Source organism: Durio zibethinus, chromosome 7, assembly GCF_047325235.1.
Source record: "Durio zibethinus cultivar Kanyao isolate XHJ-2024 chromosome 7, ASM4732523v1, whole genome shotgun sequence".
NCBI classification, from domain to species: domain Eukaryota; kingdom Viridiplantae; phylum Streptophyta; class Magnoliopsida; order Malvales; family Malvaceae; genus Durio; species Durio zibethinus.
This window is the reverse complement of record NC_143168.1, coordinates 20,934,749-21,006,837: the sequence shown is the minus strand read 5'-3', so window position 1 is coordinate 21,006,837 and position 72,089 is coordinate 20,934,749. Positions and strand designations below refer to the sequence as shown.

The 72,089-nt window shown below is 30.2% G+C and overlaps 3 protein-coding genes and 3 pseudogenes across 5 annotated transcripts; 3 read left to right on the top strand and 3 right to left on the bottom strand.

The window, feature by feature from the left end:
• Positions 1-13,356: 13,356 nt before the first annotated feature.
• Positions 13,357-16,541, bottom strand: LOC149518118 (xylulose 5-phosphate/phosphate translocator, chloroplastic pseudogene; annotated as a pseudogene). Its single transcript, XR_016343599.1, has 2 exons — positions 14,909-16,541; positions 13,357-14,324 (listed from the first exon to the last, which is right to left on the bottom strand). The product of XR_016343599.1 is annotated as a xylulose 5-phosphate/phosphate translocator, chloroplastic pseudogene (transcript).
• A 16-nt stretch (positions 16,542-16,557) lies between these two features.
• Positions 16,558-21,616, top strand: LOC111277770 (AUGMIN subunit 7-like; annotated as a pseudogene). Its single transcript, XR_016343600.1, has 8 exons — positions 16,558-16,877; positions 16,988-17,073; positions 17,184-17,245; positions 18,107-18,198; positions 18,368-18,495; positions 19,358-19,448; positions 20,077-20,264; positions 21,160-21,616. The product of XR_016343600.1 is annotated as an AUGMIN subunit 7-like (transcript).
• Positions 21,617-29,373: 7,757 nt separating this feature from the next.
• LOC149518117 (protein NUCLEAR FUSION DEFECTIVE 4 pseudogene) lies at positions 29,374-31,449 on the top strand (annotated as a pseudogene).
• Positions 31,450-32,506: 1,057 nt separating this feature from the next.
• On the bottom strand, positions 32,507-33,434 carry LOC149518116 (putative UPF0481 protein At3g02645). Its single transcript, XM_089763424.1, has one exon. It carries the CDS (start codon positions 33,432-33,434, stop codon positions 32,592-32,594), a length of 843 nt encoding a protein of 280 aa, XP_089619550.1. The 3' UTR covers positions 32,507-32,591.
• A 10,188-nt stretch (positions 33,435-43,622) lies between these two features.
• On the top strand, positions 43,623-60,729 carry LOC149518115 (UPF0481 protein At3g47200-like). The gene is made up of 3 exons (XM_089763423.1): positions 43,623-43,632; positions 43,722-43,831; positions 59,374-60,729. The coding sequence occupies exons 1-3, from the start codon at positions 43,623-43,625 to the stop codon at positions 60,727-60,729; spliced, it is 1,476 nt and encodes a 491-aa protein (XP_089619549.1).
• Positions 60,730-65,164: 4,435 nt separating this feature from the next.
• On the bottom strand, positions 65,165-70,004 carry LOC149518114 (UPF0481 protein At3g47200-like). Its single transcript, XM_089763422.1, has 3 exons — positions 69,885-70,004; positions 66,432-66,750; positions 65,165-66,216 (listed from the first exon to the last, which is right to left on the bottom strand). The coding sequence occupies exons 2-3, from the start codon at positions 66,736-66,738 to the stop codon at positions 65,165-65,167; spliced, it is 1,359 nt and encodes a 452-aa protein (XP_089619548.1). The 5' UTR covers positions 66,739-66,750; positions 69,885-70,004.
• Between the last annotated feature and the right edge of the window lie 2,085 nt (positions 70,005-72,089).

The window sequence follows — 72,089 nt, the reverse complement described above, 5'->3', positions numbered from 1 at the left end:
AAAGTCGACTTTTTTGGACTATTAATTTAAAAAATTTTTGTTGACTAAATTTTATAAATTAGGGCATTCAAATTTGACTTAATTTGATACAACCGAATCCACGAATACCTCTGGTCTTGCGCATTGGAGGCCCCGTTACTCCAAAAAAAATTGGGGTGCTCGGTTAAATAACAATTAACCTAACCAGGCATGTCATGACTCATTTGTTACTCGCTCACAAAGGAGAAGTGTTGGGGAGATAAATTATATTTGGAGTTTACAGGAACACATCAAAAAATTCTTACATACATGTTAGATATTATTTGAGTCCAAAAATTTATGCTTTTAGATTCTTAGGTCCTTCATACATATATAAGATATTTTATTCAGATTTTTTAATGATATGAGATTTTTTACTCACATGTGAACCTTATCCCAATAATATTTCTCGTTTACTTGTAAGTTCTGCTCAAGAACCACCTCGACTCCCCTGTACGAGTTAATCTTATCAACACCTCCTTTAGGTCAGGTAACCTCATATCCTTACTGCTCTTTTTGGGTCAAGGCATAGCACTCAACCTGGCTGCCTAGGTTGTCTCAATGTTCCCTCATGTTTACACTCTAGGTTGACTCAACACATCGCCTACTTGATTGTTTCACTTTTGCATATTATCATAAACTCGCTGTATCTAAGTCAAATCTTTTTAATACCGATGTTTGAGCACATGGAGTTGATAGATGCGGCTAACCTCCGATTTACCAACAATCTCTCCCTAGCAACACCACCGAGGCTTGAACCTGCTATAACATTGGCTTTAATACCACTTGTTGAGCTTGAAACAATAAACACAACAACGTAGAAGCAATATATTACAATAAACCCATAGTAATAAACAATCAACAATTAACAACATAGAAAAAATAAATGACATCAAGATTTACATGAAAACACTCTAGTGTAGAGGGAAAAATCACGGACCACCAAAAAATTTTCATTATCAAATAATAGATATACAAAGTTATTCTCTAGCGAAAACTAGAACTATTCAACAACTAGGCAGAAATAATTAGAGAAATCTTACCAAATAGATGACTCAACAAATACACTATGAATTTATTTCTAGAGAGCTTCAAACTCGATTTTCACTGTTTAGAATGTAGAATTCTGAATCATAAATTTGCTAACAAAATTTCAGCTCAACGGAACATAGATCAACTTTTGTTCAATTAACTCTCCATTCTCTTTTTTCTCTTTATTTTCTTAGCTTTTCTTCTTTTCCTTTCTTTTCTTGATTTTCGGCATTACCTTAAAATAGTCCCACCTTTTTTTATTAAGTAACTAGGACTCTGTGTAAAAAAAAAAAAGACTAAGACCCATAGCTTTTGATTAATTTAAAAGCAATTAAGTGAGGTTGGACCCCATTTTTCTAACAATAAGCTCCTGAGGCTTGTTCTTATTTGTGTGCGTGTGTCTAAAATAGTTTTTTTAATCAATTTACGTGATTAGCTTGATGTTTTCAGTTTAATGCACAACAAAAAATGGAAGCTTTTTCTCACTTGGTTTTTACATATTTTGGTAGTGTATAATATCATTTTTGAAATTACTTTAGTGATTTAATGATTAGATATTATAATGATTCATTAATGTAATCTTATTATTAATAATCTTAAATTATTACATTTAGTGTAATAATAAAAATCATCAACTATGTTAAGTCACTATCTTTTGTATTACATAAAAAATGTTTGAGTATAAAATACTTAAAAATAACTTTAGAAAAAAGCAACCAATCATTTTTAATTTATAAATAGCAATTGATCATTCTATAGCTAATTAATATTGATGAATATAATTACCTAAAAACATTTATTCAAAGACATAAAAGTGTATTGTAAAATCAAAATCACTTAGGTTGACATGAAATTGAACTAGTTACGTAAGCTCTTTGCCTATTTTATAGCCAATAATTTGGAAGTCCACTTATAAAAGACAAAATTTGAAAGAAAGTAGGTGTTCATTCTTGCTATTATCACTGCAAATCAATTATAAAAAATTGAAGATTGCTATTGCAAATCAATATTCATTCTCAATAGCTCAAATAGTCAACAATATGAAAAAAAAAAAAATTAAACTACTGCGAAGCGCAATATTACTATGTGCTAATGATGCTTAAAACTAAAAGTATCATGTTTATTGTACCGTTCATAAATTTTAACATGTACGAGAGATAATGAGGTTCCAAACAAAATGTGTTTCATTAATTAAATAAAAAATATTTCTTTCATAGCATGTGCGCTTACAATGCAAATTTATTGTAATTATTTAAAGGATAATATTATTTTGCACACTCCACATGTACATCTTATGCTTATTTTAGGCATGGTAAAAAGTCGGTTACAGTGGGCATAAAATGTGTCAAATGTGCAAATAATATTTTATTATTTAAATTTATTAGCAAATTTATCTCACGTACCTTTGAACACAGGAGATTTCAAGTGAATTAGGTAATATTAATCATAAACCCCAAACGAAAAGTTTAGAGGTGGATCTCCGTCAACATTTTGAGCCGTCCTTCGACGCAAATTGCTGGAGTATTTACAAAGTGCCTCATCGACTACGTTAAGTAAATGAAAAAGCCTATGAACCCAATGTGATTTCAATCGGTCCCTATCACCATGGTAAGGAACACTTGAAGGCAACGGAAGTTATCAAAAAGAGTTTGTTCAGTAGGATGATTAAGGATGGCAAGGTTGAGCCCAAAAATTTTGTAGAGCCCATGAAATTAATAGAAAAGCAAGTTCGTGAATGCTATGAAGAACCTTTAGATTACATTGATTCTGAGACATTTGTGAAAATGATGATCCTTGATGGATGCTTTATTGTTCAGCTATTTGACTTTCAAGATAATGGTAATTATCCAAGTGAGTATCCTTTCAACCTGAACGGGTTTCTAACTGAGGTATATTATGATTTGTTGCTACTCGAAATTCAGCTTCCTTTCTTTGTGCTTTCCGAGTTGTATGGCATGATCAACAAGTCAAATGTTGAAAGAGATAAGTTTACTGAATTGGCTCTTTCTTGCCTTTCAAAAGTGATACCAGGACCAAAGATATGTCCTGATAAAAAGTGTCCCATTTCTGCGAAAGATACCAAGCATCTACTGAGCTTAGTACATGATAGTTGGCTTCCTTCATCTCAAGGAATAAAGCAACACAAGCATTTTAAAGCAAAAGCAGACCGATGCTTTTGGAAATTCATATGCTGCGCAAGCAAGCAGGAAGAAAAAGACCGACGTTTAAGGAAGAACATGTGTTGTGCAACGGAGCTGAAAGCGGCTGGAATCAGTTTCTCGGAAAATAATGAAAAAAATCTGCATAGCTTGTTCGAGATAAAATTTAAAAATGAGAAACTGAAGATTCCAAAGTTAAGGTAATTTCATTGCCTTCGAACAATTCATCCCAAGTTCTGAATCAACTTACGTTTGTGATTATGTGGTGTTCATGCATAACCTCATCAACTCAGGCAAGGATGTGAAGTTACTCCGTCACGAAGGAATTATTGATAATTGCTTAGGCGATGATGAAGCAGTTGCCAAAATGTTTAACAAACTTGGTGATTGTACTTACTCATCCAAAGATTTCTACTATGCTGAGATATTTTATAAGGTGGAGAAGCGTTACCGGAGACCATGTATCACTATGTCATTAATAATAAATTTGGTTGTACTGGTAAGTTGGTTTCTTTGATATAAATGGTTTTAGATTCAAATCTTTTAACTAGTGGCCTCTTGTTGGTTTTAATGCCGAATGTACCACTCCTATGAAGTACGATTATCATAACGTGTAAGTTTGAGATTTGTCGGTTATACATAAAAAAGTTTTCACTAATATATTTTTATTAAATGTAATCGGTTATTTAATTGAATATATATTTTTAAATTATCCCTCAAAATTAAGTTTAAAAGTACGGTTAAATATCGAAAATATATTAGTATCTTCATAATGCATGTCCAAGAATGGTATCAGTTAATAATTTATGTTATTATTCATTGCCTTAATTAAAAATTAAAAATGATTCTTTACTTAATTAATTCTTTTATAATCTTATTTTTTAAAAAATATCTAAAATTTTCTAGAGTTATTTATTTGTTTATTAGGTTTTTTTTCAATTCAATGGGCTATAATTAAAATGGTTAAAATTCAAAGGTAAAATGAAAAAAAATATACATTGTCGAAATTTAAAGGTAAAAAACCTATATAAAACTCGAAAAAAAAGTCAAAAAGGATAAAAAAAAAAGACTTTAAACAAGTAATTTTCTTGAACACAAACTAATACTGTAAGCACTAACAAAAATTTATTGTGTGAAAATTAGAATACCATACATTAATAAAAGAGATCAAGAATATCTATTTGGTTAATCATCATGAATTCACAGAAGCAAAATAATTTTTGAGGTGACTATGGTTTTTCTTTTCGTTCGTCTCTCGTTAACGGCTTTTCAATAGGTAGTTATTGTATATGATAAGTGAAGAGGAGACTTTAACCTTATTAATTAAATAACCTTAATAATCTTCCTATTAAAAGTTTACCGAGTTAAATGCCTACACAATCACTATATGATACCTACCTAGTATGATGTGCAAAACTCATACTTAGATGATCATATTAAATTAATTGAACTCTCATGCTTATCTCATATTAGGATTAAATCTATCAACTAATTTTATTAAATTAAAATCACTAACTAATAGTAGTCTATTTACAAGAAAATTCTAACAAATACTACATGTATGGTATTAATTTTCAAAAGGCATGAGGCCATTGCCTTTTTTAACCCACTGGCTCTAACCCTAGTGAGGCTTGGATATCACAGTACAAAGAAAACAAATCTATCATAGAGGTATGGGCGAGCAAGAGCAATGCTTGGTCTAATACTATCTAATTTAGAGATAAAACTAAATTAAACTCTTAAATGTCAATACAAAATTTGCATATAAACTATTTTACATACTAATTTTGAATGTAATTAGTATTCAAATGAACCAAAGCCCAATTTCCATCTCATTCCCATTGAATCTGAAGCAATGGTCAAGTTAAAAGATGGTGAATAAAATGAGAACGTGTGCAAAAAAGTCTATCTAACACATGTAGAAAAAACCCAATAAAAACCAAACAAGAATCTAAGAGGTATGAATTGAATAATTTCATTCAAACACTACAAGAAAATGAAAAATTAGTGATAGATTTTTAGTAGCATTTCACTTAAAAACAACGCTAGCTTCTATATTTTTATAAAACTTGCGGCGTTTTTTATCAAAATGCTACTAAATATTCAAATAGCAGCATTTATACTTATAAACATCACTAAAGATAGAAATTAACGGTGTTTATCTACTACAACGCCTTAAATAATCCACTTATAAAAATTTAAAGAGATTATTAAAGGCGTTTTTAGCCTAAAATACCTTAAATAACCCCTTATAAAAAATGATAGGGATTATTGAATGTGTTTTTAGCAAACAAAATATATTGAATAATCCCCTCATAAAAAATGAAAGGGATTATTAAAGGCATTTTTTATAGAAAATATTTTCAATAATTCCCTATAAAAAAAATTGAAAAGGATTATTGAAGACATTTTTGGCCAAAAACGCCTTCAATAACCTCATTCAATTTTTTGTAAGGGATTATTTAAGGTATTTTTTGGGCTAAAAAGCCTTGAATAATCACCTCATTAAAAATGAAAGAGATTATTAAAGGTGTTTTTTGCAGAAAACATATTCAATAATTCTCTCTAAAAATTAAAAAGAATTATTGAAGGCGTTTTTGATTAAAAATACCTTCAATAACCTTTTTATCAAAATTTAAGAGGGTTATTAAAGGTGTTTTTTATCTGAAACACCTTTAATAATCCTTTCATAAAAAATGAATGGAATTATTGAAGGCGTTTTTGGCCAAAAACGCCTTCAATAATCTCCTAATCAAAAATTTAAGAAAATTATTGAAAGCATTTTTGACTTAAAATACCTTCAATAATCTCTTATAAAAATTTGAAAGAGATTGTTCAATGCATTTTTTCCTAAAAACGCCTTTAATAATCCCATTCAACTTTTTTTAAGGGATTATTCAAAGTATTTTATAGGTTAAAACGCCTTAAATAATCCCTTCATTAAAAATCAAAGAGATAATTAGAGGTATTTTTAGCAAAAAATGCATTCAATAATCTTTTCAAAAAAATTGAAGAGGATTATTGAATGTGTTTTTGACCAAAAATATCTTTAATAATCTCCTTATCAAATTTTAAAAGGATTATTAAAAACGTTTTTGGCTTGAAACACTTTTAATAATTCCTTATAAAAAAATATTGAGGATTATTGAAGGTGTTTTTGGCATAAAATACCTTCAATAATCCCCTTTAAAAAATTGAAAGGGATTATTGAAAGCATTTTTGTCCAAGAAGGCATTCAATAATCTCTTTATCAACATTTAAGGGGATTATTCAAGAAAGAAATTAGTGGCAACTTTTAAGAAAATGTCATTAATTTTCCCATAAAATTTGAACTCGTGCCCAATTTCCTTTCCTTTCCTAAGCTTTTTTTCTTCTTTACATACTCAGGCATTTCCTTTTTCAATTTGTCATTCATCTACTACTATTCATCTGCAGCCGTTCTCAAGTTGAGGCACCTGTAAACCTAAAAGCCAATCGCGAGAAAATGACCAAAATCATGTTTGAGACCTTCAATGCTCCTGCCATGTTGCTATCCAAGTTGTTTTCTCCCTCTATGCCATGTTGTTAAAAGCTCAAATACTTTAAAAAAATTGAATCTTTCATTTATTTTTGGGTTTTAAAACTCGAGCCGGTGTTTGTCTTCATAATTTAAGGCCCTTCATTAATAAACAAAAAATGGCTTCTAGGTATTTCAAATTTGATTGCTGATTATGGAAGTATCACTACATTACAACTTTCCAATTTAGAGTAAAAAAATAATTTTTTTTCTTTTTGAAAACTTTGGTTTGTTGTTTATTCTTAAAATCATTATCCAGGTTGGAGTTAAGAATGAGAAAGAAAAGAGAAGTTTGAGGAATAAGCTATAGTGGGATGCTTGTTAGAGAAAAAAAGACAAGTTTTAGAGTACCTAAGTCTTAAAGGTTAGTCCAATGTTCCTTGAAGTTGTTTTAGGTTGCTTTCTTTAATCCCTACTCTAATAAAAGATAAAAAAAAGTGGTTTTTATTTTTGTTTTTTTTTTCTTTTTTTGCTAATGCAATTTTTCATCTTTGGCTGTCATACCTTAGAAATTGATCGTTTTGATTGGGCTTGAATGTTTTCTTATTGTTCTTTTCTTATGCTTTTAGCCTTACACAAAACAATAGTGGGGACTACTTGGTAGCTGTTAATGGTAGAGTGCTATGAATTTTAAAGAAAGTCAAAGCATTTAGAGGTATTGTTTTTTTAGAATTTATTGCTTTATATTTTCTTAAAAATATGTTATTAGTAGGGTTGCTCCACCTTGGAGAATTTAAATAAACTCGACATACACAGCTTTGGATAAGGACTCTTATGACCTATCTTCTCTTCAAAGGGAAGTTTCTTCCATGACTCATAAGTTATACCATTACTAGCTAACTTTATTTACAAGTTAATAGAGCCATCCTTTCTTTTCCAAATATGCTTTTTATAAGGAGCAATTGTAGGCTGTGTCAAAGACATTGAATGAGGTAGTTGAACGGGCAGACTTATGTCTAAAGAAAAAGTATTAGGGGAAGCTTAAGATGCAGAGCAATCTTGATTCATTATCAAGGACATTGGATTTGAATTTATGGGATTGTGGACTTCTAATAAAAAACGATGTACTTAGTGAAGCTACTTTGCCTTTATCTAAACAATCATCAATTTCATATATTTAAATTTCTGGTTAATGTATTAAACAATTTAAATGTTATTGTATTAAACATTGTATTACATGTATTTAAAACAAATTATGTATTTAAATGTTTAAATATTTATAATATTCAGTTTATGAATCTAAATTCATTTTTATTTCTTTTTAATATCTTTTATTTAATTTTAATAATAAATATTTAAAAAATAAAAAGCAAATTTCTTAATTTAACGGCATTTGTTATGAAAAACGACGCAAAATTACAGAAATTAGTGGCATTTATATCCAAAAATACCATTAAATTTAACTGCGTTTTTGTGGATAAACATCGCTAAATTACAGAAAAATAGTGACATTTATGTCCAAAAACATCGTTAAATTTAGTGGCTTTTTTATGGACAAATGCCACTAAGCTAATGACGTTTTTTTCTAAAACGTCGCTATCTTCTCCGACACAAGTATAGCTGGTGCTCTTAGCAGTATTTTTTGCAAATGCCTCGAATCACTTAGTAGCTTTTATAAACGCCGCTAAATGTAATAAAGAAAAAAGCCATTAAAAATCTATTCTCCTGCAGTGAAAAATATTACCTCACAAAGACAAATACAACAAATTTTCATTTGAGCAAATTAACAAAAATAAAAACACAAAGGCATGTTAATTTGACTAGTTGTGAAATACATATTTTTTTTTATTTTTGAGATTATTAGAATTAAATTTTGATTGTTAAAATTAAAAATCCAATACTATACTAACATATCACACAACTTTTGGCATTGTGAAATATATATCTACCTTCACAAATATGAGCAAATCAAATAAAATAAGAGTGAGTTATTATGAATAAATTCTAAGTTTCACGGTAATTTTTTGAATAATTGGGACTAACCCATTAGGGATTCAATTCTCACTCTTACGTACATGTGATAATTTTTGAAATCCTATAGTTAGGGTTTTATCTATTTCTTGGCAATGAAGTTTCTTTAAATAATTTAAGGGTTAAATAATAAACTACTATAAATAAACAGTGGAGGCAAGCAAAGGAGCTACTGGTTGCAGCTTGATCGATCGTCCCTAATTTGGAGAAATCTTGAGTTTAATTTCGTCTTTCAATTTGAAGGTAATTTCTTCTAGAGTTAAAATTTCTCTTTTGCCAGAACTTGTTTCTAGTTGATTATACTAGCTATAATTGCCCTTAACTTACCCTTGAGATAAATAAATTGATTGTTTCTGATAACAGCTATATGTTTAAAATATATATAGATAGTGTACTCTTAGCAAAGAAAAAAAAATAAAATTATAGGGTTGAGACTTGGGAGATCGAGTTTTGAGGTTTAATTAAGTTGATTTTTATCCATTTACATTCATGTACTTCTTCAGAATAGAAAATTAAAGTTTGAATATGATCAGAAAAAAAAAATTATGATTGATCACTAATAATGGAGCAGAATTTTTTTCATTAATTATATGGAGATGCATATGTGATATGCGCATGCAATCTCTTTTACTAGACAAAAAATTTTCCCTAAACATGCATAGAATTTAATAAAAAAAAGTCAATAAATACACCTGATCCAGGCTTTTTATTTGAAAATATTTTCCAACTTAGTCTTCCACATTCTTTCACTTTCAATTGTAGAGTACCCGGCAGATAGAGCTAATGAATCAAACAATGATATTGATGATTGTGTTGGCAGCTATTGGGATCGTGTGTTTGATAAGCGTCGCCCAGTCATTGGTTCGTAGCTATAAACTAAGAAAGCAAGTGTCAGCAGCTCGACCGTCATCCGCCTAATCCTATGTTGTTGTTTGCTACCTTTTTTTCTTTAGGGAGGAAAGACTTGATTCAATGTGTTCGTTTGGAGACGACATGGTGATGATGTTCCTAACTTCATGATACATTAGAAAGTTTGTTTTTTCTTTTTTCTAGTGCAAATTAGTACCATGAAAAAAGAATAAAGGGATTTAATTTTAAGTCATTCAAAAAATTTTATTAGCATCTGGTTTAATTGATTGGCGTTGTAAATTTGTTTGACTTTACAGTTTTGCACTGTAAAGGGGAAAAAGCAGATCATTTTTCATCATCTCCACTCGTATCTCCATAAGCATTGTTTTTACTCAGCCAATTCCATTTTATTAATAAACCAAATAAAAAACACAAGGCTAGCAATAACAAAGAACTGCAACACGATTCGATTACAAGAACGCAAGATAATCTCAGACCTTAAAGACCAGACATATCATGAGGACAGATCAAATAATCTTAAACACCACAACAAATCGGTAAATTCGTCCTAGCCTTTTTTTTTTTTTTTTTGCAATGTGCTACTATATTTCCTTGTATAAATAATCATAAACGGAACAAAGATAAATATATTTATTATGTTAATCATATTTTCATTTTTGAAGGAATATTATGTTAATTATCTTAAGAATAATAATTATCTCAAGAAAGCTCTTATTTCTATTTTCCTTTTAAGAATTAGGTCTAATTATGTGCAATTTATTTATAGAAATAATTAATAGTGAATTTTCGTCATGTATCTAATTTCCTTAAGAAATTGGGTCAAATTCTAAAGATATGCCCTGATTTTTCTATCTTTTGACCATCAACACTCTTTTCAAATAAGGTTCCGTAAACTACTATAAATACAGGATTGAAAGCAGCCACTACCAACAGCTTGGACATTCCTTTGGAGAATAATTCTCAAGCTTGGCTTTGGATTTGGAGTTTATTCTTTCTAGCTAGCTAGCATGGGTATCTAACAGTCTCTCTTTTAGCATCGATTATCTTCAAGATTTTTATGTATATATTATGATAATTTATAGTTGATTAAATTCTTGATTGGCATGGCATTGTCGATTGTAGCTTTAGCTGGCAGCATCCATGCGTGAAAATTTGTTGTTTTCATGAAAATATACGTACTATAATTTAGATTATGATTGGCGTGGCATTGTCGATTAGTATAGGCTTTTCTTTCTTCCTTCCTTTTGTTTTTTTCTATAATTTCTTCTCATATATACGCTCATTCTCAATTTTTTGAAAACAGAGAGATTGACAGTGGTGTTGACGGCTTTCACATTGGTGGTTCTGCCTCTTCTTATATTAGTTCTGTGTATGTCATGGCGCGAAGAAGACCAAAAAAGGGGGAAAACCACAAGCACCCAAACAAACACATAAGGAGCAAAATCAGCTGTTGAACCATAGGATTTGGACGAAACAGACCAAGAATATTCTAGTTTTATGACAGACACAATCCTTTATTTGATTAGAAAGCAATAGCTAAATCTGCTGCATACATTGGTCTGCAATGCTATGCACTGCAATTTTTTCCTTGTTTATGTAATACCCCTCCCAAAATTTTATTATCTTATTTAATTATATTACAAAGTATTATTTAAGAGTGTTTTATTTTGGTTTATTATTTGATAACTTTACAAGAGGGATTAAATTGAACGAGTTTATTTATTTGATAATATTTCAAGAGCGATTTCATTGCAATTTTAAAGGGGTCAAGGTGCAATTACCCAAAATTACTCTAATATATATATATATATATATATATATATATATATATCTTATTCTCTAACCCTAAATAAAAAAGGGAACCACAGCCAAGAGGGGCTCTGAAATTTTGGGATTTTTATTTTGATATTTGCACTTTAGGGGTTAGTCATTTGTATACATCTTAGTTGGATTTGATTATTTGAATTTTGGAGAATTGTCGTTTTGTAAAGTGTTAATTTGAAGAAATAAGGTTTTAATTTTCACAAATTGTAATTTTGAGGACTTTTTTGAGAATTTGATTTTTGGTTTAATGAGATATTTATAATTTTACAAAATTATGAGATTCATCTCATGAGTTCATAATTTTGTTATATCCCAAATTTTTGGATTTAAAGTATTATAATATAAAAATCATAAATTAAAAGATACATAATAAAATCGTGATTATTATTATGATCATGACTTGAAATATTGAATTAGATCACCTAGTTATTTATGGGGAAAAGGGATATATATTTATGGTCTTCCTTATATCATGAATCTTCTCAAAACCAAGCTCCTATCTCTATTTAGTAATGATACAAACATAAAATTATTATTATTATTATTATTATTATTATTATTACCAATATGTTTTTAGAGGCTCTCACTATTTTCCTTTCTAAAATTTGGTCTAATAATTATTTATATATCTTAAAAAAGGAATTGGCCAAATCTATACAATAAATATCTAATTGTCTACTTCTCAAGAATGATAATATTATGTAATATTAATATAACTATATAGTCAAACATAATATTAGAAATTATGATATTGTAATTAAAATAATATCTAAAAATATAATATAACTACAATATCTTATCAACATATTGTAATCTTAGATATTGTTTTAATTACAATATCATAATCATTTATTTATGTTTGACTACATAATAAAATTAGCATTACAACATTATGTTAGCAACCCTAATGTATGTACTTTTTTTTTTTTGGTTTAAGCCCTAGCTGGGTAGATTCCATATGCTACTATAAATAGAGGGTTAGACGTATGCCCTTTGAAGAATTCTCAAAGTTTGGAATAGTTAAGGGTATATTTTATTTGTACCTTAACTTGTTCTGTCACGCTTTGATCTTCAATTGTGAACACAGGCATCATGGAGTATTCATGGATAATCCTGGGACTTGTCGGCGTGGTAACCTTGTGCATTATTGTATTGTGTGTCGAGTGCTCGGCGAAAGCACAAAAAGAACAAGATGCGAAAGAACAAGAAGAGCAAGGTGCTGAATCATAGGATTTGGATGAATTAATAGACCTTCAAGGAAGCAAAGAGGTTAAAGTGGCAGTATTTACGCATGAATTCGTTATAGTGCCATTTGTTTACGTTTTTATCCCATTTTAATCAAATAAAAGGAGTGATTAATATCCAAGTTTAGTTTTATTTTCAAGTTCGTTTCTTTTTTTTATTTTTTTCTGAAAAGAAATTTTTTTATTGATGGACAAGGATGTACCAAACTAAGGTAAGGATCAGGATTTATCAGCATAACAATCCTAAAATACCAAAATCTCAATCATATCATTTTCTCCTTTCAACTATTTTTGTTTCCTATCATAAAACCAAGAAATCTTAAGTTTTTTAACTAGAAAATCCAAAATATAATGACCATCGTCCAAGAGATTGTAAGCATGTTCATTTCATGTAGTTGCATGGTCTACTATAGTCTAAAGAAATTGCCAAATTTTCCACAAAACAACCATTTTGCTGAACGTTATCTACCGTCAATCATATAATATGGAGCCAACTTACCGATAAATTTGGACAGTCTACTTGAGTCTAGGATTATTATGCTCTACAAATGACTCACTAACCTTCAATTGCTTACTTGACTTTGGATTGATATTGGGAGCAAGAGCTTCCAAGAACACACTATTCATCAGAACAAAACATTCACTCTCAACTCTCAAGCCATGAGACAAGTATGTGCAAAGGAAAAGCTACATTTTTCATTTTATACCACAGTATGCACAGGAGACCTATCCCGAAACAATAAGCACAAGAAACACCAAATTATTTGCACTCTTCTATTCTATTATTTGTGTGAATTAGAGAATACATATATCAAGTACTTCTTCAGCTATTCAATGGCTAATTGCAACAGCTTCCAACCATCTGCTACTTGGTAGATCTTAACTCACAAAACCTGAGATAAACTATTTATTGTCCACATTTTCACATTCCTGACTGATTTGGTCCAACAACTACATTAGAAATGATGATGACGTTGCTTTTAGGATAAGGGCACTGATTAAACCAAACATCCAAGGTTAGCTTAGTTCCTTCTAAGTTGGGCATTATAATTTAATTACAGGATACAGCTGGCTGGTAAGGATAGTTCATGACAAGCACTATAATAAGGCACCAGTTGGGATTGAGGGAGAAAGTTACCAACAATAGTAGGTTTCTTATCACCACCTTTGGCTAGGAAATCCTCCTTTACTAACAGCAAGTCATGTCCACATCTCGGGTTATTTCCGCACTGAGAAAAGAGAGGACTATACAGAAGTTCTGAATCTTTTACAAGGTTATCTTAACATCTGCTTGATACTGCTTATCCTCTAATACTTCTTTATGCTAAATATCTGGAGTATCAAGCCCCCAAACTACTTTTTTGTAAGGCATTCTCAGAATCAATAGGTGATAAAGGGGGATTGTTATCAACACACAAATGACAAAATGCATAACATTTTACCATGAAAGGTAATTGTTCTCCTATGGTACCTTAAAGGAAGGATGCAAGAGCAAACATATTTCCCTTCATTGTGCTGATCTCTTAGAGTTGTAAGTCAAGTAAGCAGTTTGTACAAACCTCAACACTTCAAACAGTTGGACAGTTCTTTGATAATCCACTCGATATGGGGAGAGTGGTAGACAACTGAACCCTCAAAGTTTATGGTGTCCTTGCAAGTATTTAAACAAACCAAAACAAAGAAGTGAGTGAACCATTACGCTTAGATAGTATCCAGTCAACAATTAAAATAAGAAATGATAATGGTTATTAAACCTAGAAGTTAGAGCTACTTAGTAACAGCAATTATACATGCAGGGCTTCTTGAAAATTAAACCTAGAAACGAGTGTGCACCATGCAAATTTAAATAAAAGCACGCCGTCAGCCCAAGTATGTTATAATCTTAACCTGAAATAAGAACTTCTATCAATTGAATACAGATGTGACAATAACAAAACTATCAAAAAAAAAAAAAGAAAAAAGAAAAAACCTATTTCGGCCAGAGTCTTAGGTGCATAAAAGATTATGTCACTTCAAGACAACTGCAAGAAGCGAAGCAGATTTTTTTTCCAATTTAAACCCAAGCACAGCAAACACAAAGCAAGCATATAACAGTGAAAGAGTGCAGATAAAGGAATAAAAATATAGGTCATTTATTAACACTTATAAAAGTGAGGGAAGAAAAGATAAAAATGCAAATATCATCCGATCATAAGGAAAAACAAAAAGTTAAAACTTTATATAGATCACTAAACCTTTAGCTCTTCTTTTCACCTCCAGTACTCTTCTTCTTAGCTGTTGCTTGTGAATACAAGAAAGTTCCATGCATAGCAATCCCAGATCCAAGTGCATTTAGAGGCCGAACTGGATTCCTAAACACCAAAACAGTTGACACTATAACCCCAACCCTCTTCATTGTATTGCCAACTGAAAATGTCAAAGGAATAATTTCATCAACTGCCTGATAAGATGATTGGTTGTAGAGATGATAAAATATCCCTGAAAGCAAGACCCATGTGTAAAATGTTGATGCTTTGCCAACCGTTTCGATTGCTTTGTGATACCCTTGAACCCATTGGGACCCTTCAACAACAACCGCAACTGGAAGCAGATAAAACAGAGAGATTATACTTATCCAACCATATACATTCAATCAATTCACTTCCTTGAAATTCTGCAAACTTTTCTTGGAATAAATTTTCCTTAACACAAATCCAACATTGCTAATCAAAATTAAAGGAAACCTCAGTTATAGCAGCTAGAGAGCATCCCAAAACAATGGGAACAATGGAAAGCGAGACTTTCAAAGGATAAGTATCACCAAGAAATGAAGAGAAAACAACAGAAAACACAGGCTCTGACGATTTGATAACAAGAGTGAAGGAGACAGCAACCTTAGAAAATGATACACAAGCTGAGATATGGCCTATTGTGTGAAACAATGCTGGTCCCAGAAGTGCAATAATAAAAGGCTTTGTGATTTTGGGACAAGGTTGTAACTTTAAAGACCATAGAACGAACATCCGAATAGAAACAGCAAAAAGTTGAAAAGAAGCAAGAAGCCAAGGGAATGGAAAGACATTCAAAGCTTTTTTGTTGTAAATGTTAAAGACAATGTTTGAAAGTACCAGAAACCGAACACAAGTGCAAGGTGTAAAGTTTTGGCCTTTGACTTTGCCGCTACTTCAGCAGCTTCAGCTTCTCCTTCTGGATTAGATTCAGATGCTGCAGCTGCTTTGGGAAAATGAGATTCTGGTTTCCTAGATGAGTTTTCATGGATATTGCTGAAATGAGTTGTTTTGAAGCTGACAGCTTGGATCTTGCAGAAAGGGTAGCCATGGATTTGGTTAAAGTTGCAAACTTATGGGCTGTGAGGTGTGGATTTGTTGAGAAAAGCAGGAGGGTGAGTAACATTTTTTGGTTTTGGATCCTTTTTTATAGGATCATATAGATGAGTGTATTTGGAGAAAGTGACAGGAAAGGATGGTATGAGATTCAAAGTAAGCATTTGTTATTGCAAGAGATTCTGCAACAAGTAAATAAAACCAAAAAAAAAAAAAAATTGATGGAGGATTGAAGGAAAGAGGGTGAGATATATCACTGCTATTTGGTTTGGACCTCAATCAAAGGTCCTTTATGATACAGTTTTGGGATTACAAATGTTCGAACCGTTTATTGGGTTGTGGTTCATTGAATAAAAAAAAATCTGAAACGATTTACAAGAAAACAGTGCCTTGAAAGTTTATGGATGAGTTATGGATGTATAATCTGGCTTCATGTTGTCTGCCGCTGAAAAGCTTTTGACTTGGATTGGTCCAATTGGAAGTTTAACCGAAGTGATTCGGTTCTACTTTCCCCAACTACAAGTCAAACAAAAGCACATTAAGTAGTACAGTACTTCCAAATTTAGAAAACTAAAACTAGCAAGCAATTGGGCTTTGTTGATTTGAGATTGATCACGACTCGATTTCATTTAGCCAGGTTACCAAACGGACCCCAATTTAAACCTCCCCTTTCAATTTTCAATTTCTTCCAAAGTTTGATGGACGGCCCCGACTGAATTTCTCAGCTTAAGAAACAGAAAAAGAAAATGACAGCGAAACAAATGGAGGAAATTCAAAGAAAATTATCGATGTTGAATTATCCTCGAGCCAATGCTGCAGCTCAGTCTGTTCTCTTCGCCGGCATGGAACGTTACGCTCTTCTTGAATGGCTCTTTTTCCGGTAATTTCATTTTCAACCCTAAAAAAAAAAAACAAATTTTTTAGGGTTTTCTTTAACATTTTATTTTCTTTTTTTCTTTTTTTTGGGGGGGGGGGGGGGGTTAAATTCAGGCTATTAGGGGATAAGTCACCGTTTTGGCAACAAAATTTACGGAGGGATGCTATGGATCGTGATGAAAAAACTTCTAGAATACAATGTAAAGCTCATTATCTCTTGAATTTATCTTACTTTTTCTTCTTTTTTCGGATTTGGGGTTTGTTGACATATTTTTTGTATGGTTTTGGGGAAAACTGTTGAAATTTACAGATTTGGCTGAGATTGCGAAGTTTTTGGAGCTTACTGCTACAATTGATACAGAAGCCATCCAAGTAAGCATACTCAGATTCTAAGTTACTATTTTTACCGGCTCTGCTTGAGCATTACTTTTACTTCTTTGGAGGTTGCTTAAAAAAAAAAAAGAATGCAACACATGTTCAAATATAATGATTTTACATGAAAGTAAAACAAATTATGCGTTTTGTTATTCACAAATAATGAAATTTTAATTTTTGGTTATTAAAAAAGTAATTAATTTTGTATGCGAATGCCTTTTTTTTTCTTTTGTTCTTTGGCTTCTGGAAGAAAAAGTAGCAAAAGTAATAAGGGAATGGAACTTAGATGAAAGTAGTGGCATTTTCTTTTAAAGGTGCTGGATTCAGTCCTCGTTTTAATGGCCATAGTATAATTTGGCATTTTGCGTCTTGTTTGGTGAAGAGAGACAAAGAGAGAGAGAAAAAAAAAGCTTACTAATGACGTTCAAAAGTTATTTTAGGGACATAAATGAAAAGCTATATTTTGGATAGTTGACATTTGAAATCCGTGGCTTTTTCAAAATTTGCATTTTTGTTATAGCATATTATGTCTTAAATTAGGAATGTGAGATTGGTTGGACATGGTTGGTTTGGAGATGAACTAAACCAACAGTATAAACTTGCACCTTTTGCCCCTCTAATTATTAGAAATATATTTCCTAGCTATGATAGGAGGCTTTGACATTTTTGAAAAAGTACTGAGAAGTATAGAGGTTTATTTCGTGAGTTGTTTGTTGAATGTCTCAATGGGGCAATGTTAGGACCTTTGGTTATGACGTTGGTTGGATGAATCCTATGTCAGTTATAGATTATTGTTGTTTGTTTACCACATTTGAACATTTGTATTCCAAGTACAAGCAATAACACAGTGTTTTACAGGGACAAGGAAGCTATGAAGATCGGACTGAAATGCTTCGTCTTATTGTTGATCTGGTGGAGGCAAGCATCTGTGCAGATAATCTGGAATGGAGGTACAGATGTTTGGAGATCATATTTGATTCGGATTACATTAACTTTCAAAGAAGAAATGTTCATTTCCTCGTGTTTATATCTTTTGTTTTGTTTCAATTATTTTTTTTTAATATTTGGTATCATAACATTACTTCTTTTTTCAAAAATTTTCTTTACATTCTTTTGCAGTGTCAATGAGCAGGTAGCAAACGACATACAACTAATAGATGATATTTTGCAGAGAAACAAGCTCTAATATTCTGTGAGGAATGCAAGTTGTTCCCTGCTGAAGTGCAGATTCAATCCATATATCCATTGTAAGCAGCCCCTCTTTTGCCTTATTAGTAACCACATGCCTATCTGATTCTGCTTTTCCTGTTTCTCTTTTTTTTGCAATGCTATTTAAATGTAAGTCAAACTTACATTTTCCTCTTGAGCTTTGATCAACAGAGCCCTTGATTCATCTGAGTTGATAACTGTCCAATAATTGCCAATATGTTGCCCTGTCTGTTGCTGAGGATCAGCTTCAAGACTGCCCTTGCCAGAGAGCCGGTATTTGCCATGATTCAAATACTCAGCTATCATGCCTATGTGACTGAGCCTGAGAGTAGCCATTTTTCCCATTTCCTGATAGGACCATACCATATTTCCATCATAGCAGTCAACATTTCCTGAGACTAGCACTGAATAGTGGCCCTTCTCTTACTGCATGTATCTAGCCATTTAAACCAAAATATGGAACTATCATATGCCATGGACTGTTGGGTTTTAGAATTAATTTCCTGCTAGTCCACTAATGCTACTAGCTTCCGGCCTCCTTTATTGACTTCACTCCTACTTCTATTGCAATTCCACAATTTAAGATGCTTATATAGTGCTTTAGCTAAACTATTTAGCTATGAAGATCATGCTCTGCGACTAGCCTCCTGCCTCCTTTATTAGACCGCACTCCTACTTCTACTGCAATGACACAATTTAAGATGCTTATATAGTACTTTAGTTGAACTGTTTAGCTATGAAGATCATACACCCAGCATAGGTCCCATTTCAATTAAAAACAATCCTATATTGCAATTGATGACAATTTCAGACTTTGAGTTAAATTCCAATGTCATGATGTGTAGTTTGCTACTGGCAGATGTAGTGACATTTTCTTCCTTTAATCAAGTTTGTTTGCAGATCTGATATTTCTGAGCTGGGGTCAAAGCTTTCAGAACAGTCCAAGATACTCTCTAATCTTCACCAAAAAGTTGATGACTTGGCATCAAAGGTTTATCCTAGCTCCTTAGCTCATGGTTCATCATGTTTTTCGAGTTCCATCTTTGTGTCTGTTTAACTTCATGCATCTATTTCCTGAAAGTGCAGTGCTCTTTGATCAATTTGATGTTACATTTTCTTTTAAGGCATATTTTCACTGATGTGGTGTTTTTATTGGGAATAAAGGAGTGCCACCATTCATTTACTCTATAGGCTACATAGGAATTTGTCTTCCCTTGAGATGAGAATAAAGTATTCAGCATTTGTCAATAAGCTTACTGTTTTGGGAATTTCAAAAGTTGAGTTATTGTGCTTCTGATATGTAATTGATCTCCAGTTATATGGAGCATCGAAGATGGTTATTCTGTTACCAGACTTCAACACTTGCTATTGTTTTTTAAAAATTTCTCCCCACGGGGAAGATAGTTTTTGCAATTTTCTGAGTCTACATGGTTTTCTGAATTATTGTGTTTTTCTGGCTGTGAATCGTCCCAAATTTTGATTTCCTGCTGTATGTCTACACAGCGAACTTTTTTTATTTTTATTTTTTGTGTGCATGTGTTTGTGCATGCTCATGTCTCTGTTATTAATTACTTGTGTTTTATTTCTTCTATTTAATTTCAAATTTTCCTCCTTTCTAGCATGCTTACAACCCTGACGAGGACCATACGGAAATAGAGCCCAAAGTACTATGAGGGTTGGGTTTGGTGAGTTGTTAACAGGACTGGGCAACCCAATTCTCTTTTATTCAAGAAGTCCTGATCCTAGTCCAAAAAGTGCTTAAGAGATGCAAAGCCTAATCCTAGTTGAAGATTGAAGGCTGCTAAAGGTTTTTAAGTAATTACAAAGCATTGTTTTCTTTTGAAGAAAGCCCTAGCCAGCATCTACCTATCCTTCTAACTTTAGGATTCTTTGTATTCTTGTTATATAAATAGCTTGGTTAGGCATTAGAAAAAATCATGATTGGGGTGACAGCCCATCTTATAGCTTTAGAGGGGTTTTTAGGTTCTTTATAGTTTAAAGCTTGGGATGACAAACCAACAATTGTTTTTTTAAGCTTTCTTACATTGTTTTCTCAAGTTTTCATTTCAATTAAGTTTCTTTCAAGTTAATTTAAATTCCTACAAGTTTAATTTAAGTTTTTAAGCAATTTAAATTCTATTTTGATTTAATTTAAGTTCAAGCTCTTTTATTTTCTATTCTTATTATTTACTTTAATTTATTGTTTTAATTTAATTTAAGTTCAGTTCATGTAATTCAAATTTAGTTAAGTTCTAGTTTGATTTAAGGTTTCTCAAGGTAAATTTAGTTGCACAAGTTATAATTTCAAATTATTAAATTAGGTTTAATGTTTATGCATGAGTTAAAGTTTAATTTGCTTAAGTTCAGTTTTATTAGTTGCAATTTAAATTTATTTACATTGCTTATGATTCAAGCATTTTAGATTAGATTTAATTTGTGGTTTTTAAGATTTGATGAGTTAAATTAAGTTTGTTAAGTTTGATTTTAGTTTTAGTTAATTCAGTATTTTTGCTTGATAATTTGATTTCTTAAGCTGCTGCATTATATTTGATTAGTTAAGTAGTTTAATTTAGCTTTTACATACTAGCTTCAATGTCTAAATATAATTAGAGTGTTATAATTTTGATACTTAGTATTAATTTTATTTACAATCTTTGTGGGAACGATTTTTCTTACTACTTGTATGATCTATACATTTGCAGATTCTCAATCAGCTGATATGGAGAAAATGTTGTCACTGCATGGGCTTGGTGCATTGGGTGATAATAACGTGAGTTGAAACCTTCAAATTGTTGCCCTTCATAAATTACAATTTGAGCATTTCCATTTTTTTTTTAGTGTATCCCTTTTATTTGCATTAGTTGCATCACCAATTTTAAGCTTACCGTTTTTCATGCATTTTCTATTATTTTCTTAAAAATCACCATGTCACCAAAGTTTTTGGTGGTATTTTTGATCATCCTTTCATAATAAGGAACTTTGAGAATATTGACAAACAAAACTATAGTCTCTTTTTCAGTGAGTGGTAGTTGGACTTGGATAGTAGTATCCTTTTACCTCTGGGCATATTTCTTAAAGATCTTTGTATTAATTTTTCGTGCTTTGTAAAGACAAATGATTTAAAGCCAAATCTATGATATGTTTTTATTGTGTGATGAATGCTTTTGCTAGTTCAATGGATGTGAGTCCTACTTAATTGAACATATCATCGTGTAATAGAAGCAATGAGACTATCTTGAAAAACATGAATAACCAACTTTTCATCATGAGCATGTACAAGCATTTTACGACATTACATGGTGAGATGTGTTATTGCGCATTTAGTTTCATTATACTTTTCAAATTCAAGCACTTTGAGCTTTGGTGGAATTATTACATCAAGAACTAGGTACAGCCCAGTAGCATCTGTCATAACATATCGGTCTAGGAACTCAATCGCTAGATATAAAATTTAGGAGTAGTCATCAATCTTTTTTGTTTTGGTGCGATTAGCCATCAATCCTATCTTTTAGTCTATGAATTTGAGGTTGGTTTCGGAAGTACGATTATGCATGAAAAAAGTTATAGCATCCTCACAACACTCGTTCAAAGACGGTACCAATTAATTTATAAAATTCTAAAATGGTCTTGTTTGAATACTCTTTTACTTAATATTTGATTTTATTTATTATATTTTTATTATTGAAAATTTTCTAAGCTATTCCTGACACTTTCGATATAACGTAATAAATCTCCTCACTTTTAAAAGTATTTAAAAAAATCACTTATTTCTTTTAAGAGGCTCTGTTGTTATATTTGTTTTAATATTTTTAAAGTAAATCATAATTTTCTTATACCAACCCTTCATGGTATGATTTTTAAAAATTGAAAGGAAGTCACCAATTGTGATTTTCTCTTAATTTTATTATCGATGAGAATTTTAATTAGTTTTGAAATGTTTACTTATTGTTTATACTAACATTAAGGTAAGCAAGAATTTTATTGGTCAAATTCTTAAAATATTTTCAACATTTTTGAAATATTTTGAGAAAATTACTTAAAAAATTTTGATAAAATCATTACTCGTGACTTTTATTGTTGTAAAATTTTACTTACCTCAATAATTTAAGTATTTTATATTTTACTATTTTTTATAGAAAAGATTTTCAAAAATCTTACCAACATTTTGGGTAAAATTTTTAAAGATACTTTTTAAAAAATCACCACTAATTTTATTATTATTGTTATGATTCTTTTATTTATGTATTTATTTAATTTTTTTTATTTATTCAAAGTGAATATTATTGTTTCTATTTTTATGTTCGAAAAATTTTTAAAATATTTTCAACATTTTTAGAATATTTTAGAAATTCTTTGGTATGATTATTTTCAATAAAATCACTACTTGTAATTTTATTTTTATTTTGTTATTTATATATTTTGTGCTTGAAAATTTTTAAAATATTTTTAACACTTTTAAAATATTTTAAAAATTTTTTTACATGAATATTTTAAATAAAATCACGTATGACTTTATTGTTATTTATTATTTATTTATTATTATTGTTCTTGTCTTCTTTATATTTTTCTATATTCTTGTTTATTAAAAATTTTAGTTTCATTATTTCATGCTTTTTTTTTTTTTGAAGTATTTAAGAGAAGATTATAATTTCAAATTTTCCTAAGTTTATTATTTTTATTTATTTTTACTAAATTACAACTAAAAGTTATTTTATCTTACCTAAGTCTTTTTTTAACATTTATTTTATTCTTACTCTGAAAATTTATACAAAAATAAAATAAAATATCACAAAAATTAGAAATAAAATAATAAAAATATATAAAAATTGAGAAAAATAAAAAATATATATAAAAAAATAAAAAATGCCTTTGGTCAATTTTAGTCAATAGTTCATAGGTAGTCTGGTCGGTTCAGTGTGTTTCAATTGGTTCAGAGCGATTCAGGTAGTTCAAAACGGTTTGCAAACAAATTGGGCTATCCAATGCAGTTCAAAATAGTTCAGATTGGTTCGAGGTAGATTGGCTCAAAGAAGGGCAGGTTTTCGAGTGGGTTGCGTGGACCTTGATTTTGGGTCAAAACAACGCTGTTTTGCCTAACATACTTCAACTATAAAACCTAAAAAAATTTGATTCTCTCATTTTTATCTATCATTTTCTCTCATTGGTTTTGAGAGCCTATATCTCTAGAAAAAAAAAAAAAAACCATAAAAATCGACAAGTTCTTGTCATTGCTATCGCTATGATGCTACCGGTGCCACCACCAGCCGCTGTCCAAGGTGGTTGGAAAATCTCAAAAAAATTCCTGCTAACTCTTTTCCTTATCTTAAACACGAATTCAGCCTTCGTTTTGCAAAAAACGGGCTCAAACGACGTAGTTCAAGACCTAAATTTTCAACCAAAATTATTTTTTTTTGCTTTTTTGCTTTTATTGTTTTGGTTGAGGCTTGTTTTTGGGGCTGGGTCCTCGTTTCAAGAGGCTGTGGTTTTTTTTATTGTTGTATGTTTGGTTTTGGTTTTCTAGTAAGCTAGGAATTTTTTGGTGGTTTTTCTCGGTTTTGGCCAAGAGGTCTTTTTTATTTATTTTTTGGCAGGCTTCATCCTTTTTTTTTTCTTGGGTGTTTGCTGTGGTTTTTGGATTTGTGAATCTTGGGTGATGATGGCTACGTGAAGGGTAGGTTGTCAATGTTGTTTCGATCTTGGGTTGTTTTTCTTTGTGAATTGTTGTTTGGTTTCAACGGTAGGCTTTTTTTTTTTGATGTATTTATGGGTTGTTGGGTGGAGCTACTGCTGGTGAGCTTTGGGTTGGGTTGGCTATGTAGGAGCTTGGTAGTTTTGGGATTTGTGGTTGAATCTGTGGTGGCTTTATGAGAGGAGAGGTAATTGTGGAGGTATAAGGCAGTGTTGGAGGTTTGCTTAGTGTACGTGGCTTTTGGCGATGGCCAAGGCAGTTTTTGTTTTGGTAGTGCAAAAACCAAGTTTTTTGGCAGGGTTTTTGGTTTCCGTTAGCCTCTGAATTTTTATAAATCCCTCACTTTTTTATTGCTCTCCCCCTCTTGGATTGTAAATTGATTCTGTATTTATAACAAAATTTTTAACCAATCCTAGATTTGAAGGGATTATAGAAGAAAAATATGATGCTGGTTTTGAAATCTCAGCTTGGAGAGTCAGATCATGAAGCTGACAAGCTTCAATCCGGTGCAAAAGATGCACGAAGTCATCTAACAAAATAAAAAATTCAACACTTTAGCAGGCATGCGCAGCTGATTGTGCGCTTTTGTCAATGGAATGAATTTCATTTTCTTTCATGCCCTGTGCAACCAGCTCTTTATGATTTAATAAATTCCCACTTTGACAATGGTCAAAGTAATTTTTTGTGACAAGGTTCGACTATTAAATGAAGCAGAATTGGTTGAAAAGTGAAGCATTTTTATCTTTCATTTGTCAAACCATGACTTTTGGCTATTTTACTTTGAAATTTTGCATGAACTTTTCTAATAGCAGCACATGGTGAATCTTGCTCCTCCATATCGGCTCAAGCATGCAAAAATTTGTTCCCATACTCGATGTATAATTTGCTTCTAATTGTTTCCATTTAAAGCTCTTGCCTGAGACTTTTTATGTATGATAGCTATTTCTCTATATCCTCCATTTCAGAACTCATGAAATTTTCTTGTGATTGCCACCTCATCAAAACATGGAAAATTATTGCCACTTGTCATTTATCACTTTGGATAAAATTAGGTGTCTACAGATTCATTGAACTATAGATATCCATTCGTTCAATGACTCGTGGCCTTTCCTCTATGAGTAACTATTGGCTTAACTTTCTAATGATCCTCTAATAGAGTCATTAAATTGTCATAATATTTAAGTTTGAAAACTTGATCATTGGATATAAAATTTATGGAGTTGTTACAAATCTTTTTATCTAGGTGTTTTTTGATCACTCAAGTGAATCTATTTTTTTTTTTTTAAGGTTATTCCAAGTTTAACTAAAGATCCTAAAAAGAATACGTTTTGATGTATATATTCTCAAAATTAAGTTTAAGAGTCGATTATATGTAAGGAATGTTTTAGCAACCCACAACGTTCAAATTTTGGTATCAAATTAGTTTTACGTAATCTTGTTTAAGCCTTAATTAAAATAATTTTTATTTGTACCAAAAAATAATTTTTATTCTTAATTTTCTTTAATTCCAATAATTAGATATTGGAAAAAAAACTATTTAGGTTTTTATCAAAAAAGAAATTTTTTTCATCTCATAAGTATTTAAGAAATACACATTGTTTACTTAAAAAAGTTTTGTTATCGGATTTGTTAAATATTTTATAAAAGCAATTTATTTACATCTTATTTATTTATTTGCAAACATAATCATACAATAATATTATACACAAAAAATTCACATAAAACTTTTTTTCTTGTTCTTCATTATTATTCAATTAAATCAAAAATTACAAAGAAACAAAATCAAAAAAATAGAAAATTCAAAAATAAAAAAAATCACATAAAAAGAAACAGAAATTTTGGCAATTAGGTTGGGTCAGGAGCTGAGTTAGCATGCAGGTCAAGGAGTAGATCTAAGCCTCCCAAAACGATGTTGCTTTGCTTTTGTATAAAAGCCAAAGTTTTGTTATTTTTTTAATTCTTCTTTCACCTTCATTCCTTTATTTTCTTTTGTCTTTTTTCTAAAAATTCAACCACCCCCAAAATTCAACTAAAAATTCCAAAAATCTGATACCAATAAATTTAATCGATTGTTAAAAAATTCAAACTTTTCAAAAACTACCATGAAATTTAGAATCCGATTGCCTCAAATTCTTCCAACCTTCGTTTACTTGTTGAAAAATTCAAATAAAACCGTCAGGAAACACAAAGCCCAAAAATTCCAAGAAAATTTCTAAAAAAATCCAAACAAATTCCTGAACTCTTCTTTTTACTAAAATCACTAAAAAAAAATTCCTCAAACAAAGACCAAGAACAAATTATTGCTTGTTAATTGCTCTCTAAATTCCTTTTCAATTTTTTCCCTTTGAGCTTGATTCATATTTTTGTATAAAAATTGAAACCTCAAACTTAGTAGAAGAGGTTTAATGAAATCGAGATTTTGACAAATTTGATTCTAATTTAGTCCTAACTTGTTTTCTTCTTCTTTTTTTTTTTTTTGTTTTCTTGTTCCTCAAGGCTTTCCAAAATTTAAAAGTGAGTTGAATTTTCTTTGACCAATTACTTTTGATTCTCAAAAATCATAGTTTCCAAATCTTTTTTTTTTCATTTTTTTTAATTTTTAACTCTTTGACCAATAGAAATAAAACTAAATAAAGAAATAATTAAACAAAAACATGGATAAATTTTAAAAAAAAAATTGACCTTTTGATTTGGGCTCAAATTTTAATTTCATGATCAAAGTCCTATTGATCCAAATAATTTTAAAACTAAATGAAACTTGAGGCCTTTTAATATTGAAAAATTTCTTAAACAATAAAATGTTTACATATCCATTAATCAAATTAATTTAATTTGGATTAATTAATTTGATTTTAATCAAAATATCAACCCTCTAAATTCTTTAACATCATCTTTCCTTAGTTATGCATTTCTTTCATATTTGGGTCAGATATAGATTCGTAATTAAAAAAATTTCATCGACCAATGAATTTAATGGAATTTGTGTGTACAAATAAAAATACTAGTAAGTAGTAACAGACAATTGTTTTGTCTTTTCTCTCAAGATAGCTGTTATATCGTCGTCATTTGTCAACCTTATTACATCTGGTAAATTAGAGCAACGCGGAAATGTGAAGGTGAGGTGTGTAATTATCATAGACGTACAATTATTGAAAATGTGAAGTGACACAGAGAGTTAATATTTGGCTTTAATTCTATAATTATAAAAATAATAGTAAAAAATAAACATGCAAAAAAAAGTAAACATGTAATAATATTAATAAAACAAAAAAGCTTCAACCAAATATTTATTTCTATATGAGACGATTGATCAAAAAAAATTATATGGTGTCATTCATTCATTTTTTTATTCATATCTCATCATACAATTTTGGGTATGGGGTATCCACCCCAGTATTTGCAGGTGATCCGATACATCACTCCTTAACCATTATCAGATTTCACAAGCACAGGCAGGATTCTGCTTTCCGGTTTGGCTGGTAAATCTTAAAGAAATTACTACTCGTTCTTTGCTTAGTAAACAAATAATGTCAATGTGGTATTTTTATTTTTATTTCTCTTCAATTAATTCGTAATAATTTAGTGTATTGTAGAGAGAGAAAATATTGTAGAGTTGTAAGAGTTTACATTTTTTTTTTTTTTTTGAGATAAAGGTTTGCTCACTTGTATGATAATTGATTGGACTTTTGGCATAATAATCGTAGCAAGTTTACATTTAACTTCTATCCATTTTTATCTAACTTTATTTTTAGTAATTTAACTTGAGCTTTTATTTTTAATAATTTTATTAAATATAAATAAATAATAAATAATTATCAAAAAATACTTTAAGTGAACAAATCAATAAATTCATTCAATTGGAACCATATTGATGTATAAACTAAAAAAATAAAACTTAATTTCTAGCTATACAAAACAAATACTTTATATTTTTACAACATATTGAAACATAAAAAATCAAACTAAAATATAATTATTTGCATTTGATTCATATGTATTTATAATATTTAATAGATCTATTAAATTTAAATAACACAAATCATTAAGTACATTTATCCGCAATTAATTAAGTTCGTAGATATTATATATTCATAAATAATTAAATTCATAAATAATTACATTTATGTAGTTTGAATTTGATTTATGGTTTTTTATATTACTCAATGGTTCATATGAATTTAAACTCAAAATATTAAATGTAAATGAGACTAAATACAAAGTACATTCTTCCTCAATTAAATAAGTTCATGCATACCATAAACTTATGAATGCCTAAGTTCATCGGTTGTTAAATTTACAACTAATTAGATTTATGTAATTTATAATAAAATATAAAAATATCAATGGAATAGTATTCAAGAACCCAATTAATTGCAAACCTTACAATCTATGTGTTATAACTCATTCAATTCAATCCAATCAAGTTCTACAATTAAGGAGACGTGTCATCTAATTAAGCATTTGAGGCTAAATGTTATTGTTAATAATTATTTTCCCTTTCCTTTAATTTTTTTTCCTTTTTGGTTAATTTCATTACATTTTGGTTTCTCTTTTTACTTAAAGTGAATTACTCTTCTAAATAATAAAAGAGAGAAATTTTTGGTAAAGGGCAGGGTTAAAAAGTTTGCATTAGATTGATAAAAGGGAAGTTTTCTTTACAAAAAATAAAAGCAGCTTTTTTCTTTTAATGAAAAATTAAAGACAAAAAATTAAGAACTGTTTTTTATCTGATAAAGTTTTCTTTTTTCTCAAGTTTAAAAAAAAAAAATTTGTAATTTTTTTTTTTTTTTGCATTGAGTGGAAACAAATAGAAAGAGGGTGTTGGAGATAAGAAGTCTTAACTAAAAAAAAATTAAAAAAATTGAGAAACCAATTAATGTGCAAAACTTGGCACAAAAATTAAGCGCTTAATGAACGGTCCCAATTTAGGGACTACATTTATTATATTGTATAGATATTTTAAATATGGAAATTTAAGTTGATTCATGCTTTTTATTCTATATTTCTACTAGCTTATTTTTATATAGGAGATGAAAAGATACATCCACTTATTGTTGACCGGGTTATTATTGTTGATGGAATTGTAAATTTCAGCAATGTTTTTGAAACAAAACCCTATGAATAAAATTATATATAATGATAACAAATCCTTCGTTTGCAGCCTACGAATAAATTGCTTCATTTGTTGCATATCATGAAAGACCCTTGAATAGTTGAAGTTGTTGCCATGTCTACATCCTCTTTATTTGCAGACACAGCCAGGAGAGGACCAAAGAGGTCAAATCCACTGTGCAAAATCCCTCATTCATTCCTTAACTAGGGGAAGATACTTACCATTGAGCCAAAACTTACAATTATATACTGTCATTACTGAATGCATTACTTTATTTTTGATAGAAAGAAAATCTATTGAATCCATTGCTTGCAATATGTGGTGTACATTGCTCGATGATTCTGCTCAGTCATGTAGACAAACAAATATTACAAGGAGTTGATGGATAATACCCCGGTGGGGAAAGAGGGAAATAGTCGCTTTAGTAAAAGCCTTTGATTAGTCCTGACAGGCCATTCCAGGGAATACTAATTGTGATTTCATGTGAATCCTGGCAAGTATTTCTTCTGTGTTTGGTTGCTGGTTGTAGCATCTGCCTGTTCAACTCAGTATGCGTTGTTTTATGCATCAGAAATTTCCCAACCAACAGGGTGCTTGCTTTGCCCCTCACCATCAGTTTCAATGGTGTAACCGCTGCACTTTACACTCTAATTGCCAATGCAATAAACCCTGATGATGACAACCTCTATCTCTTCTTAATGCACTTGTGCCTGTTCTTGCATCCATCTTAGCTCTCATCCCAATCCTCCGCCAACCACCTCTGCAACTTCTGTCCACTGATGTTATTAGTCAGGATTCCTTCATTTTCGTCCTCCTCAATGTTTTAGCTGTTATCACTGGCCTATATCTTCTCCTGTTAAATTCACTTTCATCTGAAGCTTTAAGGGCACGCATTCTCCTGGTGGGTGCCTTAATCCTATTGCTCCTACTGTTGTGTTTACCTGCCATTGTCTATGGTAGGAAATGGGCTCGTCGAACTATCCATTGCAGCTTTTGTCTTGATGGCTCGAACTTCAAATTGGTTGACCCTGATGACCTCGAGCTCCATAAGGAATTGATTGGAAATAATCAAAATAATGGCTCGAGTGTCAATCCATTTTATGTGACAAATAAAGAAGGGTTTTTTGGGAAGGTAATGCAGAAAAACAGGTTAACAATGCTTGGTGAGGTGCACTCTGCAAGATTGCTAGTGCGCCAGTGGGATTGCTGGCTATATTATGTGGAGGGATAATAGGGCTGGTTTATAGCAATAATATAGGGCAGATTGCACAATCTCTCGGATACTACTCCCAGATTAGTACAGTGGTGACTCTTTACTCCTCTTTCTCATTCTTTGGTCGGTTGCTTTCAGCTGCCCCAGATTTCCTGCGTGAGTACGTATTTACTGCAAATAGTATATTTATGCTGTTTAAAGACTGCATCAACATCAAATAATAAGCATGGCACCACTTTAGTACCTTTAGAATTCATTTAATAGATGAAAGGCATCTCCAGCAAAGTAGCATCCCTTTGCATGGAAACTGGCCGTACTCTTTTGGCACCATATGGCCATTATTAAGGTTCCGTAGTCATTAAATATACAGTTGTAGAATTCAGAAGCAATTCTGAATTGAATTTGCTTCATAATTGAAGAATGAATTCTAATGTAAATTTTAAATTGACTTACATAGTTCCATGTAGGCTTTTAACTCAGAAAATGACGACTTAAATGCCTTACAAATGCAGCAAGGTGAGGACTGGGTGGTTACCAGTTGCCATGGTGCCAACACCAATAGCCTTTTTTCTGCTTGCTGCATCTGGTTGTGAGGCAGCATTGCGTGCTGGCAGAGCCATGGTTGGATTAAGCTCGGGATTCGTATTTTCAGCGGCGGTGTCCATCACATCAGAGCTATTTGGGCCTAATGGTGCCAGTGTCAACCACAACATCCTCATCACCAACATTCCCATCGGATCACTACTGTATGGTCTCCTTGCAGCTTTATATATGATTCTAATGTGAAAAGTTCTATGCAAGAAAACTCATTGGAGGAAGCAATGGTGTGCATGGGTAGGGACTGCTATCTGCAGACATTCATATGCTGGGGATGCATTTCCATGTTAGGCCTAATCTCAAGTTTTTTGCTCTTCTTAAGGACCAGGCCTGCTTATGACGACTATGAAAGGAATAGAAGTCGAGCACAGTTTTCGTAGAATATAAAGTCCTCTCCCCTCTCTCCCTGTCTCTATTTTCTTTCATTGGATCTCATGTTTGTAATGCACTTGGAAGGGTATAACGATCCCCAAGAAAATTGGGAAAACCAGAAGTGACAATGATTCATTGAATCATATATACAACTAACCATTATCTATCCCTCTTCAGACCAGGCGGGGCAAACGTTTCTAACGTACTATAGAATGGAAAGGGAAAAAAAAACGGTTAGATTATGACTCGTGGAATGCATCATTGTAAATGTGAAAGCAGACTACATTTTAGCTAGTTTTTACCAGTCATGGCTGAAGTATTGGCTATTCTCACAGTTTTCCATTGTTCTGCTGCGCTCAATTGACGCATTTAATCTACAGAAGTTGCTAACAGTGTTAAGTGTCTGATGGAGCTCAGGAAATGACTTGAGGAAAACTTTATATGTTCCCTTTTTCTTTGAGACAAATATCAAACTTGTCACTATATAATTCGATATTAATGAATTTGTTATTATACTTCAATTATGTTAAATTTTGACAATATTTTTATTTTTATTAAATTTTGGATAAAACTTAAGGGAATGCCGCACGTTAAATTGTTTGATTCTTTTCTCAAGTATTTTGATGTTGGTAGCAAAAAAATTGAAAACGAAACAATGTGTATATAGGGTATTAAAGATAGAAAAAATTAGTGATTACTCTTAATTTAATGTTTAGTAGTTGAGTTTTTGAACAATTTGATGATTATATTTCTTACTTTTAATAGAAAGACAAAATGCAAATGAACAAAACTTGCTTTTATATATATATATATATATATATATATATATATATATATATATATATATATATATATGTAAATCGACGCACCGTACTAACATATACTAACAACTTCTTTATTTCAACTTAAAATATTGACATACACTAACAACTTGGCCCTAGCTAAGTAATCCAAGAGCCAAATTAAAAACAAAACATTTACAACTTCGATCTAATTTTACATATACTTGCATACTTATATAATACATGCATACACTTATATACTTTATACATTGAAGACACACCATCACAATACTAAAATCTTATTAAGAGAGGGGGGGTGGGAATATTAAAAATCAATTATTTTGGAGGGTGGTGGGGGGTTGAAGTAATCATTTAAGAAATGCCAACACGGTTTGAATGAGAGTAAGCACAACCACCATAAAAGCAGCGACAGTTCCAGTTCCTCGCCAAAGATTGGTGAAATACACACGCTTCAGAATTGCTAGATTCTCCTTGAAGAATATTGCTATTTCGTGCTTCTGTGCATTTTTGTAATGTTCGTTTAGTCGATTCCCTGTTTTACTGTACAAACCAGGAGGCTCGCCAACTCCCTGCATGAGTTTCTTAATCATACCTGCCATCATTTTGCTGGGATTTATTCTGCTAACGAGAATTCCCTCATTTTTGCCTTCTTTGCTTAAAACCCCCTTGACCATTAACAAATCTACATCTTTGTCGGTTCTAATGAGATAATTCATTAGTTCAATGTAAGCACAAACATAGGTTTCACCTGGATAGTGGCACATCTCCAAGGCCATCACGTTGCGAATGTAAGCTTCAGTGTTGGAGTGCACATTCAATTTGGGGATTTTAAGCTCTTTCCCATCAAATTCTATATCTAGCCAGCTTGCACTTTGATCATCTACAGGTGTAAACTCAACACCGGCTTCATGCAACATTGTCGCACTATACACTTTTTCAGTTTTTCCTTTTTGGGCCGTGGATGGATCTGAATTTGAGACGCAATTTTTGACCAGATGGCATCTTAGCAAATCGATGAAGTGTAGGATTTCCAAATCCTTGAACCTTTTATCCCATGGGACCTCGTAGATAAACCCTTCATCGGACCCGAGCTCCAAGTCATCGTCTTCCAAGTCATCGGTAGCTGGATCTTTCTCTTTCCCAAATGATGGAGCCTTGATAGCGCGTAATGGATCCCACTTCCCTGGCATTTGTTCAATCTCCTTTTCATATAAACAAAAAGACAACACTAACTAGTTAGCAACAGAATCAAATCCTGATTATTCTCATTTTCTCTGCTAGGCCTAGTTGTTCTGATATGAGTTCCTGTTTGTAATATTTGATTCTTGGCCAGCATTTGGACAACCATAAAGTTATGGTATTATTACTTAAAACTTAGAATCTTAAAGGCATCGTAAATTTCGATCAAAAGAAAAAAAAAAGGTACTGCTCTATATATGATTGTCCAGAGAACCAACATCCTGGTAGGTAGCCAAAGCACGTTTTCCATAAAAATTACCAATATAGTTTGTAAGGGCAGGATTGATTTTTTCACCCCCACAAAAAAAAAAAAGAAAAAGAAAAAGATAGAGAATACAGATTAATTAAGTTTTCAGTGACTATTACCATTTGTTATTTAATTAAACTAACCCATGCTCATCCTCCAGCAGTTCTAATGATGCTATAATAAGAAGAAAAAAAATTCGAAACAAGAAAAGAAATTGTGGGGAAGAACTGGATTATCAGTTATCCGTTTTTCTTGTTTAAAGGGAAGAATGCTAAGATTTTAACCCAACTCTCCTCTCCCAAAACCACTTGACGTAAGTCAAAGTGACGTATCAATTAACTGCCTAAATTTAATTTCCAAGTTTCATCTCGAATGAAAAAGGTCATGTTGAACTTTAAACTTAATTAAATTAGTTCATTTAATTATATTTAAAAGATAATATCCAATAATTTTAAAATTTAAATTTTAACACTCAAAATCTCTTTTTTTTTTTTAATTTCTAAACTGTGATTTCTTATGTAAAGTAAAAAACATGTTTTAAATAAGATGAAAAATGATAGTATTTTGGTAACAGTACAGTGATCATAAAGAGATAAAACTTACAGTTACAGGAAAACAAATGACCTTTAGCTTCCAATACTAAAATTTGCTGCAGCCTGGAATTGCAAATAGAGAGAGATGGGAGGGAAGACTAGTTCACGGACTAGAAAAACGAAGTTTCCTGAAGTTGATAAAAAGAAGAGAACCTACAATGTATATATATACACAAGAATAGGTGCTATTCCTTTTCATTTGAAGAAAACCTTTGAATCTTAATGTTTATCGAGTCGGGCCAGAACATTTTATATGAGAAAAAATAAAAACAGGCATGTCCTGCTTTAAATATTAATACAATTAAATAACTGAAAGCTCAAATTATACTATTGGCTCTTGTGATTAGATGAAGAGGAGGATTTAATCCTAGAAATTCATTTTTACGAATTGAATTCCTCAACTTTTTCGAATTGTAAAATCCAATTCAATCAGTAACAGTGTTAGGATTTCTCAATTAATTGTACTCAGATGAGAGTTGATAATGATGATGTGATATTGATTTTGATGATGTGATATGTTTATAAAATTTTGCATAAATTTAAATATTTTTTAATCACAAGGTATTTACGTGAATTTGTTTAATAACATTACATGATCATTAATTTTTAAGTAAGTTTTTTGCTAAAAAGGAATTTGTAAAACTTGGTTTATAATGTCTACCAAATATACGATTATTTAAATGGTTTTGTAAGAGTTAACGAAGCTTTGATTTAATGACAAGGAGGAAATTCTAAAAATTTTAAGTTTAAATTTTATTATTTATAAATTTGATTGTTTAATGAAGTTATAATTTATTAGTTGATTTGTTTAGTTAAATTATAATTTATTAATTGATTATTCAGTAGTATAATAATTGATTATATAAATTTAATATTTAATTACGAGTGTAACGTAAATGATTTTATAAGAAATAAGAAATTAAAACTCAATTTTTAAAAAATAGAGGAAATAATCAATACTTCAAAATAAAAATCTTCACTTATTATTAGAAAAAGTTGTTTTACCAACTTTTAATATTGTTGCAAAATAATAGTTTATGGTTACTAAAACGTTTTTCAACTTAACCTTTTCAAATCTTTGTTTTGTTCATCTAACTTTGAAAAATAATGTTTTGATCATCTCTTACATGGATATGCCATCTGGATAAAGAATGATGACGTGGAATGAATTCTAATTCGGTTAGCTTTTAACAGATGTGTGATCAAAACAATAACATTTAAAAATATTATGACTAAGAACAATTTATAAAATTTAAAAACTCAAATGGATCAATGATAATCCGATAAAAAAATATACTCTCTTGAGAAAAGAAAACTTCAATTTATAATTTTAAAAACAAATATTAAAGCCATTAGCACACAATTAAACATTCATCGAATAGATACAGATCAATCTTTTTAAAATCACATAAAGTAATGCAATAAATAAATAGATACAGTTTGAAACACCTCTTCTTGAATAGGTATCGCTTACATTAAAAACCATTATTTTTTGAATGAAGCATCATATCTAATAAACAAGATTTTTGAATTTTTAGCAGTTGAATTCGAATGCCAAAATCATGGCATTCGACTGCCACAGACAAATTTTCAAACAGAATGTAAAATCTTTCAGGACACTCCATTGCCCACCTTAGAGCATTTGATTGCTTTAAGCAAATTTTCAAATAAAACGAGGTAATAGACTGCCAACAGTTCGCCACTTGTTAATTTTATTTCAAAGTTTATTTTATATTTTCAAACTTCATGTATTCAACATAAATGCAAATTACATGTATTTGTATCAATTATTTTTTAATAAACACTTTAAAAAGTATGTATTTTGGTAATATATACAATACCTAGCCATTTCTACCACCGTGCACCATAATATTTGGGGAAGGCGCAGACGATCACTGACCTAACAGTAAGTAACCATTTGGATTCAATCGTATTTCTGGTGTGGTGTGATTGAATTCACTGTACCATCAATTGAATTCAAATATTAATTTTAGTAAAATTTATTTAACAGATATTTTTCATTACAAATGTTTTTAATCGTAATTATAATATTTTTTTATTATTTTCAATCTCATCGTCTATTTAAATGGAGCCTATGCCAAAAATCTCCAAAACCGTTGATCACTCAGCATCACCACCAAATCCCAACACCTAGTCTCTCAGGCCATCGCCTCCCTAGGCACTACCAATCTAAAACCCACATCCAAAATCACCAAAATTCAGCCAACACTCACAACACAAAAAAGCCAAAATATGTGTATATATATATATATATATATATATATATATATGGAAGTGTTTTGAATTGGCCTGTCATTTGTCCGGCTATAGTTGCTAAAGCTACTAATGAAGAGAAACACTGGGTTGTTACGCTGTTTTCTTTGTTTTTTGGTATCCGGGTTTCTTAAATGTGAAAATTTGATTGAAAGCAGAAAAACTTATAAATGTGATCGGCACCAACAATAAAATGTTTGTTGGATGGTAAGTAGAGCTATCTAACAAGTCACGTAGCATTATTAATAAGATATTATAAATTTTAAACAAAAATCAAAAGTTAAAATTCAAGATCTGTTTTAAATTTTAAGATTTGTAAGACCTCCGAACGTAATTTTTAACTCTTCCAGGTAAGATTTGAAGCTGTTTTACTTTCGAGATTTATAAGACCTCCGGAAGTAATCTTTAAGTCCACCGAGTAATATTTGTAAGTTTTCTGAATTGAATCTATTTTTAGTTTCAAGATTTGTAAGATCTCTAGTCATAATCTCTAAGTCCTCCAAGCAAGATTTGTAAGATTTTCAAGCTAAACCTATTTTAATTTTGAGATTTATAAGATCTTTGGGCATGATCTTTTATTTTATTTTCAAAAGATATTAAGTCTTTATTTAAAAGAGTTTTCAAATTTGTTTTCAAATGAAAAGTCCAAAAATAATCCAAAAAATACAAAAATATTTTTTTTTTGAAAAATTTGAAATCATTATTCCAAACAAAATTGATGTTTTTGTGTTTGCCCTATTCCTGATTCTTAGTAATATGCAAAGAGGGGTAGGTATAGGCACCAAATTTGTTTAGGTTTCGATTTAAATTTTTCGATTCTAATGAGTCATGGGCTGAAGCTTGATTTCTTTTTCTAGGCTTGAGCCTACTATGTAATTTTTAATTTTAATTTTATTATTTAATCAAGATACAAAATATAATAATTAATTAATTAATTAAAAAATACAAAAACAAAAAACAAAATAAAAACAAAAAACAAAAAACAAAAAAAAGCAAAAAACAAAGGGGTTGGTGCTAGTGGGTGCTGTGCACGGTACCACTAGCCACCCACCCCTTATACCCATTCCCCTGCCCTATGCACCTAACCCCAACCAAACCCAAACAACCCCTGAGACACCATACTATACTCCACCTGCCCCTTGAGCAACTATTTTCCCTACAAGAACCCCATTCCCAGCCATAATAGAGGAGATTAGCACCAAGCACAAGAGGGGGCACGCAGACTATCCCTATAGCAGCCCCACACCCAACAGAGGCTAGTACCCATCTCCACCTTCGAAACTCCTAGTCTTGGCCAGCACTTTATTGTGCACCAAGAGCACTTGACCCCCTTCTACCTCTATGCACAAACCAAAGCCCTTCCAAACCCTGACATCAGCAAAACCCATGCCCAAGTAATCACTTGTTCACACACCAGAACCCAACGGTTTCAACCCCCTCTATGAGTCTTTGGGCACGACCCATAGACCTGCACTCGAAACCACCACACCAGCAGCCAACAAGCCCTTGACCATAAGCCCCCCCCCCCCACAATACCCATCAGAAAGCTAAAAAGACCAAGATAACACAAACCCAAAATAAAATTAAAAAAATCCATAGTCCTCTCTAAAGGGGAAGAACCTAGTGCCAAGAGCCTCTTGTAAAAAAAAAAAAAAGGAAAAAAATCAATCTCAAGAAAAAATAAAATAATAAAAAAGGGCTTTTATCGAAGCTTTAAAACTCGATCTATTTCGATTGAAGCCGATTTTGACAAAATGAAGATTGGATCTACAACAAGGAGAATGTGAAGAAGCTTTTGTGATTTTTTGAAAAATTTTTTGTCATTGGCGAAGGTCATTATTGGTGGCAAAGCAGTGGCTGGCAAGCATTGATTCACCGAAAACTGGGTTTTCTTTAAAAGGTGAAAGAGTGTCGAGAGGAAGAGAGAAGGTAGAGAGAGAAAGAAGCAAAAGAAATGAAATAAAAAATTGGCCTTTTATAGAATTAAAAAAAAATGAAATGACATCGTTTATAGGGCCAAGGTCCATGTGTGACTTGGCAACCTATCCCAAGGTCCACACGCTCAACTCAAGACTGGCTCTCCCCTTTAGTCTAGACCAGTCTAGTTAAACTGACTTCATACAACTGAACTGGCACGAGACCTAAACGGTCCAGTTTAGGTAAAAAAAACTTTTTTTTGAATTTTTTATTTTTTTAATGTATATTATTTCTATTATTTTGAGTTTTATTATTAATATTTATGCATGTTAAAAATTAAAATTTGTTATAATAAAATTTTTGTTGTTTTTTATAATATAACTAATAAAAATGAAAACAAAAGATAAACAAAAATAAATAATGAAATATATAGTATAAATTTTTGATAATTTTGTTAAATTTGAAACAAACCTTATAAAATAATAATAATGAAAAATGATTAATGATTGTGATACCAATAATAAAAAAATGGTTTCTAACTTTTGATAATTTTTTTTAAAGATTGAAAAAATAGAAAAAACCAAAAATTAATTAATAAAATTAATTAAATCAATATAAAATTAATAAAAATGTAAGAAAAGAAAATTTTTATTCGAGGATAAGATTCAAAGGTATTTCGAGTAGTGATACCTATGAAATCTCTAGGTAAAAAGATTTTTTTTAAATACTACCAACGTATTTAAATATTTATAAAAAAGTTTTCAATATAATAAAAATTCTCCTTTTTTCGAATAATAAAAATAAAAATTACCTAAATTGAAAATAAAATGATAATAAAAAAATGACGAAAAATGAAATTTTATTTAATAACAAGATTTTAAAATATTTCGAGTAGAGATATTTTAAAAAATCCCTAAGTAAGAAGATTTTTTTAAAAATATTATCAGTTTATTGCAATATTTATAGAAAATCTTCGATAAGATAAAAATTCATCTTTTTTTTCAAAATTTAAATAATAAAAATAAAAAAAATAAAGTTTTTAAAAATAAAATAAAATAAAATATGTGCATCAATATATTATCGGGTGCATTGTATGCACGACAGAGTTTTTATGAAAAGTAAATATGGGCCTCTAAAGATAAGATTCTAAGGTATTTTTAAAAGTGATGCCTAGAAAATCTCTAGGTGAATAAAAGTTATCTCAACGTTGCCAATGTACTAGAAATTTTTAAGAATTATTTCAATAAAATGTTCTAATTTATTCTTCTTGAATAAACTGAAATAACAAAAAAAGGAATAATAAAAAAGTAATAAACAATAATGAAAACTAAAAAAACTTTGATAAATAAGAAAAAATCAAAAAAATTATTTTTTAAATACCGAAAATAAGACTATTTTTATCAAAATTAATGAATAACATATAGTTAATTAATACCGTTTTAAACCGACGCTGTGAGGTACTAATCTTTCTTCATATATATAATCGATTCCTGGACTTAAATTGTTTTGTAAACCTTATAATTATTTTTTAATAAATTTTAATTAATTTTAAAATTTTGTAGACAAATCGTTTTAATTTGTTTTTTCTACTTTTGCTGAACCTTCGTTTATAGTGATTAACCGTTTGGCTTTTCAACTTTTAATTTGTTGAACGTTCATTTATAATGCGGTGAAGGATTGACGGCTTCATTTTTTATTACACCCATCCATGCTGTAAAAAAAACTTTAAAACTGAATAATTTTATTATTTAAATAAACATTAAAATAAAGAGTGTGAAAGAATTTATAGTTATGTGAAAATATAAAATAAAAAATTAACACATTTTTTATTTATTTTGTAACTAATTTTTTTTATTTTTTATAATATATTTTTTAAAAAATACCACTTTACTAACTTCACTTACAAAATCCGAATACTTTATTTAGTCTGGATTAAATAATTTCGCAAATATAAAAAGGTTGAGAGGGACAACTGAGTCTTTGACAGCCGGCCTATTATGGATAAAACTACGTGCACTTATTTGGATGTAGTGTTTTGGGTTGGCATGGTCCCGTTATAGCTAAAGCTACAAACGAAGAAAAATTTTGGGTTGCTACAATGTTTCATTTGCTTTTTGCATTTATTTGGATGTAGTGTTTGGAGTTGGCATGGTCCCGTTATGGCTAAAGCTACAAACGAAGACAAATGTTGGGTTGTTATAATGTTTTATTTGCTTTTTGGTAGTTAGTTTTTTAAACGTGAAAAAATTGACTGAAAGCAGCAAATAGTTTTTGGATTGGCATGCACTGCTCTAACCACAAGTCAATGCCATATTTTGATGTGAAAAGGACATAAAGTTTGCATATCTTATCTGAAATACAGCAGAGGCATTGAATTATGAGTAACGATATCCTACCCCATCGATCTCGTATTTCTTAGTCTCATTCTTACGCTCTTACTCGCATTCCAAATCAAGTTCTGATTAAAGTTTTGCCTTTTTTTTTTTAAAGAAAAAAAGAATTCAAATTACTTTCCACATGTTAGTTGAACAAGGAACAAATTAAAGAACATATGACACCATAAGGAGTACCTTAGAAAACAGACAGACAAAAAAATAAAAATCTAATTCACATTCCCCGACATTAATATATCCTCGAGCAATCAGAATATGAATAATATTTAGAGAATAGAGAAAATGAGTCAATTAAAATGTCAAAATTTCAAATATATTAATCAAAACTTTAGCAAAGTTCTTTAAATAAATTTTGGACAAAAATGTTAGAACTTAAATGTAAAAGTTAAACACTTTCCTACTAGCTTAAAACTCATTTAAGTTTTTAAACGAAGTTATAAACCAAAATTAAGTGTTAATAATTTTTTTACATTTTTATTTTTCTATTCAACCATTCATAAAATTATAAAAAATTATATTATTTCATATTCATATTTTTAATTGATCTAATTTTTTATTAATTTTATTTTTAATTAAAATAAAATTAATAAAAAATTGTCTCAAGGGTTAAATTGTTTTTTAAAATTATAACAACATCAAAATAAAGTAAATCAACCTAGAGTCTTGTTTTCAAGTCAAGTTTCTTAAAATTGAACAATCTAATCAATATTGTTTAAGTGAGAGAATATTAAAATTTTTCATAAGTGGGTTACTATTAATTAGTAATTTTAATAATTTAATAAAACTAGTTGATGAATATAGTCCTAATATGAGACAAGCATGAGAGCCTACTTAATTGAATGTGATCATTTAAGTATAGGCTTTGTATATCTTACTGGAATAGTGTAATTTGGCAATTTTGTAGGCCTTTGGTCCAGTAAGCCTTTGATGGGGAAGCTTCTAGGGTTATTTAATTAATTAGACTAAGGTCCCTTCTTCACTTCTATAAGATACGGTAATTGCCCATTAAATGTTACCACTAAGAGAAGAGCGAATAAAAAGAACTAGCCACTCTATAAATCGTTTTGCTTCTATGAATTCGCAACGACTACTCAAACAAATATGTCGAATATTTTTAATTAATATATGATATTCTAATTTTCACACAATGATCTTGGATTAGTGCTTATACTAATTGAATTGTTAGTATCAATGTTTTTTTATACATTATTATTGATATTTTTGTTTTTATATTTATGGATAAAATTAGTTTTACATCCTTATGATTTTGGTTGTATACTTTACAATCTAAATAATGATTTTTTTTTTTTTATGAAATGGACGTAACATTTCATTTTTGAAAATTTCCACTTGATTTTCTGAAGTTTAAGGAGAATTTTGGAAGAGGACTTTGCAAGTGGTACTTCTTTTGATAGTTCAATCGTAGTACTTGTATTGATTTTTTTTTTCTTGATACCAAAATGAGATATAGGCAAGTGAGCAAGAAAAAAATTGAAGTGGAGAAATTGAAAACACCAATAGATTTTCTTAATCATTCAAATTGAATCTTAATTTTGCATGATCTTAATTTTCAAAGTTTTAAAACAAGATAATTTTCGTAATTTTTTATTAAAAAAAATCATTACCTTGATCCATAATAAATTTTTTGAAAATAAAGTTTTATGAAATTTAATTTTCTTTCTCTTGATCCTTTTATTTTCTTCACCTATTTGCTTGATATAAAAAACCCAACAATGTATAGATAAAGAGAGGATTAATAAAATTTCATATGTGGGACTAAAAAATTCAAAACAAATTCTCAACAAAATGTAACACATAAGCGCAAGAACTTTGTGTTGTACCAAAAACATAGTAATCACATAGACTAATAGGACCAAAAATGGATCACACCCCTCTCTTAATGAAATTTGATAAACTAAAACTGAAAAACATATGTTTCTATTAAAAATAATTATAAATCTAGGAATCGATTATAAAATAAGAAAACGATATGATGTATCGAATCTCTAAAGCTAATTTATGTTCTATTCCTCGTTCACTAATTCTATATCAAGGAAAAGTGAAGTCTTCATTCTATTCCATCTCTTGGATTGAGGCGGGATGGAATAGGAGATTTCCTAATATGATAAGTCAACTCATATCCCATGCAAACAATAATGTTCAAAGAGACTTTTCTTAACTAAAAATATCTGAAAAAAGACTAGCTAGAGGAAAGATTCTCAAGAATCTCATAAGTGAACCTCAACCTCAAGTACTCAAGATATTCACTAATACCACCAAATTGGGCTAATGGATTTAACTTTGATATAGTTTTATATGATCGTAAAGATAAATGGTAATTACATTTCACAAACAATGGGTGTGCATACAATGAGGACGTCATTTTTGCTAGAAATGTATAGCTAAATGATAAGTTATTTAATTAATCATCAAAATTAACCAAGATGTGAAATGGATCGGGCCTTTCTTTAAAAAAAAAAAAGGTCATAGACGTACAATTCTTCGAACATGTGACGTTTATTGACGTTATAAGCTGATGTCATGCATGCTCTCATGTCTAAGCAGACGCTTTTGGGTAACGCCATGGTCGCTATTTATAGGTGAGAATCAGATACATTTTCTTCAACTCAATCCAAATTTCAGAGGCACCGCACGATTCTGCTTCCATATTGGCTGGTAAATCCAAAACCAAAAATACGGTTCATGATTCGACATATGCGTCAATGTAGTATTTTATTTTCTTTGAGCTCCAAGTGTTACTATATATTGTCTTTGTCTTTAATTTCATTTGTAATTTCCAATGCTTTTGTGCAGCTATAATGGCTACACACGACATTCGCATTACCATGGGCAACTTGGATAAAACCGAACAGTCGTCGGTTGAGCAGTTTCCTTCCGATGCGCCTCGTCAAGCTTCTGAGCAGGTAATTGCTAACCCCTGATGTATATTAATTTCTTCGCCGTCCTCGCAGTACTTTGTTTTGAAGAGTACTCACAAACAGCTTCAGGTGTTTTCAAAATGGAAAACAAAGTTGTTAAATGTGATCGATTTCCAAGAACATTTTTTTCTTAGGAAAAGTCAACTTTTTTGGACTACTAATTTAAAAATTTCTTGTTAACTAAATTTTGTAAAATATATATCCAAAAATTAGATTAATCAAAGCTTTTAAAATATATTTTTATATATTTATATGATAAACATAAAATTATAAGAAATCAATTTTTAAAAATTTTAACTAGCAAAAAATCAAGATATGACAAATTTATTGTGCTAAAAAAATTCGAAAATTTATTTTATTAATTCATATAATTAAAAATAATATTTAATAATTTTAAATTTTAATACGTGTAAACACCGTGCAATATGCTACCTCATATATATATATATATATATATATATATATATATATATATATATATATGAAGTAACTTCCAAGAGGTTTATTCGTAAGAGTTCATATAGGTTTAAGTGAAGCAATGCGCTGGATTGCTTGTCACGTAAACACACCTGATGAGATTTGGAGCAGGCCTGGAGTAGTCACAAAAGTCTAAACTCGGCCCAATCCGTTTTGAAATATTATTTTATTAATAAAAATTTATTTTTATTTAACTTTAATTATAAAATTGATTTTTAAAAATTAAATATTAAAATAAAATAGACAATTAACTTTTTTTTTTTTTAAATGCAACACTAACAGAATTTATGTCTCAATTCTTAATCATATTCTTTGAATAAAAACCCATAAAATGAATAAGACAGCAATTTTTCGAACTTAAATGTTATTCTCTTAATAAAAAAAAATCTTGACCGCTATTGCTAACAATTCTCACAGTTGACCTGATATTAAATAAAATTTTAGAAATGTCATTTAAATTTGACCTAATTTGATCTAATCGAATCCACGAATGCCTCTGGTCTTGCGCATAGGAGCCCACGTCACTCCAAAACAGTTGAGGTGCTTGGCTAAAAAACAATTAACCTAAGCAGGCATGTCACGACTCATTTGTTGCTCACAAGGGAGAAGCTCCTGAGGCTTGTTCTTACGTGTGCGTGTGTGTGTGTCTAAAATAATTTTTTTAATCAATTTACATGATTAGCTTGATGTTTTCAGTTTAATGCACAACAAAAAATGGAAGCTTTTTCTCGCTTGGTTTTTACATATTTCGGTAGTGTATAATATCATTTTTTAAAATTTCTTTAGTGATTTAATGATTATATATTATAATGATTCATTAATGTAATCTTATCACTAATAATCTTAAATTATTACATTTAGTGTAATATTAAAAATCATCCTATTTTTTGTATTACATAAAAAATGTTCGAGTAGAAAATACCTAAAAATGACTTTAGAAAAAAGCAAGTAATAATTTTTAATTTATAAATAGCAATTGATCATTCTATAGCTAATTAATATTGGTGAAAATAATTACCTAAAAACATTTATTCAAAGACATAAAAATTGTTGGAAATAATGACTCAAATCCCATAAGAAATTTGTTTGAGATTTGTTAGAGATTTGTTTGAGGTTTGTCAGATATTGCTTGATAGACAAAATGACTTGCAAAAGAAGAATTCCAAGAGAAAAGAGGATTCTTAATAGGTAAGTTTGACTTGCAAGAGAAGAATTCTAAAAGGAAAGGGATTCTTAATAGGCAAGTTTGACTTACAGAAAAAGAATTCTAAGAGGAGAGGGATTCTTAATGGGTAAGTTTGTATGGTTATAAATAGGTGAAGTCTCTACAGGGTTAGGTATGAGAAAAAGATGTAAGAAAGTTGTAGGGTTTAGTGGGATAAACACCCCATAGGAGTATTAGGGCTCTACGTCTTATGGGTGTGTATGTTTGTTTGTGAGTGGAGAGATTGAGAGGATCCACATAGGTATGATGTATGGGAGCATATGGGTATGTGTTTGGATATGTTGAAAGGGTGCACAAAGGTTTGGGTTTGTGTTTGTTTGGGTTGAGAATACACCATAGGACTAGAGGAGATTGAGAGTGTCTTATGAGTATTGATTGTTGAGTGAGGTTAATGATATGATGTATGTTTGTAATTCTCTATAATTAGTGGATCTTATTTCTTATCCGTGGACGTAGGTTGATTGGACCGAATCATGTTAAATTATTGTCTCTTGTGTGTTTGATTTATTGTTTGATTTCGCTTCCGCTGGTGTGATTGGATTGGAAGCTTTTAGCCCAACAAGTGGTATCAGAGCTGTGGTGTTCCCCAATAAGTGGTATCAAAGCAGAAAGTTCGAAACGTGACAAGAGTTGAAGATTCAAGATGTGGAAAGAGCCAAAGGTTCGAAACGTGAAAGTGTTAAAAGTTCAAGATGTGGGAAGAGTTAAAGGTTTAAGATATGAGAAGTGCATGGTTTGAGACTTGGGAAGAAGCAAGTCCAGAAGAGCTCAATTCAAGAGAAGTGTTCGAGTTTAAGTTTTGAAGATTGAAGATTGGTTTGCATGAAGCATGAAGACACACAAGAGAAAATGAGTGTGAGACCTCCATTGCAGGTAGAGCCAAGCATGTCTAGCATGAAGACAAATGATTGATGGAATTTGAGTCAAGGTAGAGATTGTTGGGAATAATGACTCAAATCCCATAAGAGATTTGTTAGAGATTTGTTTGAGATTTGTCAGATATTGCTTGATGGACAAGAAAACTTGCAAAAGAAGAATTCTAAGAGAAAGAGGATTCTTAATAGGTAAGTTTGACTTGCAAGAGAAGAATTCTAAAAGGAAAGGGATTCTTAATAGGCAAGTTTGATTTACAGGAGAAGAATTCTAAGAGGAGAGGGATTCTTAATGGGCAAGTTTGTATGGTTATAAATAGGTGAAGTCTCTACAGGGTTAGGTATGAGAAAAAGATGTAAGAGAGTTGTAGGGTTTAATGGGATAAATACCCTATAGGAGTATTGGGGCTCTACGTCTTATGGGTGTGTATATTTGTTTGTGAGTGGACTAGAAGAAACTGAGAGGGTCCACATAGGTATGATGTATGGGAGCATATGGGTATGTGTTTGGATATGTTGAAAAGGTGCACAAGGGTTTGAGTTTGTATTTGTTTGGATTGAAAATACTCCATAGGACTAGAGGAGATTGAGAGTGTCTTATGAGTATTGATTGTTGAGTGAGGTTGATGATATGATGTATGTTTGTAATTCTCTACAACTAGTGGATCTTGTTTCTCATTCGTGGACGTAGGTTGATTGGACCGAATCACGTTAAATTGTTGTCTCTTATATATTTGATTTATTATTTGATTTCGTTTCCGCTGGTGTGATTGGATTGGAGGCTTTTAGCTCAACAAAAATGTATGGTAAAATCAAAATCACTTAGGTTGACATGAAATTGAAATAGTTAAGTAAACTATTTGCCTATTTTATAGCCAATAATTTGGAAGTCCACTTATAAAAGACAAAATTTGAAAGAAAGTAGGTGTTCATTCTTGCTATTATCACTGCAAATCAATTATAAAAAATTGAAGATTGCTATTGCAAATCAATATTCATTATCAATAGCTTAAATAATAAACAATATGAAAAATTAAACTACTACAAAGTGTAATATTAATATGTCCTAATGAGACTTAAAACTAAAAGTATCAAGTTTATTGTACCATTCATAAATTTTAACATGTACGAGACAAAGAACAACTTTTCAAACTAAAATATTATTCTCTAAATACAAAAAATCTTGATCGATATTTATCTGCAATTATCACAGTTGGCTTTATCTTAAATAAAATTTTAGAAATGCCATTCTAATTTAGCCTAATCCAATCTAACCGAATCCACGAATACCTCTAAGTCTCGCGCATTGGAGACCAAGTGACTCCAAACAAAATTAGGGTGCTTTGCTAAAAGGCACTTAACCTAACCAGGCATGTCATGACTCATTTTGTAACTTGCTCGCAAGGAAGAAGCTCTTGACTCCTGTGGCTTGTTCTCGTGTGTGTGTCTAAAATAAAATTTTTTGAATCAATTTACATGATTAGTTTAACGTTGGAAGCTTTTTCTCATTTCGTTTTTACTTATTATGATATCATTTTTAAATCACTTTAATGGTTTATTATATATTATAATGAAATCATCAAAATAATCTTATCACTAATAATCTTAATTAAATTATCATATTTAGTGTAATAATAAAAATCGTCCCTGATGTTAAATCATTATATTTGTAGACATCCAATTTGATCCAGGCCTGGATCAATTGAGCCTGATCCAAATGGGTAGGCCCGTTTTATTTTTTTTATTCTGGTATTTTTGTTTTTTGTGTCTTAGTTACTTATTATTTATTATTACTATCTATTAATATATATTTTTATTTTTATTTTTATTATTTATCTGTTGATATACATATTATTATTTATCTATTATTATTATTATTATTATTATTATTATTATTATTATTATTATTATTATTATTATTATTATTGTTATTATTTATCTATTAATAGTTTTATTTATCTAATTTTTTTTTGGTTATCTATTAATATATTTATCTTTTTATTTTGATTAATTTTTGGTTAAGATTAGGATAAAAAATTTGGAATGAATTTGGCTGTGATTTGAGAATTGACAGAGTTAGGATTGGATTCAAAGATTGAATTCAAATCCCAGAAAGAGTTGGGATTGATCAGAAACTCTTCTGATCAATCCCTATAAATAGGTGCTGGAAGAACAGAAGAAAACACACAAAAAAAAGCAGACACAGAGAAGAAACAGAAGCTAAAAAAGGATTTTGGTGTGTTAGAATCCCGAGCCAAATCTCCGAACTATTTTTCTTCCTCAAGCTAAGCCGAGCCATTCTCAGGTTTTTTTTTTCGTTTTTTTTATTATTATATTAGAATTGTTTGATATTTTTATTTTGTTATTTTCGTTTTTTATTTTTATTTTTATTTTTTATTATTATATTAGGATTGTTTAATATTTTTATTTTTATTTTTATTTTTATTTTTTTATTTTCGTTTTTTATTTTTTTTATTTTCTTTAAACAAAGTTAAAAAAAATATTTTTCCTTAAAAATAAATTTTCAAAAAAAACGTTTTGAGGAAAAGTTGAAAGTATCAATTTTTCTCGAAATTAAAAGTTTTCAAAAAATATTTTTGGGTAAAAGTTGAAAGTATCAATTTTCCTTAAAAATAAATTTTCAAAAAAGGTTTTTTTTTGAGGAAAAGTTGAAAGTATCAATTTTTCTCAAAATTAAAAGTTTCCAAAAAATATTTTTGACGAAAAGTTGAAAGTATCAATTTTTCTTAAAAATAAATTATCAAAAAAAATTTTGAAGAAAAGTTGAAAGTATCAATTTTCCTTGAAAATAAGCTTTCCACAAAAAAATATTTTTGGGGAAAAAGTTGAAAGTATCAATTTTCCTTAAAAATAAGTTTTCAAAAATGAATTTTTGAGGAAAAGTTGAAAGTATCAATTTTTCTTGAAATTAAAGTTTTCAAAAAATATTTTGGGGAAAAGTTGAAAGTATCAATTTTTCCTGCACAAAAGCAGTCATTTTTTTCCTTTTTATTTTCTTTTTAAATAATCCGACGATGGAGCCTCTGCAAGTGAAACGATAGTTTTCTTGCATACTCTTGAGGTGAGAAAATTTTCTTAATTTTTTGCTAAAAGTATTATAGTCAATTGAGAATAATTTCCAATAGTTAATTACTTGGTAAAATTTTAAGGCTTATTGGATAACACAAAATTATATTGGTACCATCTTTTGATGGGCGTTGTGAGGGTGCTATAACCTTCCTCACACGTAACTGAACTCTCGAACTCTGTTTTAGTTAGTAGACCCGAACCTATTCTTTTAGGGACCCTTAAACTTAGGTGTTCCCTGAAAGGATAGATTCTTTAGGTGGCCAATCACACCTAGATAAAAAAAGATTGGTGGCGACTCCTTTAAGTCAATGTCTAGCGATAGATCCTCAGATCTAGACGTTATGATAGCTTGACGACTCCGCTGGAGACTCTGAGAGTCAGGCCAGCAAATAATTTATGTTATCCAAAAACCTAATAAAATTGAACTTTTTTGTATATATGTGTTATTATTCATTCATGTTTATTTACTTTGTTAATTATGTCATTCATGTGCATGTGCATAATATGAGCTCTATACCCGAGCTCCGGCCCTCTAGGAGGGAGTAAAGTACCAATTGCTTTCGTGAGGTCTAATGCCTCCGCAGTGGCTAGCAAACTACTCCCACTCAAATTGAACCTTTTTCGCTTGTAGCCTGTAATGGGTGAGGATTAGGGTGCCTTACTAGTCTATGATGGACAAAGATGTAAGGAGCAATTTGAGAACCTTTAGACTTTGACCTTAAACCACATATAGTGAACCTTAAGAGTGCCTAAACCTAGGATAGAGCCCTTTCTACCCAATGATAGACATACCCTAAAATTAAGACACAAAAAGGGTGTTTATCTAATCATTTTGATTGTTTAACTTTATGCATCATTTTCATTATCATATGTAACATTATGCATCAGCATCACTTTCATTTCATCCATGGAACTAACTATGTTGTTTGTCTGATTGTATGCATCTGCATTACTTTCATGATTATGTTTTAACACAATCATTTGCATCCATTTCATATTAGATTTCATTCAAAAAAATATACATTTCATTCGTGCATCAAAGCATCATACATAAAGAATAGCATAACATTTCTAATCATAATTGGTGCTAAAGGTTCAAGGATAGTTCCATCTAGTGAGAACCCTGCCCATCGATACAACACAAGATCCAGAGCCAGATAAATGGAGTAAAAAAATTTTCACAGATTTGAAAAGATAGAAAAAGCACAGAAAAAGATTGAAAGTGAGTTAAAGAAGATTCTGGATGCTCTTAATAAGCTGAATAAGGGAAAAAAAGTTGAAGATGATACAAGCCAACAAGTTCCCTCATTGCAAAAAGTGGCTAACCCTTTGTATCCTCTAGGTTTTGGCCCATTTCAAGCTCAGTTTGCTCAAGAGGTTCCACCGCAACACTTCCCATATCCAACATATCCTGGAATACCGTCAGCTTCCAACCCAGGGCATTATAATAGCTATGTAAATCATGTCTTTATTGAAAAAGCAGCAAAACCAATTCTTGATCTAGATGATTTGAAAGAGAATGAGAAAGAAAAGATAAGAGTGGAAACTCAAGAAAGCTCCAAGATTAGTATGCTAGAACAAAAGCTACGGGCTGTGGAAAGATTTGGTTTTTATAGTTCAGTTAATGCTGCTGGGCTTTGCTTAGTCCCTGATGTAATCATTCCTCATAAGTTCAAAGTATCAGAATTTAAAAAATATGATGGTAGGAAGTATCCCAAAACCCACATCACCATGTATTGTAGGAAGATGGCAGCTCATGCACATGATGAAAAACTCTTGATGCATGTTTTTCAGGATAGCCTTACAGGCTCAGCGGCCAGGTGGTATGTTCAGCTGGACAGAACCCGTATTCGCTCTTAGAGCGATATGGCTCATGACTTCATCAATCAATATCGATATATTATCGATTTGGCCTCTGATCGTTTGTTTTTACAAAACCTGAAGAAAAAGGCCAATGAGACTTTTAAAGAGTATGCCCAGAGGTGGAGGGATATTGCTTCTCAAGTACAACCTTCTCTGACTGAGAAAGAAACTACAGTGTTATTTGTCAGCACTTTGAAGTCTCCTTATTATGAAAAGATGATAAGGAATGCAACAAAAAATTTCACCGACATGGTGATCTCTAGAGAAATTATTGAAAGTGCCATAAAAAATGGCAAGTTGAAAGGAGGAGAAACCAAGAAGGCATAAAAAAAAAAAAGCTGAAGCTCAAGCTGTGAGCTTTGATAGACAACAACTCAGGGGTTATCAACCCTATCCACCTCAAGGTTACTCTCCATAGTATCCTACTGTAAATAATGCCTCATCCTACCCATACCAGCTAGCTCCACAACCACCTTATTCATCCATGTATCGATCAATTTTTAGCCCTCAAGATCTTACATATAGCCTTAACATTCAAGCTCCTGCAAGAGTCCAAATTCGCCCTACTAACCCAGCAAGTGGTTCACGAGAGCAACAGATTACTTGAGAGAAACTTGTATTTGATCTAATCCCTATAACTTATACGAAGTTATATCGAGAACTCTATAATAGCCATTTGATTGCCCCCAGCCATGTGGAGCCGCTTAAGCCACCATATCCTAAGCGGTATGATCCTACAGCCCACTGTAACTATCACTATGAAATTATTGGCCATTCTACTAAAAATTGCACTGCTTTAAAGCATAAGGTACAACGGTTGATCAATGATGGAATGATAAGTTTTGATCAAGAAAAAGCAACAACACCTAATGTTAGCGCTCTAAGTGAAAGTCAAGAACACATTGGTCAGAAAGGGTCCGGAGAGTCACAATGAATTAAGGAACAAGATGTCAATAGAGATTTTTCATCTGATCATATAGGGGGATAATTTTGAAGAATGAAGATAAGGCTGGTTAAAGGTTTTTTTTGTCATTTTAAGATTTCTTTTCGAGTAATGTTATATTTCTTTTTGCAATATGACTTCACTTGTTATCATTTTAATAAAGGCAAGTTAATGCATTTCATTACATTTTTCTCTTTCACTTGACCATTACTCCATGCTCTGTTACCTTTCATAACTTTATACTCCCATTCTTAAATTTCAGATGATGAATATTTAGACAATGATAACAATAATTTTGAAATTTAATTTTGAGAACTCATCCACATTAATATGAGGAGATGATTTAAGCAAAAAAAAAAATGTAAGCTATTACCAGAGGTGAAAGAGATATGTCTTGAAGATATGCAATCTTTTATACAGGATCATGAGCTTTGTTCAATAGATGATGTTCAAGAAAAGTATTCACAATTGAGATAAAAAATGGTCATCTTTCTTTTATCATTCGAAAAACTATTTATTGCTACCCCTTTGAGCCTATTATGATTTCTTTTTCTGAAGAACCCCAACCAAGGATCACCCTCTACACTAGGGGGTAATTTTTGAAAAAAATTACAAAAGGTCTCAAAGATGGAAAGAGAAAGAAAAGTAAAAGAAAAAAAAATAAATGCCACACATGATTTGGGGTAAAATAATGAGAATCTTTTGTGTGAAAAAAAAAAGCAGTGAAATGATGTGGGGTAAAATGTCAAGTTACATCAAATGATCATTAGTTTTGAACCTTTTTAATACATGTTTTGAGCCTATTATATCCATTTCTTTTATGACCCTTCACCTTGACCTACATTACAACCTTGAAAAGTTTATTTGGATCAAGTGTGAATGCTCAAATTGAAAGATCATATATTAGGCAAAGTCATGCTCATGATAAAACAATGGAATCATGTTACATTGCTCTAAAGTTTGATGTATGGAAGATATCAACAATGGATGAAAAATGAGAAAAAAAAAGATGATGAAAAAAATTAAAAAAAAGAAAAAAAATGAGAAAATGAAAAAAAGAGATTCAAATTGCAAACATGAAAGGGTGATTTTGGTAGAAAAAGATCCAGGTCAAATGGTTCATATGGATGAAAGATCAAAGACATCTGAAGATCCCTCAAAGACTAGGGCAAGCCAAGCTCAAGATGACTTCAACAGTAAATAGAATGAGTTTTTGAAAAAGAATCCTAGATTAATGTTGAGAATTGTCTGAATATTCATCATTTGGACATACCATTCATCCCAATGACATGTATCCAATTTATTTCCTTTTCTATTTGTTTTGTACCAAAATAGATCTTCATTGATTATCTTTACCATAATTTACCTTGTGTTCTCTTATTGTTTCACCCCTAGAATTAATTGAGAAAATCTTGATTGCATTGTATTTGTCAAGAATTGAAATGATAATGAATGAATGAATATGTGCTTAAAAGAGTCTTGCATTCATTTGAAAAGAAATCTAAGATGATGGTGGTAAAAAAATGAAAAAATGATAGAAACCTAAAAGAGATGATTTGGAAGGATATATGATATGACTAAATGGAGAATATGATGATGGATTGGATAATAAAATAAAGATGGGGCAAATCTTGAAAAGTGGTATAACCAAATGATGGGTACAAAGATAAATTGGTCAATATGACTTGCAAGTTATGATTGAATGATGAAAATAATCAGTAGACAAAGTTTGTTTTGGAATGGTTAATATACCTATCAGTAATAACCCAGTGATGGTAGATGAAACTTGTTCAAAAATCTATTAGTGCTGAGAAGTCCGTGAATGGTGGTCAAGTGATGATCGATTGATGAAACTTGTTCCAAAGTATTGAGAAACTGAACAAGAAAGACATGCGAAATGGTGGAGTTTTGAGAGCCATATCACCACAATTATTTAGAATTTTGTTACATAGACATTCGCATTACATGCACCATGGTGGCATCGTCGCTTGAATAGTACATGCACATAATTTGATGAATTAAATTTTGTTTGGACATGCATGGCACTATGAGAATATAGGTTACTGCATTTGCATCATTAAGAAGGCATTTGCATCTTTGGTCATAACATTCATTCATGTAAATTTTTGAGTCACTTGAAAAAAATTATGAATATTTTGATGAGAATTTTGAGAACTCAAATGGAAATCTTAAAGTTTCAAAATGAGAATCTTAGAGGAGTGAAATCCTAAAGTTCGTCGAATGTGAATCTTCGAACTAGAATGAAAAGTTTTGAATTTTTGGATGTGAATCCTAAGCTTGCCAAATGCAAACCTTTAAAAAAGCCTTGAACTTTTGGATGTGAACCTCTAAAATTCAAATGAGGATCTTTGATGCGAGTCTTACAAGTTGCAAATGCAAATATTGAGATCTTGCAAATTTGAACGAAACTGAAATCTTGAGAAACAAATTCAGTAAATTCTTACGAAGTTTGAAGGTTCTTGCAAATCTAAACCTATGAATGTTGAACTCAAATTATGAATCATTGAGTTCCCATTACAAAATTCCTTCAATCACGATCTATAACTCCTTTGGACATGACTGTCAATGAGCAATTTACTTTCCAAAGTTTCGTTGCCTCTGTTTAGAGGAGCAATTTACTTTTCAAAATCGTGGTGCCTCTGTTTAAAGAAGCAATTTATTTTTCAAAGTTTTGTTGCCTCTGTTTAGAGGAGCAATTTACTTTTCAAAATCGTGGTGCCTCTGTTTAAAGAAGCAATTTATTTTTCAAAGTTTCGTTGCCTCTGTTTAGATGAGCAATTTACTTTTCAAAGTCGTGGTGCCTCTATTTAGAGGAGCAATTTATTTTCCAAAGTTTCGTTGCCTCTGTTTAGAGGAGCAATTTACTTTTTAAAGTCGTGGTGCCTCTGTTTAGAGGAGCAATTTATTTTCCAAAGTCGTGGTTACTTCTATTTAGAGGAGCAATTTACTTTTCAAAGTTGTGGTGCCTCTGTTTAGAGGAGCATTTATTTTTGAAGTCATGGTGTTTCTGCTTAGAGAATTTGTTTATTTTTTCAAGTCGTTGAGCTTTTGCTTAGAGGAGCTTTGATCAATTTTAAAAAAAAAATTAAAAAAAGCAAAAACAAAAAACAAAAAAATTTGCCTATGATTAGAGGAGCCTTTTATTTTCCAAAAGTCGTTGAGCCTCTGATTAGAGGAGCTATTTATTTTTCAAAAAGTCGTTGAGCCTCTGATTAGAGGAGTTTTGTTTATTTTTCAAAAGTATTTAAGCCTCTGATTAGAGAAGTTTTGTTTATGTTCTTCAAAGTCGTTAAGCCTTTGCATAGAGGAGTTTTGATTAAATTTTAAAAAAAAAACAAAAAACAAAAAAAAAAGGGTTGAGTGGAGTCTTAAACGGGGTGTTTACGTCTTTGCGCAATTTCTGTTTCACAGAAAATGTGCAAAGAAGGGCAGCTGTAGACACCCAATTTGGTCCAGGCCCGGATCAATTGAGCCTGGTCCAAATGGGTAGGCCCATTTTATTTTTTTATTTCTAGTATTTTTGTTTTTTGTATCTTAGTTACTTATTATTTATTATTACTATCTATTAATATATATATATATATATATTATTTTCATTTTTATTATTTATCTGTTGATATACATATTATTATTTATCTATTATTATTATTATTATTATTATTATTATTATTTATCTATTAATAGTTTTATTTATCTATTTTTTTGGTTATCTATTAATATATGTATCTTTTTATTTTGATTAATTTTTGGTTAAGATTATGATAAAAAATTTGGAATGAATTTGGCTGTGATTTGAGAATTGACAGAGTTGAGATTGGATTGAAAGATTGAATCCAAATCCCAGAAAGAGTTGAGATTGATTAGAAACTCTTCTGATCAATCCCTATAAATAGTTGCTGGAAGAACAGAAGAAAACACACAGAAAAAAAGCAGACACAGAGAAGAAACAGAAGCTAAAAAAGGGTTTTGGTGTGTTAGAATCCCGAGCCGAGTCTCCGAGCTATTTTTCTTCCTCAAGCCGAGTCGAGCCATTCCCAAGTTTTTTTTTATTATTATATTAGGATTGTTTAATATTTTTATTTTTTTATTTTCGTTTTTTATTTTTATTTTTATTTTTATTTATTTATTATTATATTAGGATTGTTTAATTTTTTTTTAATTTTTTAATTTTCGTTTTTAATTTTTATTTATTTTATTTTCTTTAAATAAAGTTAAAAAAAAACATTTTTTCTTAAAAATAAATTTTCAAAAAAAAAAGGTTTTGAGTAAAAGTTGAAAGTATCAATTTTTCTCGAAATTAAAAATTTCCAAAAAATATTTTTGGGGAAAAGTTGAAAGTATCAATTTTCCTTAAAAATAAATTTTCAAAAAGGTTTTTTTTTGAGGAAAAGTTGAAAGTATCAATTTTTCTCAAAATTAAAAGTTTCCAAAAAATATTTTTGGGGAAAATTTGAAAGTATCAAATTTTCTCAAAATTAAAAGTTTCCAAAAATAAAAATATTTTTGGAAAAAATTTGAAAGTATCAATTTTCCTTGAAAATAAGCTTTCCACAAAAAAATATTTTTGGGAAAAAAGTTGAAAGTATCAATTTTTCTTGCACAAAAGTAGTCATTTTTTTCCTTTTTATTTTCTTTTTAAATAATCCGACGATGGAGCCTCTGCAAGTGAAACGATAGTTTTCTTGCATACTCTTGAGATGTGGGAATTTTCTCAATTTTTTGCTAAAAGTATTAGAGTCAATTGAGAATAATTTTCAATAGTTAATTACTTGGTAAAATTTTAAGGCTTATTGGATAACACAAAATTATACTGGTACCATCTTTTGATGGGCGTTGTGAGGGTGCTATAACCTTCCTCACACATAACCGAACTTCCGAACTCTGTTTTGGTTAGTAGACCCGAACTTATTCTTTTAGGGACCCTTAAACTTAGGTGTTCCCTGAAATGATAGATTCCTTAGGTGGCCAATCATACCTAGATAAAAAAAGATTGGTGGTGACTCCTTTAAGTCAATGTCTAGCGATAGATCCTCGGATCTAGACGTTATGACAATATTTAGTATTACCTAAATAATATTTGTGTACAAAACACTTAAAGTAATTTTTCAAAAAGAAAGCAATAATTCTTAAATTTTATTAAATGAACAATTTATAAATAGCAATCAATCATTCTATAGCTAACATTGATGAAAACAATTACCTAATAACATCTATTCAAAGTCATAAAAATGTATTTTAAAATCAAAATTACTTAGGTTGACGTGAAAATGAAATAGTTAAACTCTTTACCTATTTTATAGCCAATAATTTGGAGGTCCACCTATAATAGACTAATTTCAAAGAAAGTGGGGGTTAACGAGAGGATTCGAACCTTCGAATGGCACGACCAAAACCCCGTTGCATTACCACTCGGCCACGCCCCATTTAGATTTTTATTGGAAACTACTAAACACTAATATGGGCATTTCCTTGTCATCAATTCCAGTTCCAGATAGCTATGGAATAGATTAGATTCTTGCTAGGATTTGGGCATGTATGAATAGAGAATTAAGTCAAATTTATTGATCATTACATATAATTCAATTAAAATATTGTATGAAAGTATAATTTCTTCTATTCTCTTGCAAGAATTGAAGGCTTTTTCAATTGGGTGAGTCCAAAGAAGTATTGTTTAGTTTGTCTTATTTTCCTTTCTTCATTTTTTTCCTTATCTCAAAAAACATATTAATAACTCAATCAAAATTATCTCCAAGAATAAAATTTTGTTACGCTTAATCTTAATATCTTTAATTTGAACATTCTTGCTATTATCACTACAAATCAATCATAAAAAAAAAATGAAAATTGTTTTTGTGAGATGGTAAAACTTTTTTTATCTTTTGAAATAAGAATTAAATTATTTAGTGATCTTGTCACATAAGATAATAAGATCATTGTCATATAAAATTTTTAAATTCTTAATAAAATATGGTGATTTAATTAATATAGATACAATCAACTTGGTTCTTACATCAAGCACCATACCAAAACTTACCGCTATATGCTTTTTTTTTTTTTTGGTCTCATATGTAAGGTGACGCAAATAATTAAATTTATATGAAGAAAGATTGTAATTTTCTTTTATTTTATTATTATTAATTATTATCAGCATAGTTGATATAATAATTACAGCCATTGTGTTCATTTCATTTTAATTTAAGAGAATCAAGTAAATAATCTATCTATCTATCATCCTTATAAAATGGAAGTTATTTACAAGTGGTGTGGTGGTGACATGTGTTCACAAAGGATATAAAGAGAATTTGATAAATATTTAAGGGTAATATTGATATTTTATGAGAAATATTGAGAGTTAGATTTTGGTACTTTTTTTGGATTTTTGATGATTTCTTTTTGAACCTTGAGCTTTGGCTCATTACTTTTTTCTCTTATTTCCAATATAATTTTATGCTCTATATTTTATTGTTTATTTAATGTGTTAATTTTAAATTTTCATTAATTTAATTTATTTCTTTATTATGCTTATTTAATTGATTTATTTGTAATTTTTATATTAATCTTTTATTAATTTTAATTTAAGACCATTATATTAATAGATTGTTTTGCCAATTTCATTTTTAAGTTGTAACATTTTTGTTAAAATTCAAATTCAATAATAATTATAATTATCACATGTAATCGATATTCATTCTTAATAGCTCAAATAGTAAAAAAATATGAAAAAATTAAACTACTGCGAAGCAAGATCTTAAAATGAGGTTAAAAAAAAAAGGTTTTTCATTAATTAAATAAAAATTAATTTTCTTTCATAGCATGAGCGCGCATGATGCAAAATTATTGTAATTATTTAAAGGATAATGTTATTTGCAAACTCCACATGCACATCTTATCCTTATTTTAGCCATGATAAAAAATCATGGTTAGAGTGGACATAAAAATGTGTCAAATGTGCACATAATATTTTATTATTTAAATTTCTCTCTTTTTTTTTTTTTTTTTCTAATTAACAAAGTATCTCACGCACCTTTGAACACAGGATATTGCAAGTGAATTAGGTTATATTATTCATGAACCTAAAACGAAAAGTTTAGTGGTGGATCTCCGTCAACTTTGTGAGAGATCCTCGGGCGCAAATGCCTGTAGTATTTATAAAGTGCCGCATCGACTACGTCAAGTAAATGAAAAAGCCTATGAACCCAAAGTGATTTCAATCGGTCCCTATCACCATGTTAAGGAACACTTGAAGGCGAGGGAAGTTATCAAAAGGAGTTGGTTCGGTAGGATGATTCAAGATAGCAAGCTTGAGCCCGAAATTTTTGTAGAGGCCATGAAACCAATGGAAAAGCAAATTCGTGAATGCTATGAAGAACCTTTAGATCACATTGATTCTGACACATTTGTGAAAATGATGATCCTTGATGGATGCTTTATTGTTCAGCTCTTTGACTTTCAAGATAATGATAACGATCGAAGTGAGTATCCTTTCAACCTGAACGGGTTGCTAACTGAGGTATATTATGATTTGTTGCTACTCGAAAATCAGCTTCCTTTCTTTGTGCTTTCCGAGTTGTATGGCATGATCAAAACGTCAAATGGTGAAAGAGATAATAAGTTTACTAAATTGGCTCTTTCCCGCCTTTCAAAAGTGATACCAGGACCAGAGATATGCCCTGATGAAAAGTGTCTCATTTCTGCTAAAGAGACCAAGCATCTACTGGGCTTAGTACATGATAGTTGGCTTCCTTCACCTCAAGGAATAAAGCAACACAAGGATTTTAGAGCAAAAGCAGCACCAACAGACCGATGCTTATGGAAATACATATGCTGTGCAACGGAGCTGAAAGAGGCAGGAATCCGTTTCTCAAAAAAAAATGAGAAAGATCTATATAGCTTGTTCGATATAGAATTTGAAAATGCGAAACTGAAGATTCCAACCTTAAGCATTTATGATGGGACAGAGCGTATCTTGAGTAATTTCTTTGCCTACGAACAATTCATCCCAAGTTCTAAACCAACTTACGTTTGTGATTATGTGGCGTTCATGGATAAGCTCGTCAACACAGGCGAGGATGTGCAATTACTCTGTAACTGTGGAGTTATTGATAAATGGATAGGGGGTGATGAAGCAGTTGCCCAAATGTTTAACAAACTTTGCGACTGCCTTTACTTGTCCAATGACAACTACTATGCGGAGATATTTGTTAAGATGGATGAGCATCGCCAGAGAAAATGGAAAAAATGGAAGGCAACATGGAGAAATTGGGAGGCAATAGTGAAGAGAGATTATCTTACCTCACCCTCGTCGTTCATTTCATTTCTTGCTGCGGTTGTCTTGCTCCTATTTACCTCTTTACAAACTTTATTTTCGGTTCTTTCTTATGCTTATCATTAAGTCTAAGTTTTCTTAAGTTTCCATGGTTGATCGGTGGCAAGGGAAGTACTAATGAGTTATTACATATAAGAAAATAAATAATCGACTGCTGCGAACAGCCATGTACGTGTATTAATGAGATTGTTGTTTGTTCGTGTATTAATTAATTGTGCAATTTTTTTGATGGATTAATGTTTATTCTCTGGGTTTCATAGCAATAGAATTTGTTTATCTTGTGTTGCCAAAAATCATATGTTTTAATTACAGCGCCTTTTGCCGTCATGATTACACTGATATTTTCTGAAGGGATTGATATTCAACTCGCTTTTATCTTTCAACCCAAATCTTGTTGCTATCAATCGTCTTCGTAGGTTTTTACCTTGAAACTGTGAGCATTGACTTTAGCCAATTTATTATGTTTTTGAACAATTCAATTTATATTGAGAATTTTCTTTTAATTGTACACATCTCTCAATATTGAAAGATTTTTATTAAGCCGCAAAAGATACTTGGGCTTTATCCAATAATTCTGGACTAGACACATTTTAAAGTTGTTGAAGACTTAGTCACTTATATTATTTTAGTATTAATTTCATACACTAATTATAATTATAACTTTTTTATACCTACAAATTCAAAAAAAAATAAATAAATAAACCTCGGGAAATTTGAAGAGTTTTTTCTTGTGCTCTTTAGTCTTATTTCCCTTACTAGAGTAATTTTAAATTTATTTCTCAAAATAAGATATTTTGTACGATATAATCCACATCATCGTAAATAAATGACAAATCTTACTAGCCAAAAAAAAAATCTTCAAAAATTCACAATTAAAAGACATGAAAACAAGACTCCTTTAATTTTTATTGTGCCTATTTACTTAGTCAATAGAGCCAACTCCCAAAGTCGTTATGCCGATGTCCAATCACCACGTCATCATAAGAGAGGATCGATATCCAAACTCCTAGCCATAAAGGAATGGGCTCACCCAGCGACTCCACTAACGTCCCATTGAGGCATTATTTCAAAATAATGTCAACTAGCTTTCAACTTGACTGAGACCATTAAATACCATCGCGTGTATGCTTGGGATCGTTAAATGTAATCTGTGGTCACCCACGTGACTTTTTCTTGAACTCCACATAGGTTCACCATCAACTTTAAGCTGTCCTGGTCATATCACCAACTTTCCTCTCACATATAAGGCATGAAGGGTCCAAGTACGCAAAACTAATGGTAAGACCATCTAGTATTCCTTTTCCTTAAAGCTTTCCTTACTTGCACTATTACTTTCCTTCTTTAGCCCCCAAGACACTTTCTAATTTTGGCTCCCTTTGACCGTATTTTTTAGTTGTAGGTATAGTTTCCCTTACTTTCAACCTCTAACCAACTCTATCCAACTAAGATACCCAAAAATGCCATTAGCAACAAGATTGATGCTAAATTTGAACTATAAGTAAAAATAAATGTCATGTTGTTGTAGATATCTAATTTTATTCGGAGTGATTTAATCATGATCAATGACAATTTAGGTTCGGGTATATTAATTTTGACCAATTGGAGGATTTTGTTTTATGTTAAAAATTGAACTTGTTTTTGCATTAACTGAAGCCCAATTTAGTTCAGTTTTGTGCCCACAATGTGGTCAATTGAAGGCCTAGATCATGGCCTATTAGGTAACCCAATTACAAACCAGACATGGCCCAGTTTAAAAACCCAAAGATGTGGTCCATAGTGTAGCTCAATTAAAGGTCTAATATTGCAAGCTTAATTCACATCTCATTCTACAGCTCATTTAAAAAAACCTAAATAAAAACCATGATTTTGTTGATGGACCAAGGCATAAGCCCAAAATAGCCCAAATAAGAGTTCAAAACCACTCTCATTTAAAGCCCATAAGGTGGCATATTTAAAAACCCAAGATATATCCCAAAATGATCTCAAAAAAATTGAGCCCAAATGATGGTCCATTGGGCCGAATTGGCAAATCAAACATGGCCCAAATGATAATACCCAAACTTGGCCCAAAGTAAAACCCAAAACAGGGAACATAATACTAACAAAGAAGAAAAGGTAAAAGCCCGTAAGCTTTTCTCTCCTTGGAAGTTCAAGTGGATGCATGGAAAGGAAGTGGAGTCAGCCACAAAACCCAAAAAAAAAAAAAAAAAAAAAGGGCCTAAAATCAAAAGGTTTCTTTTAAATAAAAGAAAGCAAGAAAGCCTAGCTCCACCTTGCCATTTTCACATGACCCCTGCACTGAGGAGATAGCCAAGCAAGACAGGAGCTGATGGCACCTACTGCAGACAAAATCATAGCATTAGTGGTTGACCAAATCAGTTATAAGATAGTAGAAGGGATAAGAAGAATATGAACGGCAAGGCTTGAAGGGAAAAGCGGCGGGCATTATAAATAGATGAGCTCTCAGGAGAGCAAAGAGGGGTGAAAGACTAGAAGGAAAAAAAACCACCAAGGAAAAAAATAACAAAAAAAACACAAAAAAAAAAGAGAAAGAGATAAGAAAGAGAAGTTTAGGAGCTTGGCTGAAAATAGAGAAAAGCTAGAGGAAAAGAGGTCTGGGAGCTAAAGAAGGGTTTTTAATAGCTAAAAAAAAGAGGGAGCAATGGTTTTTTAGCAGTCTGGTAAAGGTCTTTTAGTCAGTTTAAAAATAGAAAAAAAAAAAAAAAAGGGAGAAAGGAAAGCTTGGTCAAAAAGAAAAAAAGCCATCACCTTCGGGAAAATTGAGAAAAAGTTAACTACTTTTGATATTTTACGAGAATTCAAAAAGTAAATGCTACTTTATAATTTTTTATTGAAGTTAAATTTAAAAATAACGTTATTTTTTTTCAAAATTTTAAAATATTATAAAAAAATATGAGTTTTTTATTTTGAAATTTTAAATATTATTAATAATTTATCACTTTTTTTCATAATTAGATTATCTTAAAATAAATATTGAAATCAAATACTCACTAGTAAAATTTTAAAAAATAATTTGTGAATTTTTTCGAAACCAAATGCCACCTTAAGTGTGAACAAATAAAATATTTTTTGAGCTGAGTATATTTTGATAATTTTAACATATAAATTACCATGTAACCCCCTGCGAATAGAACTTAATAATGTGATGCTAAATGATAAGGAGGCTTTATGAGAATGTAGGGATTTTGATTTTGAGTCAAGATCTTTTCCTCTTTCCTCTTTATAAAAACTATGCCCTCCTCTGAACAAAAAAAAAAAAAAAATCACAAAATACTACGTGAGACAAGTTAAAACCGTTATAGATGTAAGTGGAGTAACATTTCAATAATTGAGATAAGAGATGTGTTAAATAGTCAGAACTCGAAACCCCAAAGTGGAGAGAAAAACTATATTATCCTTTATTTATTTATGATAAAAATATCCATTAAGTCCTTAACTAAATATAAATTTATATACTTTTTAATTTTATTTTTTAAATGACTATTAGATATAAAAAAGTGGTTAGCTTAGTTAATATCTTAGGCAATAATTTATGAACGAATGCTAAGTTATAAATAAAATTAAATAATTTTTTTTCAAAATCATTAATTTTTGGTATATATTTTCAAATTATTTGAAATTATTAAACTCACATGAAGCACGAGTAAATGTTGCTAGTATATTTTAATAGCCCATAATAGTGATTAATAATTATTTTTACTCTCTTCATTTCAAATTGAATATACATCTTTAGAATGTTTCAAAATAATTTTCACTTTTCAAAGTGAAAAACACTTCTTTAATGTTATGCACTCCCTCCTGTCCCATTATGTTGTTAGTTTTAAGTCAAACGAATTTAACTTTGACACTTATTTTTAATAAAATTTATAAAATTAAAAGAATAAAAATAAGATTTGTAAATTTTGAATCTTAAAATTTTCAAGACATTTTTTGGAAATTTAGTTTAATATAATATTTTTAAAAATTAATAGTCAAAGTTGTATTCATTTAATTAAAAAAATCATACATGAATAAATAAAATGAGATTGAGAGTATCAGAGACTTCTCAAATTTTAAAACTTTAAAGATAATAGTTGTAAAGTAAAGATTAATCAATAATCAATTTGAAAGAAAGGAGTTATTATAAGTTTTCCATCGAAACACCATAGTGAAAACACAAAACTAACAATTACAACATTTCGACTCAAAGATACTAATATACAATAGCAACTTCAACATTTCAACTTAAAGATATTAACATACACTAACGACTTGGCCCTTGGTAAGTAATCCAAAAACAAAACTAAAAACAAAACAATACAACTTCAATCTAATTCCATATATACATACATACATACATGCATCATACATGCATACACATACATACTTCATATATCGAAGACACACAATCACAATACTAAAATCTTATTAAGAGAGAGAAGGGAAAATACTAAAATCATTTTTTTTTGGTTGGGAGGGTGGGTGCTGGGGCGGGTTGAAGTTATTTCCGAAATGCCAACACGGTTTGAATGAAAGTGAGCACAACCACCATAACAGCAGCGACGGTTCCAGTTCCTCTCCAAAGATTGGTGAAATACACACGCTTCAGAATTCCTAGATTATTCTTCCAGAATCTTGTTATTTGGTGCTTCAGAGCATTTTCGTGCTTGATTAGTTCATTCGCTGTTGCCTGATACGAAAGAGGAGCCTCGCCAACTCCTTGCATAAGTTTCTTAATCATACCTGCTAGAGCTTTACTGGGATTTATTCTGCTAGCGAGAATTCCCTCGTTTTTGCCTTCATTGCTTAAAATCTTCTTGCTTATTAACAAATCTACATCTTTGTCAGTTTTAATGAGATAATTCATTAGTTCTATGTAAGCACAAACATAGGCTTCACCTGGACAGTGGCACATCTCGAAGGCCATGACATTGCGAATATAAGCTTCAGTGTTGGAGTGCACCGTGAATTTGGGGATTTTAAGCTGTTCCTGGTCAAATTTTATATCAAGCAAGCATGCACTTTGCTCAGGTAGAGTAAACTCAACACCAACTTCACTCAACTTTGTTGCACTATGCAACTCTTCCAACGGAAAGGTCAGAGTTTTTCCTTTTTGGGCCATGGATGGATCTGATTTTGTCGCACTATGAACTCCTTCCGACGGAGAGGTCTGACTGTTTCCTTCTTGGGCCATGGATGGAGTTGATTTTGTCGGACTATGCACTCCTTCAAACGGAGAGGTCTGAGTTTTTCCTTCTTGGGGCATCGATGGATCTGGGTTTGGGCGGAAGTTTTTGACCCAGTGGGATCTTTGTAAAGCGGTGAAGTGTTGGATATTCATATCCTGGAACTGATCATCCCATGCAATATCAAAGTGGTGGCAAGCATGTTGAAGAAAGGGAAGAGCAGAGGCATGGGAAGCGCAGGCTGAATCTAATTTGTGTTCACGAGTGAAATTACGATATGACCCGTACAGTTCTTGTAGGATAAACAAAGGGATCTGATTTTCAAGTAACATCAAGTCCCTCCGAAGACCAGCTGGCCACGTTCCATCTAAGAAGAAGTCTTTAATTCCCGAGTTATTTTCCTTATCCTTTTCATAGTTCCTCAAGAAGAGCTCCACGATAAAGAGCGCATCATAAAATATCATCCGTACAAACTTTTTGTTTTTTTTTTGTTTTTGTTTTTTTATTGTGTCCAGTGAAGCTCCAAAATTCGTCAATGATGGTTGATGCTTGATAATGGCTGCGAATTTTTTTTTTCATTGCATAAAATGAAGTTCCAAAATTCGTCCAAAGTCTCTGCCGAAGTCCTTTCAAAAAATTTCTTTTGATAAACCAACTTATACTGGGCCATTTTAACCAAATTTTTTTTCCTGTAATGAAGAGGACCTATTGAAATTAATTGAGGAGTATAGGCTTTTTCGTTTCCTTGACGAATGTTCTTGGGGACCTCGTAAATAAACCCTTCCTGGAACCCATGCTCCAACTCATCATCTCCCAAGTCTGCTGAATCTTTCTCGTTCCAACATTCAGGGGCGCCTATAACGTCCAATGGGTCCCACGCCGGTGGCATTTGTTCGAACTCCTATTCATGTAAACAAAAAATTAACACTGACTAGTTAGCAACAGAACCAAATCCTGATTATTTTCATTTTCTCTCCTTGCTGCTAATATAAGTTCTTGTTTTTCTCCTTAATTTGAACTCTATTCAAACGAAATTCATCCCTGCTAAAGCTAAATACGTTTCAAATTTAGTCGAATTTGTAATATTTGGTTCTTTGCCAGCATTCGGACAACCACAAAAATTATATTCCTGCTATTAGAAACTTAAAATATTAAGGCATGGTAAATTTGAAAAAGAAAAGTACTATTTATGTTTAAATTAAATGTTTGTTTGTTTCTTTTTGAGTCATTTCAAAAGTATGTTCGTTTTTTTCTTTTTTTAATATCTACAATTAGTTTTTTGGTTCTATATCATTTTTAATATATATTTTTACAATAAATATTGTTTTTTATCAATATTATAATTAAAAAAACACACTAAAATTAAAATATTTTTTAATCTACATAATAAATAAACCTAATTATTCAATATAAAATGAAAGGAGCAAAAAGAAAGCACTTTCATATCGGTCGGTCATTTCTTTCCCGAGTGATGAAGCGTTAAAGCCACAAAGTTTAAAAGTTTTATAGTTTAATTTAGTTGATTTATGTAATCAATTTTTAAAATATAATATTAAATAAATTTAAAATTTATATTTCAATACTTACAACTCATACCCCTAAAGATGATAACAAATAAGATACCTGCTAATTTTGGGTACCCATTCTCAACCTTGATAAATATTTGATTTTTTTTTTTTTTTTATATTTGCTATTTGAAATTTACCCATGTAATATACAGAATATCCCTTAACCACCTAAACCCGTTAAATATATATTTATAAAGTAAAATTTTGACTTTCAAATTGATTTTAAAATTGATTTTAAAGAATATTATTAAAAGATTAAATTAACAAATAAAAATTAACTTATAAAAATTAAATTAAATTTAAAAATTATAATTACAACACTTAGAGAATTAATTTAGTTAGGTATTACATTAATAATAAATAATTTATAAATATATATAATATTAGAAAATTATTATTTATAGTTGGGTTCAAAGTAGTGGATGCTCTAAGAATACTATTCGACTTCTACTAGAACCCTGATAATATTTTTACTATCTGAATACTATTTGAACCTGATTATAAAATACCTTAATCCTACTTAATTAGATAGGACAATACAAAATATTCGTTTATAGGGTATCCGTTATCGTATCCTTACTTTTATCATTCTCAAACTCCAGACTTCCTGTAAAAAAAAAGCTTTCCTCTAACAGGTATCTTGCTTGTTCGCTGCATACAGGCAACGACCAAAATTATAATATTAAATACCATGATTTTTAAAATTTGAGGTGTTTTTACGGTTTTAAAAATCACTTGTTAATCTTTATATTTCTCTAAAGCTATAATATTTTGATACTTCCTTCAATTAGGCCATCCGTGCGGCAGTTTAATTCAATTTTATATTATATTTATTTAGTTATATTTTGGTTTGTTAATTAATTAATTTATTCAACTATTTAATAATTTTTTATATATGAATGTAATAATTTATTATAATTATAACTGCTAAAAAAAAGAAGTTAAGTGAAAATGTCAAATGATGTATGGCATGTAAAGAAGGAATGATGAAAAATTTTATATAATTATCATAAATTTTATAAATATATTTTTATTTAAAAATGAGTTTTAAAATTATAAACATATAATTATAAATTTTCACTTCTTCCATTTTGAACATGTCAATTGGTGTCACATATGAGATATATGGTACCAATTGATACTTAATATTTGCAATCAAGAGTTTATAAATTGGAAAAACCATAACACATGTAAACTTTAACTATTTTTTACTTATGAAATAAAATTCATTTAATGACAGTAAATTTTTTGTTTATAAATTTTATAAATCTTATTAGTATTTATACTAAAAATATTTAAAATGATAATTTAAAAATATAACGCTGACATATGTGCTTTTATAAAAATTATAGATTGTATATATTTTACGTTGTCTCAAACTTTTTGAATTTTTTAACAAAAGAATTTGAAATCTAAAGAGAATAAAAAAGTGATTTTGTCAAACAAAAATATGGACCGCTAGAAAGAATTGATGTTGCTTTGAACTATTAGCTAGCATAACCGGTTAATCAAGTTGTCAAATGGATAATAAATTTGACATTTCAAAATTGAAATTTATTTAATTTTAAAAATTTGTTTAAAATTTCCTCATTGCCTCTGCTCCAAAACCTCATTAGTCTCACCATCTTACTTTAAACATGTTTGACATAATAATAAATGAATATTACTCTCAATTTATTTTTGAGTCAATCATGCATCTTTAAAATTTACATTTTACCTTATTAGTTATTATCAACCTCAACCTATAAGAAGGGTGCCTTAGTCTGCCAATGAATAGATTATAAGTCTTTCCACTCTACGTCTATCCAGGCCTTCGGTTTCGGTAGTTTTTTTTTTTTTTTTTGGGTTAAATACACATTTCACCAGTAAATTATACTATTTTAAATATTTTTGAATTGAATTTTTGTGAAAAAAAATCTGTTTTATTACTTTTATTTTTGAAATAAAAAGTTAAAAAATTTTGGGAAATAATATGAAAAAAATTAAAATAATAAAAAAAAAGTAGACGGGGTACTTGCGGACAGAGAGGGAAAGGGGGAATGAAAGAGGGAGAGAAGGGAGGGGATGGGAGGGGAAGGGGGAGGACGGACAACCACCGATCTGGTAGGCCTGAAGCAAATCAACGGCGAATCTGCAATCTGGCCGGCCGCCCTTACATGCGCATCACCAGTTTTAAGGATGCTAATAAGAAGTAAAAAAAGATTGTGGGAAGAGGAGGAGGAGGATAGTATTAGCTTATCAATTTTCCATTTTTTCTTACGTAAAGGGAAGAACTCTAAGATTTCAACTCAAACGTCATCTCCCAGTACCACTTGAGCTATGTCAAAGTGACATATCAATTTTCTAACTAAATTTAATTTCAAAGTTTCATCTTGAATGAAAAAGGCCACGTTCTAAATAACATGAAATATGATCGTATTTTGGAAACTCTACGCACAGTGATCATAAAGAGACTTAAAATACTTACAGGAAAACAAATGGCCTTTAGCTTCCAAGGCTAGATTGAAGTACGCTCCAGGGCTAGAATTTGCCGCAGCCTAGAATTGCAAAGAGCGAGAGATGGAAGGGAAAACTAGTTCCCGGACTAGAAAAATGAAGTTTGTTGAAGTTGGAAAAAAGAAGAGCACCTGCAATTATTTATACTAGAAACGGGTACGGCGTTGTTACGTGTAGATCTAATAATTTGTTTATTTGTATTACGTAAAATGATAAAAATTTATATATTTGGTATGACATTATAAAATATTACGTGCCACAATTTGAGCTATTATTTTTTTAATAAAAATAATTTTATAAAAAAATAGATATGTTCACATAATATCCCATTTGAATCTTTTTTTTTTTTCTTGGTATTAACTTTTTTTGTCATGTGCCACCCCACAATTTGTACTGACATCTATTAGCATTTTTCTAAAAAATTAATTTATTGATTACATTTGTTTTTAATTATTTGATAAAAAAAGTAAAAAAACAAAATATTATGTCACGTTTACACAGATGTTATTTTAAAAATATATCAATTAAAAAGACACAAGAACCAAAAGGAAGAAAAAATTTTAAAGAAAAAAAAGTAAAAAGTAAAAAGTTGAGTTGCCAAGCAACATTGGTAATGATGAATTTTTTTATAAAATTTATATTATAGATTTATATTTTTTATTTTAATTTATTTTTTCCTTTTCATATTTAATATTTTTTATATTTTATTTTTTTCAAAGTTAATTTGATATTATTGATTAAAAACATCATTTTCCTTATACAATAAAACTAAAAAAGTCTGAAAAAAATCAAATTTACCCGTCACATTCTTTAATATTTTTTTAATAAAATTATCTAATTACAAGGTACAAAAAAGATATTTTAATTAATAATAAAAAATTTTCCCTAATAACAAAAAAAATATTAGAAATATTTTATTAAATATAAAAAAGAAGAAAAAAACTAAAAAAAGAAAAAAGAAATGACGAAATTCAAAAAACAAAAAAAGAAGAAAGTTGAGTTCATAATATCAGTAACGTTTAGACAATTTTGAAAAAAATTATATCATGAATTTAAAAAACAAAAAGATGAAAAAATCAAATTTGGATATGACGTTGACACCTTCATTAATTTCATTTCAAAAAATATCAAATTAAAAAAATAACAAAAATTATAATTTTAATAATAATATCAAATGGATCGATTATTAGAAAAAAATTTAAAATATTTCAAAGTGATTATTAAATAAAAAAGAAAAAATTGTAAACAAGACAAAAATTAAAAAAAAAAAAGTAAAAAAGAACCAAATTACACGACAACATATTTTTGACATCAAGTGAGTTACTAAAAAATTTTAAAAATAATTTATTAAATATATAAAAAATAAAACATATATAATACATGCATACACTTACAACACAGAATATATATATATATATATATATATAGGAGAAAAAGTGTTCATTCAGTCGATTTAGTTAATTTTAAATCAAATTACTTAAAATCGAATTAGCTTAACTATATTATTTCATCTGTGTTAATTGAATAGAATTGTTAGTTTCGAAAATTAATCGATCAAATTAAATTCGATATGTTCAATTAATTTTACGATAAATCAAATAATAAATATATTTAAGCTAAATTATATTTTAAATTTTAAAATTTTCATATTTGAAACAAATTAAATAAAATTATCTAATAAAATAATCAAATACCAAAGTATTAAATTAAAAACTTTGACAATTTCTAAAATAAATTATTTATATCATGTATTTTTAGATTTATATTTCAGTTTTATTGTTTTTTTATTAAAAGTTTAGTTAATTCAATTTTCAAATTGAATTAACTAAAAATAAAAATTTTTCTAAAGTCATTTTTTTATAATTAAAAAACTAATCAATTAACTAAATTAAATGAATTTGGTTGATGAGTTCAATCAAAACCAATTTTAAACACCCCCATAAAGGAGGGTTGTCGAGTTTGAGGCATTTTCAGGTTTCGAAGAGTTTTAGAAAAGTTTTCTTCATGTCTTGAGAGAGGAGGGATTGAGGAAGAAACGAATTAAGCTTAGAAAAGCCACAGTTGACGGCATCGGAGGCAGAGGGAAAAGTAGTGGCTAACGGTTGAGTCTCAAACAATATCGTTATTGACAATTAATAAAAAATAATATAGATAATTCTTAAAATAGTTAGAGCAT

What these genes read in the sequence shown, in the direction of transcription:
- LOC149518114 (XM_089763422.1), bottom strand. Translation starts at nt 66,738, where the DNA reads ATGCCACCGGCGTGGGACCCATTGGACGTTATAGGCGCCCCTGAATGT. An exon ending in ATTTTGGAACTTCATTTTAT is followed by an intron (nt 66,217 to 66,431) that starts GCAATGAAAAAA and finishes ACTTCTTCTTAG; the next exon opens with ATGGAACGTGGCCAGCTGGT.
- LOC149518115 (XM_089763423.1), top strand. An exon ending in CTCGTCAAGCTTCTGAGCAG is followed by an intron (nt 43,832 to 59,373) that starts GTAATTGCTAAC and finishes CTTTGAACACAG; the next exon opens with GATATTGCAAGTGAATTAGG.
- LOC149518116 (XM_089763424.1), bottom strand. Translation starts at nt 33,434, where the DNA reads ATGCCAGGGAAGTGGGATCCATTACGCGCTATCAAGGCTCCATCATTT.